This window comes from Pseudopodoces humilis, chromosome 9, assembly GCF_049639895.1.
Source record: "Pseudopodoces humilis isolate 2021_Gansu_Grassland_sample_001 chromosome 9, ASM4963989v1, whole genome shotgun sequence".
NCBI lineage: Eukaryota > Metazoa > Chordata > Aves > Passeriformes > Paridae > Pseudopodoces > Pseudopodoces humilis.
This window is the reverse complement of record NC_142208.1, coordinates 35,435,495-35,504,894: the sequence shown is the minus strand read 5'-3', so window position 1 is coordinate 35,504,894 and position 69,400 is coordinate 35,435,495. Positions and strand designations below refer to the sequence as shown.

The 69,400-nt window shown below is 53.5% G+C and overlaps 1 protein-coding gene across 1 annotated transcript; it reads left to right on the top strand.

Annotated features, from left to right (window-relative positions):
* The first annotated feature begins 10,346 nt into the window (after positions 1-10,346).
* TCERG1L (transcription elongation regulator 1 like) lies at positions 10,347-56,750 on the top strand. Its single transcript, XM_005528849.3, has 13 exons — positions 10,347-10,631; positions 12,053-12,196; positions 13,121-13,301; positions 22,652-22,807; positions 40,291-40,416; positions 42,842-42,936; positions 44,622-44,710; positions 45,143-45,297; positions 49,086-49,155; positions 49,937-50,063; positions 53,056-53,145; positions 54,415-54,533; positions 55,944-56,750. The coding sequence occupies exons 1-13, from the start codon at positions 10,347-10,349 to the stop codon at positions 56,098-56,100; spliced, it is 1,794 nt and encodes a 597-aa protein (XP_005528906.2). The 3' UTR covers positions 56,101-56,750.
* Positions 56,751-69,400: the final 12,650 nt, after the last annotated feature.

Sequence of the window (69,400 nt, the reverse complement as noted above, 5' to 3'; positions counted from 1 at the left end):
GCAGTGGAGCACTGGGGGCCCAGGTGTGAAATCCTCCTGCTCATCCCCATTCCATGGGCAAGGAAAAATCCCCCATGTCCCTGTGTTGGCCCATCATGGCACATCTTCTGCTGCAGCAGGCAGTGACAAGTGGTTTTTTTAAAGCTTTTATTGGTATTCAACAAACAATAATAATGTAATCAGAGCGATCAAATCCTCAAGTACTGTCAAATTATTTCTGGGAGATGAAAGCATGAAATGTTCTGTGCTCCTGGCAGTTTGTGCTACACAACCTGAGCAAACTGGAGAGCTTGATAATGCACTAATGGCACTGGTTTTAAGAGGAGCTGCCTGAAATGCCACATTTCCCTGTCACAGGAGCACTGGAGGTGATTTTCTGTCGTTTGATGTGTTGGGAGTTTGCGCTCCTCTCTCAGCCTGGCACAAAGCCCTGCACGTTCCCAGTGGGGCAGCAGCACCTCCTGCTTGGGGCAGGGACAGAACTGCCCCTCAGGGTGACACCTGAGGGACCTCAGGGACAGAACTGCCCCTCAGGGTGACACCTGAGGGACCTCAGGGACAGAACTGCCCCTCAGGGTGACACCTGAGGGACCTCAGGGACAGAACTGCCCCTCAGGGTGACACCTGAGGGACCTCAGTGACAGAACTGCCCCTCAGGGTGACACCTGAGGGACCTCAGGGACAGAACTGCTCCTCAGGGTGACACCTGAGGGACCTCAGTGACAGAACTGCCCCTCAGGGTGACACCTGAGGGACCTCAGTGACAGAACTGCCCCTCAGGGTGACACCTGACGGACCTCAGTGACAGAACTGCCCCTCAGGGTGACACCTGAGGGACCTCAGTGACAGAACTGCCCCTCAGGGTGACACCTGAGGGACCTCAGTGACAGAACTGCCCCTCAGGGTGACACCTGGGAGATCTGGGGAGCCAAATCTCGCTGTGGTTAAATGTGTGGGTATTTTTTATACTGAGTTTTCTCTGAACAAACCCATGAAAAACCTGAAAGCAACCAAGAGAAAAGCCCAGAAGAGCCCACAAAAGGCTGTGATACCTCAGGGACCTTCCCCCCGTTTCTCGAGGGTCACAAGAAGAGACACAGAACTTCATTACCAAGGAGAATTCCCGTGGCAGATGGAATTGTCATCTGCCAGCAGGACCCACTGGAATTGATTCCCTTTTCCCTTTAAGACTTCGCCTGTCGATTGAGCTCTGCCTGCACTGAAACATTTCTTTTTTCTTTCAATTTTCATCTGCTCAAAAATATCCTAAAAAGAAACGGGGTTGTTCTTTTTTCCTCTCTAGCAGAACAGCACTACCAGCAGTTGCTCAGGGTATTTTTAAATTAAACAGAGCAGAGGAATTTTCTAATAGGAAGGGAGGATTTCAGTCATTATTAGTGTTCCTTCAAGCCCAGGTCCAAAGCAGGCAGCTTTCCCCATCCCCAGCTGCTCCCTTGGAGAGGGAAGGAACAAGTCTGCCCTGCCAGGTGTGGGGTTGGTTTGGGGTTTGGGTTTTTTTTGTTATAAAGCTTCTGTCTTAAATTTGCAGTGTTCAGGTCTGGAGAATCCAATGCTGGAGGTCAATCAGGAGCCTTTGCTGAGCAGTAATAGTGACTTTTGTAGTGGCTTTAAGGGTATTTGCTAAAAAAAAACCCCAAAACCAAAATAAAAACAAAAAAACAACAAAAAATTGTTTGTTTTTTTAAAATCACAGAATCAGAGAATGGTTTGGGGTTGGAATGAACCTTAAACATCATCTCATCCCACCCCAGCCATGGCAGGGACACCTTCCCCTGTCCCAGCTGCTCCAGCCCCAATGTCCAGCCTGGCCTTGGGCACTGCCAGGGATCCAGGGGCAGCCCCAGCTGCTCTGGGCACCTGTGCCAGGGCCTGCCCACCCTGCCAGGAACAATTCCTGCCCCAAATCCCATCCAGCCCTGCCCTCTGGCACTGGGAGCCATTCCCTGTGTCCCTGTGTCCCTGTGTCCCTGTGTCCCTGTGTCCCTGTGTCCCTGTGTCCCTGTGTCCCTGTGTCCGTGTGTCTGGCTGTCCCAGTGCCCCTGTGTCCCCATTTCCCTGTCTCCTGTGTCCCTGTCATGTCCCTGTGTGTCCCTGGTGTGTCCCTGGTGTGTCCCTGTGTGTCCCTGTGTCCCTGTGTGTCCCTGTGTGTCCCTGTGTGTCCCTGGTGTGTCCCTGTGTGTCCCTGTGTGTCCCTGTGTGTCCCTGTGTCCCTGTGTGTCCCTGTGTGTCCCTGTGTGTCCCTGGTGTGTCCCTGGTGTGTCCCTGTGTGTCCCTGTGTGTCCCTGGTGTGTCCCTGTGTGTCCCTGGTGTGTCCCTGGTGTGTCCCTGGTGTGTCCCTGTGTGTCCCTGGTGTGTCCCTGTGTGTCCCTGTGTGTCCCTGTGTGTCCCTGTGTGTCCCTGTGTCCCTGTGTGTCCCTGGTGTGTCCCTGTGTGTCCCTGGTGTGTCCCTGTGTGTCCCTGTGTGTCCCTGTGTGTCCCTGGGTGTCCCTGGTGTGTCCCTGTGTGTCCCTGTGTGTCCCTGGTGTGTCCCTGTGTGTCCCTGTGTGTCCCTGTGTGTCCCTGGGTGTCCCTGGTGTGTCCCTGTGTGTCCCTGTGTGTCCCTGTGTGTCCCTGGGTGTCCCTGGTGTGTCCCTGTGTGTCCCTGTGTGTCCCTGTGTCCCTGTGTGTCCCTGTGTGTCCCTGTGTGTCCCTGGTGTGTCCCTGTGTGTCCCTGTGTGTCCCTGTGTGTCCCTGTGTGTCCCTGGTGTGTCCCTGTGTGTCCCTGTGTGTCCCTGTGTGTCCCTGGTGTGTCCCTGATGTGTCCCTGGTGTGTCCCTGGTGTGTCCCTGTGTGTCCCTGTGTGTCCCTGGGTGTCCCTGGTGTGTCCCTGTGTGTCCCTGTGTGTCCCTGTGTGTCCCTGGTGTGTCCCTGATGTGTCCCTGGTGTGTCCCTGGTGTGTCCCTGTGTGTCCCTGTGTGTCCCTGGGTGTCCCTGGTGTGTCCCTGTGTGTCCCTGTGTCCCTGTGTGTCCCCTGTGTCCCCTGTGTGTCCCTGTGTGTCCCTGTGTGTCCCTGTGTGTCCCTGTGTGTCCCTGGTGTGTCCCTGTGTGTCCCTGGTGTGTCCCTGTGTGTCCCTGTGTGTCCCTGTGTCCCTGTGTGTCCCCTGTGTCCCCTGTGTGTCCCTGTGTGTCCCTGTGTGTCCCTGGTGTGTCCCTGTGTGTCCCTGTGTGTCCCTGGGTGTCCCTGGGTGTCCCTGTGTGTCCCTGTGTGTCCCTGTGTGTCCCTGGTGTGTCCCTGGTGTGTCCCTGTGTGTCCCTGTGTGTCCCTGGTGTGTCCCTGATGTGTCCCTGTGTCCCTGGTGTGTCCCTGTGTGTCCCTGGTGTGTCCCTGTGTGTCCCTGTGTGTCCCTGTGTGTCCCTGTGTGTCCCTGTGTGTCCCTGGTGTGTCCCTGTGTGTCCCTGTGTGTCCCTGGTGTGTCCCTGGTGTGTCCCTGGTGTGTCCCTGTGTGTCCCTGGTGTGTCCCTGTGTGTCCCTGTGTGTCCCTGGTGTGTCCCTGTGTGTCCCTGTGTGTCCCTGTGTCCCTGGTGTGTCCCTGTGTGTCCCTGTGTGTCCCTGGGTGTCCCTGGGTGTCCCTGTGTGTCCCTGTGTGTCCCATGTCCTGCAGCTCACCCTGGAGCTCCCCAGCCCCTGCAGGACCAGGCCAGCTGGGGATCCAGGCAGTCCAAAGGCAGATTCCAGCTGCAGGGCTGGAGGAATGGGCTAAGCCAGAGCCAAGTGACAGGAACATCATCCCTGCAGTGGGCAATTAGGCAGGGAGGAAATGTGGCTGCAGTGAGGGAAGCTCCATCCTGGGAATTCTCCCAGGGGAAGGGAGCAGAGCCCATTTCAGCTGAGTGCCTGTGCAGCCATTCCCGGTGTTTAGTGCCAGGGAAATGGAATGGGAAGGGCTCCAGATGGAATCGTTAGTTCTCGGTGCCTTTTTTTGTAACTTGACACTGCCATTGCCACTCTTGGTCCTGCCGTGGTTGTGGTGTGTGATTTGGGGCCTGTCTCCAGCCCTGAACCCGGAATAATGCTGATCTTACTTAAGAGCAATAATCTGGGAAGGGAAATAATTAGGAAACAAAAGTGTATTAAAGTTACTGCAAAGAGGATAAAGCCCATAAAACTGTAATTGCTCGGCTGATAAAGTGAAGTTTAAAACTTGCAATCAGCTTTGACATAATTGTGTTAATGTGGGGAGGTAAAAACACCTAATTAAGGAGCCAAAGCCCTGTGTTTTACCTTGGGATAATGGATGAAATGCAGAGCTGGGGACGATTTCCCCCGTGTGAGACACCAATGAATCCTCTCCCTGCACTCATGGATTGAGCTCCTGAGGCTGGGACTGGGGTCTGGAGAGCTCTGGAGGGGCTGGAGCGTGTCCAGGGCAGGGGATGGAGCTGGGAAAGGGCTGGAGAATTCCTGAGGAGCTGGGAAGGGGCTGGAGAATTCCTGAGGGAGCTGGGAAGGGGCTGGAGAATTCCTGAGGGAGCTGGGAAGGGGCTGGAGAATTCCTGAGGGAGCTGGGAAGGGGCTCAGGCTGGAGCAAAGGAGGCTCAGGGGGAATTTCTGGCTCTGCACAAGTTCCTGGCAGGAGGGGACAGCCGGGGGGATTTGGGATCTGCTCCCAGGAACAGGGACAGGAGGAGAGGGAACGGGCTCAGGCTGGGCCAGGGCAGCTCAGGGGGGACAGCAGCAGGAATTTCCCCATGGAAAGGGAGCTCAGGCCCTGGCAGTGCCCAGGGAGGGTTGCAGTGCCCATCCCTGGAGGTGTCCCAGGAATTGCTGGAGGTGGCACTCAGGGCTCTGGGCTGGGGACACGGTGGGGATGGGGCAGGGCTGGCACTGCCTGGATGGGAGGGATTTTCCAGCCTCAGGGATTCCAGAATTGTGACATGACCATCCCTGGAGGACCAGCAGTCCCTGTCCATCCTGGGAACAGCAGGATGTCTGGAACTTCTCACACAAATATTCTGCTGACATTCATGTAAGAGTTAATTTCCAGACAAGTTATTTGGAGTGAACTCATTGATCCGACTCCACGGAGAAGCTGCAATGCTCAGAATTTCTCCCTTAGCTCCCCGAGGTTCCTGGAATGCTTATGAGAGGAGTGGTGGTGCAGAGGACCAGCTCTCCAGGCTGCCAGCGATGGCTGAGGAATGGGAATGAGGAAAACACCCCTGGGAACAGCCGGGGCTGCAGGACCTGCAGAGCCTCTCCTCAGAGCCCTGATGCCACCCTTGTGTCCTGCTGGTTGGGAGGGCTGGGAGGTCTGAGAACACCGTGTTTCTGCAGTCTCCTTGGAGATCCACAGAGTCCTCCAGACAATCTGCTGGCTCTGGGAAGATGGGAGGGAAGGAGGAAATTTGTCTCTTTTGCTGTGGTCAGCAGCTCCTGCCAGGAGTGTCTCCCATGGGAAGGAGAAGTGTCCTGTCCTGGGAGCCCTTCTGGAGCACTGGGGCAGCCCCAGGGCAGCAGGTCCATGGAATGAGGGAGCCCCAGCCTGGTTTGGGTTGGAAGGGACCCCAAATCCCCCCCATCCCACCCCAGCCATGGCAGGGACACCTTCCCCTGTCCCAGCTGCTCCAGCCCCAATGTCCAGCCTGGCCTTGGGCACTGCCAGGGATCCAGGGGCAGCCCCAGCTGCTCTGGGCACCTGTGCCAGGGCTGCTGGCATCAGCAATGCCAGTGTCTGACAGGGCCCCACCTCCCTGAGGAGTATTTTGTGAATTCCAGGTGGGTTGGAATTCCATTGAGGGTGGCTTTAGCCATCCTCCCCCTTTTTCTGGACGTAGAGGGAGCTGAGTTGCTGCATCTACTGATTGCTCAGCCCCCACTTGAGCATGGAAACTTTTTTGGTGTCTTTTAAATGGATGCCTGGATCCAAGAGAGCTGTGTGTGCTCTCAGGAGAGCTCTGGCACAAAGGGGGGCAAGGCAGATATCCTTATCCTGCTTTTCTTTTATCTTTCTGCTGCTGTGCAGTGGCAGTGGGGCTGACTCCCCAGAAGGGCTGGATCCCTGCACTGGAGGTGTATTCCAAGGAGTGGGTACAAAGGGATTGACTGTGCTCTTTATTCTCCAATTCACAAAGAGAATGTTTCCAGCCTCTCTGTCTCTCTCTCTCATGCACACACAAAAGATGTATTTTTATTTTTTTTTTTTTTTGTATTTCTCTTGGTTTGAATGTTTTCTGTTTCTTCTCGCAGCTACCTGACGTGATCTTTCTGTGTGCAAACCCTGCCGAGCCCTACCCTGCATCTGGGCTGCTTTTAAAGAAGAAAAGTGTCTTTGGCTTCTGCATCCAACGGGATTCAGAAGAAATTCAGGATCTGAGTGAGTGAATTCCGAAGTTACCCAAAGAGGCTGGGGCTGCCCTGGATCCCAGGCTGGACATTGGGGCTGGGAACAACCTGGGACAGGGAAAGGTGTCCCTGCCATGGCAGGGGTGGGATGGGTGGGATTTGGGGTCCCTCACAACCCATCCCAATCCGGGGTTCTGGATTTGCCTGTGCCCTCTTGTTCTGCTTTCAGCTGATCAGGAACTGGAGGGCAGTAAGCCCTCGTTTGTTCTTCCTCCCTAAATTACCAGAGTTTGAAGTTTTGGTATCAATAACTCCAACTTTGGATAAAACCAGCTTGTGAATATTGCATAAATACCAGAAAACAAATCGATTGAGTCCAGCAGAAAGGAGAGTGATATTCTACAGAGGGAATTTTACAGGAGGAATGCGGCTCCCTCCTTTTCCCCACCCAGTCTGCCGGAGGTCATCTCCTGCCAGAGAGCTGGGAGAGCCTCCCGAGGAGCCCAAGGCAACTCCCTCCATCCCAGAGGTGAAAAAGGGTGAAATCCCACATCACACAGGGATTCCTGCCCGAATGCTTATTGCACTGAAGCTACTCTTCATTTATCTCCTCCTTTTTTGATATCTCTTAATGGGGTTGTAACAAGGCTCATGGAAATCAATGGAATTCAGCAGGAATCACATCAAAGACCAGGAATTTCACATGGCAGGAGCCAAAACAAGGGGTCATTTTATGTCAGTCTTTGATTTGATGTGTTTGCCTGGGGCTCTGCTCGGTGGAGGTTTGACTTGTGCTCAGAGGAGCAGTGGGAGCTGCTCCAGCACCCACCACAGACACCCTCAGCAGCCCCGGGATCCCAGGGGAGCCCCAAAATCCCAGGGGAAGCCCAAAATCCCAGGGGAGCCTGCTGTGGTTTGGGATTTGGAGGTTAATCCCAAAAGCAAAAAGAAGGGATCTATCAGGATTTGGACGAGCTGCGCAGGAGAATCGGAGCAGCCGCCGTGCTGGAGTGGAATTCCAGGGCATTCCCGGCTCTGGAGCCATCCTGGCAGGCTCGGAGCTCCTTTCCCTGGATACCAGTGCACAGCCCGGGGCACTGAGGCTTCATTTGATCCACTCTGGAATCTCGGCACTGCTGGGAACAGCCGAGTGAGGCAGAGCTCAGGATTAGCCCAGGAGAGCCCCTCGGGATGGGATGGGATGGGATGGGGTGGGATGGGATGGGATGGGATGGGATGGGATGGGATGGGATGGGATGGGATGGAATGGGATGGGATGGGATGGGATGGGATGGGATGGGATGGGATCCATGGGATGTGGATGGGATGGGATGGGATGGGGATGGGATGGGATGGGATGGGATGGGATGGGATGGGATGGGATGGGATGGGATGGGATGGGATCCATGGGATGTGGATGGGATGGGGATGGGATGGGGATGGGATGGGATGGGATGGGATGGGATGGGATGGGATGGGATGGGATGGGATGGGATGGGATGGGATGGGATGGGATGGGATGGGATCCATGGGATGGGATGGGATGGGATGGGATGGGCTGCTGCCTCCGGGGGGAATCTGGATGTGGTCATCCTTCCTCTTCCCAGCAGCACCAGTGGAGGAGATTCCCGGTCCCTGCTGCTGCCCCAGGACTCTGAGCTCGGAGCACGCAGACAGACACGGATTTATTCCCTGGGAATTGGCTGAGCATGGAGTTGTGCCGGGATTCTGGGCATTGTTGGCACCTCCAGAGGCTCAAAGGTGCCAGCTGCACTCAGGACATTGCACGGGATGCCTTTGGAGCGAGGTGAGGGGTCTGGGCTCCCTGAGGTCACCGTCCCAAACCCAGTGATCCCTGTGGATGGCTGCAGCACCCCTGCCTTGAATCATTCCGTGCAGGAACACCAGAGAGTTTGGTCATTACCCGAGATTGTCTCACCAGACAGCCCTGGCGTGAGGAAAAGTGGTTAAGAATGTCCTCAGGGAGAGAAATCCATAATGTAGATATTAACAAAAGTGATGTCTCTTCAGAGTGCTCAGACTCATTTTTCAGACTTAAAAATGAAGATGATGGGTCTAAACCTTTTATTTCCGTGCTAAATTGGCTTTTTGGCTGCCCAAAGAGCTCTCTGCAGTATTCAAGGGCCAAGGTGTGCAGCAGAGGTGACACTGATGAACTGCCTCAGGTGCCCTTTTCCCACCATTGCTTTCAAACCCAGCTCCTCGAGCACTCTGCATTTCATAGGAAACAGCCCTTTTCCTGATTGTTGCTTTTTTTGCCGTTGATTTTGTCATTGTGTTTCTGTTCCTCCGCTCAGTCCCAATTACCAGGATGTGGTTTGGAGTTTTACAAACAGCCACACACTAAAACATTTAGCAGTGATCCTCTGTTCATCTGATTTCTGTCACTTTGTGCATTACTCCCATCTCCATTTCCCAGTGTTTCTCAGGGTAATTATAAACAATGTATTTCCCTGATCTCGTGTTTAGCCACAGATCATCATCATTTGGTTCCAAAACTTCTTGGGAATTACCTTTACTAAGGTTATTGGCTGCCATGGGAATCGAACTCCCCTGCAACGATTTTAAACTGTGAAGCTGAAACATTTGTGTGCTCTGTGAATTCAGGCCTGGCCCATTTTGCCGTTATTCATTCCTTTAATTTTTTTGCTGGAGCTGCTGGAAGCTGTGATGCCGTCAGCAGAGGCTTGCTCAGCTCCTTCATTTCACAGCAGGGAGATGGGGGGAGAAACAAACCCATGGGGCTGAGGGACAAACCCATGGGGCTGAGGGACAAACCCATGGGGCTGAGGGACAAACCCAAGGGATGTGAGGGACAAACCCACAGATTGTGAGGGACAATCCCATGAGATGTGAGGGACAAACCCATGGGGTATGAGGGACAAACCCACGGGGCTGAGGGACGAACCGAAGGGATGTGAGGGACAAACCCACACATTGTGAGGGACAAACCCACGGGATGTGAGGGACAAACCCACGGGGTGTGAGGGACAAACCCATGGGATGTGAGGGAACTTTGATGGCTCTGCAGGTGGCTCAGCCCAGAATCACCTGGGCTGGGCTGGGCTGGACAAGGGAGCTGCTCTTGGGCAGCAGCAGCGACACCAGGCTCTTCTCCTCTTGTCTGCCAGGAAATTCATAGGATCCCAGACAGATTTGGGTTGGGAGGGACCCCAAATCCCACCCATCCCACCCCAACCATGGGTAGGGACACCTTCCCCTGTCCCAGCTGCTCCAGCCCCAATGTCCAGCCTGGCCTTGGGCACTGCCAGGGATCCAGGGGCTGCTCTGGGCGCCCAGTCCCCCTGCTCAGAGGGAAGAATTTCCTGCCAATATCCCCCCAAACCCTGTTTTTCTGGCAGTTTAAATCCAGTTTATTTTCTCTGCTGACGGAAGGGTCTCGGCCGAGGGCAGCCGTGGGATACCTGAGCTCGCTGCTCCTCTGATGCCGTGCCACTCGCACGGCCTGGGGAAGGGGGAGATTGGGGGGCTCGGGAAGGTTTGGGGGGCTGAGGCTTTCTGGGGATAGCGAGGAGGTTGGGGGCCCCTGTGGATCGGGGGTGTTGGGGGCTCTGGGGGATTTCAGTGGTGCGGGGGGCTCACGGCACTCGGGGGCGCCGGCTCAGCCCGGCCGGCTCTGCCATCCCCCCGCGGGCGGGGGCTGCCTCCCGCACCTGCGGCCCCGGGGTGACGCCGAAAATCCCACCCGATGATCCGAAAATCTCCCGCACCGGACCGGGGGCTGCACCGGGGGCTGCACCGGCTCCCCCTCCCTCCCTCTGTCCGTCCGTCCCTCCCGCATCCCTCCCGCATCCCTCCCGCATCCCTCCCGCATCCCTCCCCCTCCCCGGGGCGGCCCCGCCGCGCCCCCGCCCCGCTCTCCCCGCGCCGGGCGGAGCCTGCCCGGGGTGCGGCGGGCTCGGAGTTGCGCCGGGCGGCGGAGGCGAGCGGAGCTGGGCGCTCCCGGCCCGGGCCATGCAGGATGCCCCCGGCCGCCGCCCCGCGCCCGCCGCCGCTGCTGTGGCCGCCGCCCGCCGAGCCCCCCGCTCCGCCCTGGGCCTGGGTGCTGCCCGCGGCCGCGGGGCTGCTCCGGGTGGGCGCTGCCTCCGCCGGGGCTCCCCCTCATCCTCCTCCTCCTCCTCCTCCTCCGCCGCTGCTGCTGCCGCCCCCCGCGCTGGTGCGGCCCGGGCCGGGCTGGGCCGGCCCCGCCGAGCCCCCGCTGCTGCCGCTGCTGCCCGCGGCCGCCGAGCCGCTCCTGCACGGCCAGGTAAGGGCGGAGCCGCCGCGGGGACACAACTTTGCCGGAGCCGCTGCCCGGTGCCAGCCCCGGCAGCGAGACCCCCGCCCGCGGGATGGGGGCGGCGGAGGGACAGCCCCCGCGGGGCGGCGGGGGCTCCCCGGGCTCTGCATCCTCCTTTTCCGAGCTCTGCATCCCCCCTTCCCGGGTTCTACATCTGCCTTCCCTGGGCCCTGCACCACCCCCTTCCCAAGCTCTGCATCTCCTCTTCCCCAGGATCTGCGTCCCCCTTCCTGGGTTTTACATCTCCCTCCCTCGGGGGGCTGCATCTCTCCCTTTCCCAAGCTCTCCATCCCCCCTTCCCCGGGCTCTCCATCCCCCCTTCCCCGGGCTCTCCATCCCCCCTTCCCCGGGCTCTCCATCCCCCCTTCCCCGGGCTCTCCATCTCCCCTTCCCGATGCTCTGCGCCCCTCGGGCTCGGTTCCCGGTCGCGGCCCCGCGCGTGTGGGAGCGCGGCGCTTCCAGCAGCTCTGGATTTCTCCGGGAGGAGAGGAGGAGAGGGGCTTCCAGAGGGTCTGGGGGTCCCTTCGGGGGGGCTGGGCTCCCCCTCCGGCTACGGGATGAGCTTTCCGCAGATGCAGCCGCAACGGGAGCGATGCTCCAGGCGCGCTCCGGCAGCCGGGGCAGCATCGCCGCTGAGCGTTCTGTGAATATTTATAAAGACGAAAGTTTTGAGCCGTGTCACTGGAACCAGCGTGTCGCGCCAGTGCTTTCCCCGATGAATATTTCAATTATTAATTGCTGCCGCGGGGCTGCTCGCAGTCGCGGCGCCTCCAGCCGGGCGCTCGCCCCTCAGCGCCGAGGGCTCGGAGCCCTGCGCGCAGTTTTGCCTCGGCTTTACGTTTTTTTGGTAGACAGAAGTAAAAATAAACGCGAGCTGTGAGCGCTGTGGCGCCCGCTCGGTTCCGTGTGATGATTTCCAGCCTTTTCGAGCTCGAGCGTCTCTTGCGGTTCGGGAGAAAACAGTCGGTGCTGCTCTAATGAAACGGGAACATCAATTATTCCCCAGCGGGAGACCTTCTCGACGAACCTGCAGAGGTGGTTTTGCTGTGGGAACCCACTCGCCAGGCGAATTTACGTGGAGAAAAAATCCGTTTCTGCCGCTTCGTTTGGTTGTGCAGCCGCATTTGAAGGCAGCTCCCGCTGCTGCGCTCAAGGCTCGCTGCGAGCGAGAAGCGCTCGCCGGGGCTGCTCCCGGCTCTGAGGCTCCCCGAGCTTTGCCGTGCCCGAGGAAACACAAACCCTCGTCGGGCTGGAGGGTTCCTGCCATGTCCCGTGCTCATCTCTCACGTAATTAGGAAATTATAGAAAGTATCGGTAAAATCCTTTCCTTAACTCCTCTTCTTGTGTTTGTTTGTTTGTTTGTTTTGGGTTTTTTTCTCCCCCCGAAGTGGATATTTGGAGCTCATTCGCCGGTGGTAGGATTCTCCCCTTCTTCCAGCGTGGAGTTGGTGCCGGTGCTGCCGCCCGTGTTCGCAGCCACGGTGCCGCCGCACGGGAAGGGCTGGATGGACAAAAGGCTGCCCAGCTGCAAAGTGAGTGCCAGCCTGCCTGAAGGGGTTGGAGGCTGGAGGACGTGGAGAACATAAAGCTGAAGAGTGTTGTGGGTTTCGGGGTGTGGGAGGTCGGTGTTTGTCAGGAAAACCCTGCGGAGGAAGGGGCAGGTGACGGAGGAGCGGTTACAGCTTCACTGTTCCCAAGTTTTAATAGGAATAAAATGTCTTTAATATTTATTACTTTGAGTAGAACTGATTTTCCTACGAGATGTGATTATGTGGGTTCTCCCTCTCCCCCTTCTCCCTGGTTTTCCCACTGTTTGTCCCAAAGGAGTGCCACAGTGCAGTGCTGGCAGAGCGGTGTCACCGTGGCTGGTGCCAGGGTGGCCCTCGGGGTCCCCATCCCACCTCTGTTCCCCACATCTGGCCCTTTGCCAGCTGAGTGCTCAACACCTGCCTTTGTTCTGCTGTCCCTCTGTCCCTCAGCTGCTTTTGTGCCCCTGTCCCCCTGTTTTGTGCTGCTGTCCCCCTGTCCCTCACTGTGTCCGGCCGCTGTCCTCCTGTCCTTGTTTTGTCCCCCTGTCTGTCCCTGTTTTGTCCCCCTGTCTGTCCCTGTTGTGTCCCCCTGTCTGTCCCTGTCTGTCCCCCTGTCTGTCCCTGTCCATCCCCGTGTCCGTCCCGGCGGTGGCCGCGGTGCCCTGGGGTGACAGGAGTGGCTGTGTCAGCGCTGCCCTCAGGGGTCCCTTGTCCCCTGTGCTGCCACAGCAGCTCTGAGTCGTGTCACAGCCAATTCATTTCAAGTGGTCACTTCACTTCAGGCTCAGCGCGGAGGGAGCAGAAACCCTCCTGCTTCGGGAAGTTTGTCCCCAGCTCAAATACTGAGCTAAAGATGCTTCGTTCTCACCTGTGTTTCTGAATTCTGGATTTCAGACTGTAACATTCTTCTTTCTTTCTGTTGGACAGATCTACCTGAACAATGCCTTTGCCCTGGATTCGGCCTGGATGCAGCCTGAGGAGTCCAGGCTGTTCCAGGGGGCTGAGAAGCCTCTGCTGCTGAGCAATCAAGTGGCCATGGCTGTGGCCAGGCCAGCTGCTGCCTCCAGACCGCTGCCCACGCTCGTCCTGGCCCCTCAGCTCATCCCAGGTCAGGAAATAAGTTCATCAATAATTAAGCACTTGCCTGTTTCTTGGTGGTTTTCCTTTAATGCATCCCCCAGAGAGGCAAAGCTGCTCTCTGAAGCGAGGGTTGGCTTCCATTCAGCTGCAAATCTCTGCTTGAGCAGAACCTTGGTGGCCAAGTGCAGCTCAGTGTCTCTGAGAGGAGGAGAAGGCCGTGTGTGGTTGCAGCAGATGGTGCCAGGCTGTTCTGTAGCTGCTTGGTGACCTCTGCAAGGAAGGACCGACCTCTCCCCACCCACTGGGTTTGTTTTCCAAACGAGAAATCGCTGACATTGATTCTGTGATTCACTGATTCCATCCATTCCACACTGAATGATTCCATGGCGCTGCCCGTGTAGGATTCTGCTGGCTGCTCATTTCCAGAGTTTGGTGGGGTGTGTGCAGACAGCCAGCAGCAGAGAGGAGCAGTGGATCCATCATCTCACGAAGGCTCAGTCATTTGTGAAATAAATTCCGTTAATCTGCATAACTCAACAGAAGAACTAAAAGCTATAAATATAAATATTAACTGTGTAAATATTCTGTGATGCTTTAGGTAACTAAGATTTATACCTGGAAAAGAACATTTATCCTCGGACAAGAGCAGTCTGTGCTTTCCAGTAAGGCTGAATCTCTGTTTTGTCGCTGCAGGAGTAAATTAAAAGAGCAACTCTATCCAGAACATTGAGGAGAAAAGTGCCACTGATACTTCAGCCCCTAAATACACCCTTAAACTGGGAATGAGAATTCCTGGTTTGCTGCCAGCTGTTCCTGCCTTCCTCAGAGCGAAGGTGCTGTCCCCAGGGTGGGAGCAGAGCTGCCCTGTCCGTGGGCTGTCCCCAGGAGCAGTTGGAGCTGCAGAGCTGTGCAGCCCAGCACGCTGTGTTTGCCACCAGCGCTGAGGTTTGGCTGCTGCAGGAGATGCTGGCTCCTGTGCCAGCCTGATCCATCAGCAGGGAATGCCCTGGCACACGCTGGCTCTCCTGGGGCTGTGTTTGGGGCTGTGGCTCTGCCGTCCTCTCCTCCTGCCAGCGCTGCCCGGGCTCAGCTGGAGGAGTCACTGCTGTGGGGAAGCCCTGGGATTAATTCATTTCTGTTTGTTAGAGGATTTATTGGTATTTATTACACATAAAAGCAGCTGTGTGCCAGGGGAATGGCAGGATGGGTGTGCTGCAGGAGGGGTCTGGGCAGGGGAGCCACAGCCCCTGCTGTTTCTGCACCTTTAAAAGACTTCAATATTTTAAAATATTTCAGTATTTTATACGTGCACAAGTGTATTTTATCACATGCAGAATGGCAGAGACAAGGCAAGAGCGTTCCTGGGAGCAGCTGAGGGGCAGTGCCAGGCAGAGCAGGGACACTGCCAGCCTGGTGCCACCTCTGTGGGCTGCAGGGAGCCGGGAGGGGAAGGGTTTTCCTCCCCCTGGACAGTGCACGTGTCCATGGCTGCTTGCTCAGGAGCCCTGCAGCTGGACCCTGCTCCTCCTCCAGCAGCAGCTTCAGTGCTGGCTCCAGCTGAGCTCCCTCGGGGTGGGAGAAGTGCAGGGAGGAGCTCAAATCCCCCCAGGCACCTCTGGAAATGATGGGATCACAGAATCCCGGCCTGGTTTGGGCTGGGATGTGCCTCAAATCCCCCCCATCCCACCCCAGCCATGGCAGGGACACCTTCCCCTGTCCCAGCTGCTCCAGCCCCAATGTCCAGCCTGGCCTTGGGCACTGCCAGGGATCCAGGGGCTGCTCTGGGCACCTGTGCCAGGGCCAGTCAAGAATTCCTTCCCATCCTTCTTGAGATGTTGCTGTGGTTGGTGCCGGTCCATCACGTCCCAGGCTGCTTCTCCAGGTGTTCTGAAGGATTTCCTATGGAATATCTGCACTTAATGTGAAGAGTAATAAAAATCCTGGGAGCAAATTGCTCAGTTAAGTGGGATAAAGGGGAAGTTAATCAGGTTTCTGCGCGGGATTCATTTCGGGAGCTGCTCCAACGGCAGCTCTGCCTTCCCCAGTTATCAGTAATGATATAATTGTTTTCTCAATGGAGCTGCAGCGTTCCTCAGATAAAGGAGTGAGCATGGAGCCTGGCGAAGGGTAATGTGCATAATTTAACAGCTGCAGCTCCAGCTACTCCGAGGTGTTATTTGCTGTGAGGAGCAGCAGTTATTATTCTCTCACCGAGTGCAAACCATGGATTGATGTGCTCTGTGCCGTGTGTTTGGAAGGAGCAGGGTGGCCTCTGCCCCCAGCAGTGACTCCTGGCTCATTCAGCATTTTGGGGAGGAGGGCAGCGTTTGGATGTTTCTGCAAAGAGAGCTCTGGCAGTTGTGGAGAGGAAATCAGCTGGAATTTCTGGAGAGGGAATCAATCAGCTGGCATTTCTGGAGAGGGAATCAATCAGCTGGCATTTCTGGAGAGGAAATCAGCTGGAATTTCTGGAGAGGAAATCAGCTGGAATTTCTGGAGAGGAAATCAGCTGGAATTTCTGGAGAGGGAATCAATCAGCTGGCATTTCTGGAGAGGAAATCAGCTGGAATTTCTGGAGAGGAAATCAGCTGGAATTTCTGGAGAGGAAATCAGCTGGCATTTCTGGAGAGGAAATCAGCTGGAATTTCTGGAGAGAAAATCATCTGGAATTTCTGGAGAGGAAATCAGCTGGCATTTCTGGAGAGGAAATCAGCTGGAATTTCTGGAGAGGGAATCAATCAGCTGGCATTTCTGGAGAGGAAATCAGCTGGCATTTCTGGAGAGGGAATCAATCAGCTGGCATTTCTGGAGAGGAAATCAGCTGGCATTTCTGGAGAGGGAATCAATCAGCTGGAATTTCTGGAGAGGGAATCAGCTGGCATTTCTGGAGAGGAAATCAGCTGGAATTTCTGGAGAGGGAATCAATCAGCTGGCATTTCTGGAGAGGAAATCAGCTGGAATTTCTGGAGAGGAGGGTTGCTGCTGCCGTGCCCTGGGCTGCCTGGCAGGAGCCCTGTGCCAGCTGGGTGCTCTGCACACCCCTGGGAGCTCAGAGCCTGCTGGACGGGCCCTGCTGGCACCCCTGGGGTGGAAGCTGAGCCCTTGGCTCAGGACACTGCTGGTGTCATTTGGAGCTGTGGAGGGGTGGTCTGGCACTCGTGGATCCCAGGAGCATCACCAGCAGCGCTGCCTGGCCAAGGGGGTGTTGTTATGCCTCTGTTAGGGAAGGTTTTCATGGAATTCTGCAGTGCTCGGGGTTGGAACGGACCCTAAAGCTCACCTGGTTCTGTGTGGCTCCTGCTTAGGGACACAAGGGTGTGGTGTGGGACATCCCAAGGAGAGATGGACAAAAAACATTTTGGTTTTTCTCATTCACGTCTTTTCTTTCTCCTAATGCCAAATGAACCCTCCTAGTGTAGTGTCACTGCTGGACACCACGTATCAGTGTGAGTTCACAGCACTCACCACGAGTTCTTAGGAAAAGGGGTTTTTATTCTTTGAACTTGTCAGCTTTTATAGGGTCCTGCACTACAGGGTTAACAGGATTGGGTAAGGGAACGTCACCTCTTGTCCCATTGGTGGCACAAGAGAAAAACACACTACAGTTACACAGAACTGTTTTGAGAAAGCAAGATGATTTATAAATGTTCTCTTTGAGTGTGAGATTTCCCAAGAAACTTTCCCTTGGGAAGAGATCTGCTCCTGACAGCCTGCAATTCCCTCAGGCTCACAGAAAATCAGGTGCACAGTGTAGGGTTAATGTCCTGACCCTTGACAGAACGGAGACAGTGCCATTGGCACCCCCACACACGGAGGGTAACTCTGCCAGGTAATTCCAGTTTACAGGTTAGGAGTCAAATAGGGCTGCTCTCTGTTAAGTTTGGGTTCTATTTTCTCATTAAATACTCGACCCAGGGCCTCTGACCCTCTGTATTTCCTAAGCACGTGTTTGAAGCACATCTCCATTTACAAGCACTCCGGTTTTGGCCTCCCAAATTGGATTATCTTGTACTGGAGTTGTGTGCTGGGGCTCCCTGTTTGGGGCCAGAGAATGGCACAGCAGGACCCCACTGGTGTCCCTGAAAAGCCATCAAACCTCTCTTTGTTCCTGGAGCATTCAAGCACTGCCAAGCCCAGTCTGGGAACGCTTGCCTTTAACCACAGCCTTAACAAAGTTTTTGTTTTGCTCATTGAGCTTATGGTTTTTTGGTGCTTTTCCTGTTACCTCCCCAAATCAAGAGAAACTCTGAGTGAAGTTTGTTTTCCCACTTAAATTACAGAAATTAACCCAGGAGCAGTCTCCTCATGGGTGAGGCTGGTGGTCCTGCCCTTTCCAGAGCATCGTCCTGAGAGCTCCTGCTGAACACATCCAGCTCTCCCGGCGCTCCCAGGGCAGGGGGTGTCTGTGAGGAGCCAGGGATTTGGATTTATTGCACACGAGCAGGAAAATGTTCCTGGCAATCACAGCCAGGGGTTCCAGTGGCAGTGCCAGCAGCTGTTTTCCCCCTTGGAAAGCAGGGATACCAGGAAAGCAGGGACATCCCTGTGTTTGTTTCCTTTTCCAGGGCTGTTGGTGTGCTTGCTTCCCTTTGCAGGGATGGATATCCCTGTATTTCCTTTTACACTGAGATATCCCTGTGTTTCCCTTTGAGGGATGGATATCCCTGTGTTTGCTGGGATGGATATCCCTGTGTTTGCTGGGATGGATATCCCTGTGTTTGCTGGGATGGATATCCCTGTGTTTGCTGGGATGGATATCCCTGTGTTTCCCTTTGAGGGATGGATATCCCTGTGTTTGCTGGGATGGATATCCCTGTGTTTCCCTTTGAGGGATGGATATCCCTGTGTTTGCTGGGATGGATATCCCTGTGTTTCCCTTTGAGGGATGGATATCCCTGTGTTTCCCTTTGAAGGATGGATATCCCTGTGTTTCCCTCTGCAGGGATGGATATCCCTGTGTTTCCCTTTAAGGGATGGATATCCCTGTGTTTCCCTCTGCAGGGGTTTTGGGGTATTTAGGGTTTTTTCGGAACTCCAAACACAGGCAAAGGCTCAGGTTGAGAAAGGAGACTTTCATTCCCCACAATGTGAAAGTTCTGCACAAATCCAAATTTACTCACTGACATCTCCACACGCCCTCCTGGCTCATCCACGTTATCCCATCACCTCCTCCTGCAGAATTCTTTCAGCTGATGCTGTCCCTGTGCCTGCTGTGCCCTCGAGGGTCTCTGGTGCCCTTTGGGGAGGTGCCCCTGCCCAGCTTTGGGCCAGGTTCAGCTCGGGCTGGCAGAAGCCCAGGAGGAGGTGCCACGTCCCCTCAGGCCAGTGCCCAGCAGGCTGTAAAGCAGGAAACCTTGAGCAGCAGCTGTCTGGCACAGCTGGGAACATCTGTCTGCATTCAGAAGGGGGTTGAGGGTCACAATGGCACCGTCAGGCTCCATCTGCAGCTGAGGTCAAAGGAAGGGACAGCAAATTCTGCTTGAAGTCCTGGAGCTTAAAGATGCAGAGGATCCTACTTAAAAATAGTGAAAATCCTGCCTAAGGACTCTGAGCTTAAAGACAGAGTGAATCTGACTTAAAAATACTGAAAATTCTACTTAAAGGCATCAGAGCTTAAAGATGCAGAGATTCCTTCTTAAAAATAGAGAAAATTCTGCTTAAAGCCATCAGCTGGGCTGGGGGGGCTGAGGGGCTGTGAGGGGCTGAGGGCAAGCACAGAGCTCCTTCCAAGAGAATTTGGGAGCTCCTGTTACAGCAGGACTGCTGCTGGGTGATGAGGATGGTTTTTGGAACAGGAACACTGGCAGTGCCCAGGGAGGGTTGCAGTGCCCATCCCTGGAGGTGTCCCAGGAATTGCTGGAGGTGGCACTCAGGGCTCTGGGCTGGGGCAGGGTGGGGATGGGGCAGGGCTGGGAGGAATTTTCCAGCCCCAGGGATCCTGGGATTCAGGGAAGTTTTCACCTCACTGCCAGGGTGTGCCATGACCTGCCAAAACCAGATCTGGGGAAAGCACCATGGCCAGGAGAAACCCCTCATTTCCCCTCTCACTGGAATGCCGGTGATGGCATTTCACTCCTCTTTCCATGGCATTTGACTGTTGAAATTCCCGGTAACTCTAAAACCCTTCCGAGGCCTTTTTGGAAACACTTAGAGCAGACCTGGTTGGTTTGTGAGGAGATGGGAGCCCCCAGCTCTCTGGGCCGGGTTCCAGGGTGGGTGAGCAGTGGGTGATGCTGGGCTGGGGCAGAGCAGCTCCCGCTGCCCGCGCTCTCTCCAGCACCCAAAGCACAGCCTGGCCCTTCCTCCACCGAGTTATTCAGCAGGAGAGAACTCCGTCAAAGGAGGGGAAACCACCCAAACTCCTCTTTCAACTGAGTGATGAAACTTTGATAAGGGGCCTGATGAAAGTTTAATAAGGAAGGCAGCTCCAGGAGCGCTGCTCAGCGCGGGCTCGGCTGGCCCCGGCTCGCATTATTTTCCTGTTCTCCTGCCCTCTTTGGGGAAATCACATCCTCCTCTCCAGAAGAAAGGATTCAAACGAGAAGTAAACAACCTTTCCGCTCATGTGCCCTGCAGGAAGGCACAGGAAAGCCGTGACTGCAGACAGCATTAGCTTTCACAGGAGCTGCAGGAGATGTTTTGTGGGTTTTTCCCAGCAGCAGACAGCTGGAATCGGGAATGAGCACAGGCTCTGGGAGCGCAGGTGTTTCACCTCGCTGAAGGATTGTTCCACTTCCCACGTGAATGAACAATGAGCTTGTATTTAACCCTTGGATTGGCTGGACACTGAAGGCTTTTTATTTTGTTTTTTGATTTCCACTGTCGGTCTGGCAGAAAAATCTGTTTTCATTTATCCATTGCTGAATGATCAAAACTTCAATATTTGTGGGTTTTTCTTGGCCTGTGTGCCGGTTGCTTAGTGCATCTGCAGGTGTTCCTTGGCACAGAGGAGTAACGACTGTAGAAATAATTGACATTTTTTGGTGACACTGAAAATATTAAACTTCTGTTTTGTTAATTCAGGGTTTATCTTGTTGGGAAATAATTGTTTGTAAAGGGCTGCGACAAAGCTGGGGGTGTTCACATGGAGAAGGCTCCAGGGAGAGCTCAGAGCCTGGAGGGGCTCCAGGAGAGCTGGAGAGGGACTGGGGACAAGGGATGGAGGGACAGGACACAGGGAATGGCTCCCAGTGCCAGAGGGCAGGGCTGGATGGGATTTGGGGCAGGAATTGTTCCTGGCAGGGTGGGCAGGCCCTGGCACAGGTGCCCAGAGCAGCTGGGGCTGCCCCTGGATCCCTGGCAGTGCCCAAGGCCAGGCTGGACATTGGTGCTGGAGCAGCTGGGACAGGGGAAGGTGTCCCTGCCATGGCTGGGGTGGGAATGGATGATTTTCCCTCCCAACCCAAAGCATTCCCTGATCCTGTGACCTTATCCCAGGTCCCTGCTGTGCTCTCCTACCTGCATCCCCCAGCCCAGCCGCCCTTCCCAAAGAGCCATTCCCTGTTCTCCTTGCTGGGATGCACAGGGAAGGAGAAGCCTGGGAGTGAGGAGTGGGATCAGATGGGATTTGTGGAGCCACAGCTGGCTCCTGCTGCCTGCAGGATTTGCACCGGGCTGAGAGCTTTGCAGGATGCCAAAATAAGCTGATGATTGCTTAATTTTTGAATCCCGAGCTCGGCATGGAGGGAGGAACAGCTGCTGCTTGTCAGATCTGCTTTGCTCCTCAAGAGTTATACGACTCCTGCTCTTGTTTATTTAACATAATCAGTCACAATTGAGCTCTGAAGGTCTTCCCTGCCGCTGCCAGGCTGGGGAGTGAATGGTGCAGGGGCTAAAGGGTGTTTGAGCTTGGACTGGGGACATTCCTGGGTTCCCTTGGCAGTGCCCAGGGAGGGTTGCAGTGCCCATCCCTGGAGGTGTCCCAGGAATTGCTGGAGGTGGCACTCAGGGCTCTGGGCTGGGGCAGGGCTGGGAGTCCCTGGGCTGGGAGGGATTTTCCAGCCCCAGGGATTCCATAAAGTGTCCTGTTGAGTTTTTGGGATGAGGGAGATAAGGTGCAGAGCTTGTCAAACTCAGGGATTTGTGTGCAGGACACAGGAGAGCAGCCAGGCAGGTGAGGGAGCAGTGGGTGCCTAATATAGCAAGGAATAAATTCAGATTTGACATCAGACTGTTACACTTAGGAAAGCTGAGAATAATTGTGTTCCGTGTGTTCAAATATTTGACTTTTTTATTAAGTTTTTTCATTTAAATTCAATAACTCTGCGCAGTTTGTGTGTGAGTCACTGCTGCCTTGTGCCTCTGGGTGATGGTGATGTGTTCACATCTGTGGGGTTTAATGGCTAAAAATGCTCCAGCCACAGGCTGGGGATTTGCAATCACCACTAGCAAAGGGGCTCTGGGAGTCCTGCAGGAATGTCTCAGTCACAGAACAGCTGGGCTGGAGGGGACCTCTGGAGATCATCCAGTTCAGGCTCCTGCCCAGGCAGTGTCACCTGCAGCAGGCGACACGGGAACGTGTCCAGGAGGGTTTGGAATGGCTCTGGAGAGGGAGACCCCAGCCCCTCCCTGGGCAGCTGTTCCTGGCTCTGGCCCCTCCATGCAAAGAAGTTTTCTCATGTTGGGCTGGAACTTGCTGTGCTTTAGCTTCTGGCCACTGCTCCTTGTCCTGTCTCTGGCACCGCTGAGCAGAGTCTGGCACCGTCCTCTGACAGCCCTTGGGGAGATTTGTATGGATTGATGGGATCCCCTCTCAGCCTTCCCTTCTCCAGACTGAGCAGGCCCAGCTCCCGCAGTCTCTCCTCATCTCAGAGATGCTCCAGTCCCAAAATGACCTCTGTGGCCTCTGCTGGACCCTCTCCAGCAGCTCCTTGACATTCTTCCTTTGTCTCTGCTCCCAGGAACAGGGACAGGAGGAGAGGGAACGGGCTCAGGCTGGGCCAGGGCAGCTCAGGGGGGACAGCAGCAGGAATTTCCCCATGGAAAGGGAGCTCAGGCCTTGGCAGTGCCCAGGGAGGGTTGCAGTGCCCATCCCTGGAGGTGTCCCAGGAATTGCTGGAGGTGGCACTCAGGGCTCTGGGCTGGGGACACGGTGGGGTTGATCAAGATTCAGACTTGATGACCCTGCAGGTCTTTTCCCATGGAAGTGATTCTGTGGCTCAGCGATTCCTGAGCTCTGGAGACCAGAGCTGGGCACAATAAACAGATTTACTCCATGTAACACCTGCTCAGGCTCTGGAGTCTCTCTCGCAGGGCCAGGTGGGGCGTGCTGCATCTTGTTCCACCCTGTGCCAAAACTCAGGGTGCTGAGCACCCACCTTCCCCAGTCCCACTGCTCTCCCCTCCAGCTCACACCCATTTTCTCTCTCTGTCCCACAGGTGGTTGCCAGAACAGCCTTAAAGCCGTGGGTGGCACTCAGAGCCTGGCGCTGCTGGCCCTGGAGCCCGAGGCCCCCGCGGGGCCGAGCCTGCAGCCCTGCCAGCTCCTCACCCTCTCCCCCATCAAAGTCCCACTCCTGGCCTCGCCCTTCCCAGGTAAGGTCCTGCTGTGGCCCCAGGAGCAGCTCTGGGCAGCACAGGGCTTGTGTGTGGCTGCTGGTGAACGCTGGGGTCAATTTGGGTTAAATTCCCTGTTTCTGGAGCAGTTGGAGGCGTTCTCTGGGACTGTGCCAGGAGTGAACCCAGAGCTCTGCGAGCCCTCGGCCCTGGGACGCTCAGGGACAGCTGAGCTGGTTCCTCCCTCATCTCAGGGGGTTCTGTGGGGAAGGTGGGACAGCAGCCCTGGAGTCCTGAGCACATTCCCTGGAATTCCCTGGAGCTCAGAGCTGGGGCAGCACAGCCTGCACCTTCTCCCCGAGGGGGCCCGAGGTGTGCTCACTGCTGGAAACATCGCTCTTTTCTGGCTGTTGGCTGAGAACTGGCTGCAGGTGAAGCTGAGGAGGCACCGGGGCATCCCTGCCCGGCTGGGAGCTTCAGGGCAGCGTTTGTACCTGGGCTTGGCGTGCTTGGGGCTATTTTCAGAAGTTATCTGCCAATTAAGTTAAAAATGTAAATGAGGGTGCGTTTTTCCATCCTTTTGGTAATTGAAGTGTAGCACAGCAAGGCACAGGGAGATTGGATTCTGCAGAAGGTGCAGTTCTGGTTTGGCGTTCGTGGGAGAGCTTTAATGAGAAATGGATCCCAGGGATTCTGGTTCCTGGAGAAGCCCAGTGCTGTGAGCTGTGGGACCAGGGCTGGGATGAGAAAATGGACCCAGAGCAGGGAAGTGCAGGAAAAGGAGGCTCAGGGGGAATTTCTGGCTCTGCACAAGTCCCTGGCAGGAGGGGACAGCCGGGGGGATTTGGGATCTGCTCCCAGGAACAGGGACAGGAGGAGAGGGAACGGGCTCAGGCTGGGCCAGGGCAGCTCAGGGGGGACAGCAGCAGGAATTTCCCCATGGAAAGGGAGCTCAGGCCTTGGCAGTGCCCAGGGAGGGTTGCAGTGCCCATCCCTGGAGGTGTCCCAGGAATTGCTGGAGGTGGCACTCAGGGCTCTGGGCTGGGGACACGGTGGGGATGGGGCAGGGCTGGCACTGCCTGGATGGGAGGGATTTTCCAGCCCCAGGGATTCTGTGGAATGACTGAAAATGTTTTGTACTTAGTCCAAAAAGGGCTGGTGCTGAACTTAGAGCAGAAAGCAGGATTAAAGCTGCTGTGGGGCAGGGAGCTGGTGCTGCTTCCCGTGGAATATCCTGTTTGACTCCTGGGAAACATTTTGCCTGTTCAGGGGTATTTTAGTGGAGGAACCAAAGGAGGGAAAAAATCCATGTTTGCCTGAAAAGCAGGATTGCATTTGAGACGTGTTCTCAGTGGAGTGTGGGGAGGAGCTGGGCATGGCTGGGTCAGTCCAGGAGTCTCTGCCCCTCCAGAACTTCCTGGGCTCTGTGGCAACAACTGTGCCAGGCCAGCATTGTCCCCGATGGTGATGGGCCATCAAACAGCACACTCTGAGCCCTCAGCAGTCCTTTTCATCCCCTCAGCCATCCCCCATGGCAGACCCACACCGGGGCATTCTCTCCTGCCCAGGGGAAAGCGCTTTTTGGGAAAGCAAGCTTGGGAATGTGTGATGTGTGAGCAGTGAGACTCAGCTCCCTGTTTTTCTCTGTCATCCCCATCTCTGGGGGGAAGGCTGGGGCCTTTGCAGAGCTGCCAAAAACCTGTTTTTTATGATCCATTTTACTGTGCTGGAGGGGGAGAGGATGAAAGGGGTTGGGGCTGGATTTTGTCACCAGCAGCCCAAGGCACAGCTGCCCTGGCGGGGTGGGAAGGAGGTGTCCCCTCGGGACAGGGACCCCTCTGTGGTGTCCTTGGCCTGGGTGGGTCCAGACCTGGCAAAAAGGGCTGAGAGCTCTGGAGGGGCTGAGGGAGGGAGTGAAAACTGGGGAAAAGCAGGTGCAGAAACCTTCAATCCAGCGTGGCTGCATCCCACCCCCACTGCCTGGGATAGTGCTGTGGCCAGGTGGGGTGGGACGAGGGATGGTGTAACCTGCAGGATGCTCCATTGGGGTGGGAGATTGGGAAGGAATTCCTCCCTCTCAGGGTGGGGAGGCTGTGTTTTTCCTGATCCTCCAGTCACCTAAAAAGTCACCTTGGGGTTAATGACCTGCCCACGTTCCCCTGGTCTGGAGCTTATGAAAGGCACGCAGTAGCAATGAACTTAAAAACCCCCAAATTAAATTATTTCCAGCTTCAGTCTCGGTGTTTATTGGTGCCTGGAAGGCTGACCATTGTGTGTGATTACCCCAGTTAATTGATTGTCCCCTGTTAATTGATTCCATCAGAGATCAGTGGCCTATTCCTTCCTTGTGTAGTCCTGTGTCTCCAACCACAGGGATTTGCTCCATCAATAGTCTTAGGAGTGAATATTTATTTTTTCAGACCTTTGACTATGGTTAGTTTTGCAGTCTTACAGGGAATTCCTGGCAGCCTAATTAGTACCTTTGGGAAGAGCAGGGTGGTAACACAAGGTGGGAGGTGTGGGCAGGGCACAGGGCAGGTGAGCATCCAGGCTCTGCTGCTTTTCCATCCTCACAGAGGAAATTCCTGGCAGTTCCCTTGAAGGGAAGCACCAGGAGTTATGGGGAACTGAGAGTGTGCACAGTGCAGCTGTCATTTTTTAAACTTCATTTTTAAAACTGATTTTTCCATTTTGTGAAGGAAAATGAGAAGCAAAGGCAGGAGAGAGCACAGGACATTGAGGGAATGGAAGGGCAGGATCCCTGCAGGAGGATCCCAGCTGGATCCCTGGGAGTGGGGCTGAGCAGCCAGGCCTGGGAGGCTGCTGTGCCCTGGCTCTGCTCTCAGTGCTGCTCTTGGGGATTATTTTGTCACTGTGCTGAGCTTAGAAAAACTTGTAATGATGAAATAAACGTACGGGAGAGAAGCTGCATAAAAGCCCTGGGTTTAATAGCAACATAAAACTGTGTTTTATATGGAATAAAAGATTGAAGCTTGAGGAACCTGTCCATGGAATGATGTGTGGCTGGAAAGGCTCCAGCTCAGGCTCTGAGCAGTGAGAGGAGCCTTGCCCCACATTTCTGTGCTCTCTGCTCCAGTGAGGTGAAGAGAGAAGGTTCCAGCAAGGCAATTTCAGCCCCATTTTGGGTTACTATTGCTTTTATTTCCTTTCCTCGTTTTGCATCCACTGGTGGTGCTGCTCGTGCATCTCCCAGGCAAATGTTCCCTTAAATATTTCATGGCAGCCACGCTGTGAGTGTGGATTTTGTGCCAGGTTTAACATAAAGACTAAACAGGAGCTTGTGGAGATGCAGCTCCTCACTGAGCTGCATCTTCCCGTGCTCTGCTTGGGGAGGAACCTGCATTTCCCAGCACTGCCATGCCAAGGCTCTGAAATCTGTCCCAAGGAAACCCTAAATGCATTAAACTTTGCAAACACCAGCACTTACCTGCAGTAATTAAGGAATGGGGTGTCTGCTAATCTCACATACCCCTCTGCAGCTACTGCAGAAAGAAGTGGGCATTTATTTTCCTCACATGCAGGTTTTTAATGTTGGGAGTGAAGAAGGTAAGAGATGAGTTTGTGGTTATGGACTCTGTAAATTAGCAGCCAGCACAAATATTAAAAAAGGCACCATCTGCCATAATATCCATTTGCCACCTGTTCCCTGGCTCTCAGCATTATTTAAGAGTTTAAATGTGGTGGTTTAGGCTGCCACAGAACAGCTGGGAAGTGACTGAGCCTTTTTCCTCTCAGCACCTCAGTGCTATGTGTCAAGCCCAGCTCTCGGTGCCAGGTTTGTGTCCGAGCTCTGTCCGGTGTCCGTCCCTCCTTGGCAGGGGCTGCTGATTGAGCCAGGCTTCAGAGCACAGTCACTGATGGTTTGGGGTGGGCTGGGGAGGAAACAGCTCCTCCTGACAGCAGAGGGACACAGACTGTCCCAGAGTGAGCACAGACTGTCCCAGAGTGGGCACAGACTGTCCCAGAGTGGCACAAACTGTCCCAGAGTGGGCACAGACTGTCCCAGAGTGGGCACAGACTGTCCCAGAGTGAGCACAGACTGTCCCAGAGTGGGCACAGACTGTCCCAGAGTGGCACAAACTGTCCCAGAGTGGGCACAGACTGTCCCAGAGTGAGCACAGACTGTCCCAGAGTGGGCACAGACTGTCCCAGAGTGAGCACAGACTGTCCAGAGTGGGCACAGACTGTCCAGAGTGGGCACAGACTGTCCAGAGTGGGCACAGACTGTCCAGAGTGGGCACAGACTGTCCCAGAGTGAGCACAGACTGTCCCAGAGTGGGCACAGACTGTCCCAGAGTGAGCACAGACTGTCCAGAGTGAGCACAGACTGTCCCAGAGTGGGCACAGACTGTCCCAGAGTGAGCACAGACTGTCCCAGAGTGGGCACAGACTGTCCCAGAGTGGGCACAGACTGTCCAGAGTGGGCACAGACTGTCCCAGAGTGGGCACAGACTGTCCCAGAGTGAGCACAGACTGTCCAGAGTGGGCACAGACTGTCCCAGAGTGAGCACAGACTGTCCCAGAGTGAGCACAGACTGTCCAGAGTGAGCACAGACTGTCCCAGAGTGGGCACAGACTGTCCAGAGTGGGCACAGACTGTCCCAGAGTGGGCACAGACTGTCCCAGAGTGAGCACAGACTGTCCCAGAGTGAGCACAGACTGTCCCAGAGTGGGCACAGACTGTCCCAGAGTGAGCACAGAACTGGGGAAGGGTCCTGTGCTGGGGGTGGGTAATGGGGCTCTGGAGTTACTCCCATTGAACCCTTGAGCTCAGCCTAAGGTCCTCAGGGAATCCCAGAACCCCAGGATGGGTTGGAGGGACCCCAAATCCCCCCCATCCCACCCCAGCCATGGCAGGGACACCTTCCCCTGTCCCAGCTGCTCCAGCCCCAGTGTCCAGCCTGCCCTTGGTGTTCCAGCATTTTCCCAGAGGTTTCCCAGCTGCTTACTGGGAGAGCTGGGCTGAGACATTTGTTCAACCTCTGTGCAAACTCCAAACTCTGTTTCCTTCTCTTAATGAGATTAATTAACAGCTGCAGGCCAGTGAGTGAAAGCTTGGGAAGCTCTGGGTGCTGGGGTGGCTCCTGCAGGCTCTGCCAGGCTGGGTCTCCCTGCTGGGCTCACTCCCATCCTTTAGGGATCCACCCCTGGGAATTCTTGTGCAGTTCTCACTTCAGATTAGTCCAGCCCTTCTCTGCACAGAGTTCCAAGGTCTGGGGCGAGCAGAAATGATCGTTTTGGGGAGGAATGTGATATTCCTGTCCCGAGGAGGCTTTGCCTGGCTGGGTGTGCCTCGAGTCTGGATGACACAGGCTCCCTGGGAATGCTGAGGAGCTCTAAGGAGCCCCTTGTAAATGATGTGCCCAGCTCTAATGCTGGGTAACGAAGCAAGGAAATGAATGTTTATAGTTATTAAAGTGATAACTTCCTACCCCTGCTAACATTCAGCACAGAATCACCCTCTGGTTCCCTGTGTGTGTTGGCACACGAGAGGGAAGGTGAGCTCACACAGGGGCTCAGATAATGCCCAGAACCCACGGGAATGGCACCAATTCCCTCCTCCCTGCACAGGGAATTCCCTCACACAGGGAATCCCTGCTGGGAGCTGGAACTGCCCCCCTGAGACCCTGTAAGAAACGGGGTGATGGCTCTCAGAGCAGGGAAATTCAGCTTTTTTGGAGGAGGAGGGGCAGGGTGAGGTCAGGCACAGCTCTGAGATCTTGCAGAGTTTTGCACCACCCGTGCTGAAAGCCAAGGCAGCCCTGGGGGGTTTATTGGTGCCAATACTGGAGGGACCAGAGTGGATTTATGGATTTTGTGATGTACAAACAGGCCATCCCAAGGCTGTGGGGTGTCTGGGGAGCAGGGACAGGACCTGAGGACATCAGGACAGGGTCACAGGCCAGGCTCCCACGGTGAGCAGGAGAGGCTCTCGGTGCCAGCATGCAACAGCAAGGTATTGACAAAAGGACAAATATCAATGCTCCAGTGGCAGCTCCAGAAGACAAACAGCCCAAATCCTCTCAGTCGTGCCCAGCTCTTGGTAAATGTCATGGAAGCCAGGGTTAATTTACTGTATCTGTAAGTGCTTGTTAAAGCCCTGAGCGGGGTTTGGCTGCTGAGCAGTGTTTAAATCAGCTCTCACCCTCAGGAGCAGCAGCTCCCCCGTCCTGTCCCTGCCAGGTGCCTTTCCCTGGCCAGGTGTGCAGGTGCTGCCCCTCCCAGGGGTCACACCACACAGGACTTTGGCATTTCCCTGTGTCCCTGGGCTGCACTGGACACGTTGGGCTCTTCTCCTTTCTGCTGCACACTCACGTTAATTGAGATTTGTGTAGCTTGAAAAGTCCTCACCAAACTGGATGTATTTCTTCTAAATGGAGCACAAGTCTTAGAAGGAAAAACCAAATTGAGTGACACAAAGGAACAAGGCTTGGAAGGATGATGGGATCATTCCTCGCTTGTCCCTCTCCAGAAGATGAACGAGTGAGAATTCCTGTGGGAATTCCGTGAGTTTTACATCAGAGCTGAGGGAACACCTTGTTTCAGTGGCTGCTGCTGTGTCCTTAAATGTATTTATAATTAACCCATTAGGAGCTGTGCAATGTGGCCGAGGCTTAGTGGGATGTGCTGGGATGCAAAATAATTCTCAGTGGATGTTCAGCTGCTGTGTGCTGCTCCAGCACTGGGGGACCTGGAGAGGGGAACAAGGGAGCAAATCCTGCTGAGGTCCCTGTAAAAGATGGGAGTGATGTTGCTTTGTGTGCTTTTGTCTTGCTTATTAGTGAGGGAAAAAAGCATTTTTTAAAGATTATTTTCTATGTGTTCAGCCAGGTTCATTATTCAGCTGTTGGTGCTGTCAAATGAAGCCACAGAGGGGATTTCAACTGATAAATTCCCAATGTTTGGCCTGAATCTGGGATGTGGGGTAAACTCAGTGCAAAACTGAAGCTGATGGAGGAAGAAATTCCACAATCTCAGTGAATTAATCTCCACTTTTAGGATTTGCATCTGCAGGGTCCTGTAGCTGCTGGTGGAATTCTCAGCACGGTGTGTGAGGCACAGGGACAACTCAGCGTTCCCTGGAGTAAAGGGAACCCTGGAAGGATGAGGGGACTGAGAGCTGAGCAGACCCTGTGCCACAAAACATCCTTTGAATCATTCAAAAATACCTGGAAACTCAAATTAGTATAGAAATACCTGATTGGTTTATTATAAATATAATATAAAATACCTGGGGTTTATTATGGAGGAATAGAAATTCCAGGGCACCATGGCATGATGTGGGGGAATCTGCAAGGCTGAGAGCTCAGGGTTTATGTTATTATTACTATTATTATTATTATTATTATCATTATCATTATCATTACTATTATTATTATTATTTACTATTACTATTACTATTATTATTACTATTATTATTACTATTACTATTACTATTATTATTATCATCATTATTATCATTATCATTATTATTACTACTACTACTATTGCTACTTACTATTACTATTATTATTACTATTACTATTTACTATTACTATTATTATTAATATTATTATTCTCCCCCTGTTCTTCAGTCAGGCCCCACTAAAGTGCAAAGAAATGTAACGAGGTAAAATGAATCTTCCTGCTTGGCCAGAATATAAATAAGGGGAATTAATTACATTTCCCCATTTTAAGTGTGCCATAGGAGCTTCCCCAGAGTACCAAATGGAATTTCATGGATTTCACTGCACTTGCAGCTCTGTGGGCACCTGCAGGACGTGGTGATGGTGAAAAGGGGGAAAGGAGGAGGATTTGGGGGTGGTGGTGGCTGTTCTGGATCCCTGGGGGTGCCCAAGGCCAGCTTGGAGCAGCCGGGGATTTCTGGGATAGTGGGAGGTGTCCCTGCCCTGGAATGGGATGGGCTTCAAGGTCCTCCCAACACAAACCAGGCTGGGATTCTGTCATTCCCAGAAAACCCCTCCTGCCAGCCCCTGCTCCACACTGAGCTCCCTCTGGGATGTCCAAACCCAGGCACCTTAAACCTGGCTCAGAAACCTCCATAAAAATGGAGCCCAGGATTCACATTCCTGGTTTCTGGCTGGCTGGGTTCAAAATTCCAAACCCAATTTCTGACTCAAATCCTCCCAGAAATGAGTGTTTGAAGATTCCTCCCAGAAATGAGTGTTTGAAGATTCCTCCCAGAAATGAGTGTTTGAAGATCTCACTCCGAAACACAAAGCACTGGTTGGTGCAGGAATAATTTCTGTGCTAGGACGGGGAGCGAGGGGAGGTTCTGAGGGTTTGGTGCAATAATTCATAATTCAGTGTGTTCCCTCAGAACTTCCTCCCCTCCAGTGAGGAGATGGACATTTGCTGCTGGAGTTTGCGTGGGGCAGGAAAAGAATCCTGCAAGTTTGGGAAATGGGACTGGAGGGAGCAGTGAGAAGGGCTGTGGGAGGTGAAGGGTGTGGGGTGATCATCCTCATCCTCACCATCATCCCCTTTTCTCCCTCGGGTGGTCCCACCTCCCCTCCCTGGGCTCAGGAAAGCTCTGCTGGAGCCTCCCAGTCCCTGCCAAACGTGCCCAGCACAAATCCCTGCCCTGGCTGGGGGCACCTCCAGCCTTATTTTCCAATCTGCTGTGATGGCCCCATGAATAATTCAAGAGGAGACTTTTATCAGCTTCCCTGCTCAGGAGGTCCCCGGGGCAGGGAGGTCACCCGGGTCAGGAGCTGCTGCTCTCAGAACCTGGCCACAATTCCAGCTGGAGCTTGATTTCCCCTGCTTTGGAGGCTGCAGAGAGGTGTCGATGCAGCAGGAGCCAGGGGCTGGGGGATCTGGGGGATCTCAGGGGGGTTTTACACACCCAGGCTGGAAAAGTCTGTGCCCTGCTTGGCATTTACTGGAGAGGGAATGGGATTTATCATTTAACCCCCTGCCTGGGATAAGGGGAACTGGGAGGGATCCTCTCAGTGGGGTGCCAGAAAAATTCAGATTGTTGAGGCTTTAATGCCACTATTAATAATGATTTATACTGTCCCTGCCCCAGGGAACACCTGCAGCTGTGCCAGGGGTTGGGATGGATTTTAGGGGAAGGTTCGTGGCCAGAGGTGCTGGCACTGCCCAGGATCCCCAGGGAACGGGCACCGAGGCTCCCGGAGCTCCAGGAGTTTGGAGAACACTCCCAGGGATGCCCAGGGAGGGTTTTGGGGTGTCTGGGCAGGTGCTGGCACTGTCCAGGATCCCCAGGGAACGGGCACTGCCAGAGCTCCAGGAGTTTGGAGAACACTCCCAGGGATGCCTGGGGGGATTTTGGGGTGTCTGGGCAGGGCCAGGGGCTGGAATGGACGATCCTGAGGGTCCCAGGTGAGGATATTGCACGATCCCACAGCAATTAAAACGAAGCCCAGAGCAGGATCAGAGTTTTAGGCAGCAGGATAAACAATCCTGGGGATGTTTTCCCTTGGCTTGGCTCCAGCTGCTGCTCGTGGGGGTGGTGAATGCAGAGGCTGGTGGGGTTCCATGGGCTCTGTGAGCCCCACAGCCCAGATCACTCCCCTGGCTCCAGGGAAGGCTCTCCCTGTCCCTGCAGGGTCCCAAATCCAGCTCTGTGTGTCCCTGCCCGGCAGGAGCCTCTGTTTGTACAGGCAAAGGCTGGAAGCAGCAGATCTGGGTTGTTTTCTCTGAATTCCCTCAGTGTTTGCTGCCCAGAGGATCAGCTCTGCTGGGCTTTGGGAGGCTCCAGGGGCTTTGGGAAGGACAGAGCTCGCTGACCTTCAGCCTGGGGGGATCATGGTGAACGTTTCCTCTGCAGGGGTCCCAGGGAGTTAATTAATTGTTTAATCAATTATTGCCTGGTGGTGATCTCATCCCGTTTGTGGAGATAACTCAGGGAGTGAGGCAGAGCCCTCGGTTTGACCTGCAGATCCAGGAGATGTCCGGGCTCCTCCACTCCTGGTGGCACCTCGGGGACATGGCGGGCTGGCTTCTCCCTGCTGGAGACTTTTCATCATTTTCCCTCTTCCTTTCTGTCTTTCCTCGTGCCTCTGCCCTCTCCAGCCCAGCTCAGCCAGGGAAGGTTTCAGTGTTTTTTGTTCCAGTGCTGGTTCAGAGTGTGTGAAATGTCACTGTCGTTGTCCTTTGGGAACAGGCCCCCCCAGGTGCAGAGATTTGTCCCATTTTTGGGCACAGTTCTGCCAAGATTCCTTTTTAATGAGTAAAGCCAGCTTGATGCCTCATTCTCAGTGCAGAGCTTTGGAAAGCAGGATTTGAATGTATTCACTGGAGGGGTGTTGATGCCAGAGGAGCAGCAGCCCTGAGGTGGGGGCTGTGCTGAGATGAGTGGCTGGTTTGTCCTGGGAAGTGATGGATCCCACGGAAGGAGTGCCATTCCCACCTTGCCAGAACAGCTCAGAAACTCAGAGGAATCATTCCAAATAATCCCACAAGTGTCCCTAAAGGAATGGTTTCAATCCTGGTGCCTTGTGCTATCCAGTATTTGTGCTCTGGCTCAAGGAGAACCCCCTGGGCTCTGCTTTCCCAGCGCAGGAAGGGTCTCACAGCCCAGCCTCACATGGTGATAAAGTGAGTTTATCTGGGATCTCGGGGCACCCTGAGCTGGCAGGGACCCACAGGGCTCCTGGGCTGGCACAGGCAGCTCAGCAATGCCCCGAGAGCCTGGTCTGGCACTCCCTGCGTGTGCATCCTCCAAAACAGCGGCAGGAGCTGCATTTCCAGCCTGGAGCTGGGGGAGCTGAGCCCAGCAGAGCCTGCAGCAGCCACCCAGGGACACGAGGGCCTGCGAGGATTTGCATCATTTGCTTTTCTAAGCCAGGCTTGAATGGGGTTTAATAATCCTGCTATGTCTGTTATTAAATGTGTCGGGTTCAATTCCGTCACGGTGGGTCCTGCTCTCGTGGCTCTTGTGATGAGAAATCTCATTAAAAGTTGGGAAATGCTTTCTGTTAGCTTCTGCTGCTCACAGGGTTCTTCCTTCAGCTTGAACTCTTCTTTTTCCCCATAAAGCCAAAGTTGGGATTTGGCACAAAGGGGGGACAGATCTGCCTGGGACCACAAGGGCAGCACCAGAGGAGGTCAGGGCTGGGCAAGGGGTTTGTTGGGGTGGCCACAGGGCCTTGAACAACCATTCCCCCAAAAGGGAAGAAATGGGGATGCTAAACCTCAGCTAAAATCACTCCTCTGAGGCTCCTTTTAAACTGGGGCTCTGCAGGTTTCCCAAATGCTCCCAAAGCAGGGTTTTGAAGGGCACTCAGGGCTTCCCAGGATTGTCCTTGTCTGGTGGCAGAGAGCAGCAGCACCCAGCACAGGCTTTGGGGGGATATTTTATGTGCCAAATATATTTATTTGTGGTGTGGGGCTCTGCTGGTGCTGTCACTCTCATGGAATCACTGAATAATTTGCTTTTGAGGGGACCCTGCGGTGCCCCCCTGTTTCCCTGGCTCATTTTAGCAGGTGATACCCCGAGCATCAGCAGCTCAGGACAGAGCTGTAAACCACGGCTTTTACAGGTGACACTCCAGCTTTTAGGGGGGTTCATTACCTTTGATTTCACTTTGCCTTGGAAGCCGCTGTGCCTTCCCTCCTGTCTCTCATTCTCGCTGCTCATTTGGTGGGAATTGCAAAACACCAGGTCGTTAAAAGAGGAGAAAGCGGAGAGGGAAATTTTCCCCCTGCACAGCTCATTGCAGAAGGTGCTCATTGTCACTTAGCCCTGACTCTGCAGATTTTCAGGAATTCTTGCTGACTTCCCATCTCCCGTCTTCCCTCCCCGCTCCAATAAGCAATTTACTCCAGCATTCACCAGTTCCTGGAGTGGTTATGGCAATGCATATTGAAATGCAAGCTCCAAATTATCCTGCAGAAACAAAAGTGCAGCTCCTGCTGGTGCTGGGAGGGTCGGGCTGGGAGCCAGCAGGAGCTGGCATTTGCTGGAGATCCAGAGCCATGGGATGGGTTGGGATGACCTTAAATCCCATCTCCCGCTGGCCCAGGGTGCTCCATCCCTGCCCAGCCTGGCCTGGGACACCAGAGGTGTCTTATGGAAGAGACTGGTGATGTCTCTCCGTGTTTCTGTTCTGCTGTACACTGATTTATCTCTGCATAGATCTCTCTCCAGCTGGAGTTCTGTGCCTCATGCTTTTATTTTTCATTTCACCAAAGACAGAAGACCCTTCACTAATTTTCTGACCTCCTTCCAGGGCAATTTATTCATCTGATGGAATCCAGTGGGGTGACTTGGCTTCTGCACCATCAATTTTAAAGTAAAAAAAACCCCAAAACATTTCTGTGCCAAAATCCAGAAGCAGCTCCTGCTTCTTCTGTGGTGTCCTCGAGTCCCCCGTGGCAGGCAGTGCCATCCCTGAGATATCATCTCATCTGCTGAGAGCTCTGCCTTTCCAGGGACAAACACCCTGCTGCTGTCACCCCTCCCCTCCCAGCTCCTTCTCCCCCTCCTGTGCTCCAGCCCTGCTCATGAGTGGTGTCTGTTACTTCCCAGAGCAGCAGAAAGGAGCTCTTCGGCAGAGATTTCAGTTTAGAAAAGGGAAAACCCAAACAAACATAAAGCACAGCAGAGGCTGATGAAGGAGTGCAAAGCAGTTGGGGTAATTCTGCCAAAAGCAGCGGTGCTGCCGATGTTTCCAGGGCTGTGTCTCTTTGGGTAGGAGGCTAAAAAATTGTGATTTATAAATTTCTCCTCCTTTTTGCTCCACGCTGCCAGAAGTGTCCCATGGGCTGCGTGGGGACTGGCAGTGCCCCAGGCCAGGCTGGACAGGCTGGGAACACCTGGGACAGGGGAAGGTGTCCCTGCCGTGGCTGGGGTGGGGTTTGAGGTCCCTCCCAGCCACACCAGTCTGGGACTCTGGGGTTCCCGGGTGTAAATGCTGTTTGTGTCTGCTCTGGCCTTGTCTCCAGGCATCCCAAGCCAAGCCTGTTCCCTTTGTTGTGGTGCAGCTCCCAGCTGGATTGAGGGGCCGGTGGCAGCTCCAGGTGGGACAGAGCTGTGCCCATCCATCCCCACTGCCCCGAGCCCCTGGGCTGCATCCCAGAGGGAAGGGCAAGCAGGGATTGCCATTCCCAGCCCCTGGGGGTGGCTTTGGGAGCATCCCAAAGTGCTGCAGGGGGGCTCAGCTGAGCTCCAGCCCACCCTGGGCTGAGTTTGGGCAGGCTGAGCCCTGTGCCAGCTGTGCCAGCTGTGCCAGCTGTGCCAGCTGTGCCAGCTGTGCCCCTGCACAGCAGCCAAGGGCAGCTGCTGCTCAGGAAACACCACACGTTCCCAGCTCTGAGGCAGAGGGAAGGGCATCATCGCATTCAGAAAGTGCTGAATGTTTTTAATGAACGTGTCTGGGCCTTACCAAGGAACAGAGGAAGGAAGGAAAATTTCTCAGAGGTGGCCCCTGGGCAGCCTCGTGTTTACCCAGCAAGAATTGCCTTGAGGAGGAGCACGGTGTGTCCTTGAGGGAAGGGGGAGCAGAGCTGAGGGGCTGCTCGGAGCTGACGGAGGCTGCCTGCTTGGTAAAAAGTCGATTTTTTCTTTTATTACAGCTCAATTCTTCCTTTTTTTTTCAAGCAAAGAGACTTCTCTCGTCCTTTGCAGATAGGCAGGACTGCCCCAAATTGTCTCATCAGGATGGAGCGTGCTTCTAAATGAAGCAAGTCCCTGGGCCCTGATCTCCAGAACCTTCTGGGGTCAGGAGGTGATGGCAGCAATAAGAAAATGACTGGCTGCATTTCTGGGCCTGCCTGTTAGACACAGCGGCTGCAATTACCGATTCCATGCTCTCTGCCATTGGACTGCCTGTCTGTGTGCCACAACGTCCCAGACTCCTCCTCCCCGTGCCTGGGCACACTTTGGCTGTACCAGGGTGAGCACCAGGAGCTCCTCTCAAGGGCAGGACACAGCAGCAGGGGGGGTTTAGATCAGATTTTGGGGAAGTTTTTTCCGTGGAAGGGGTTGTAAAGCACTGGAGCAGGGGATGGTGGAATCACCATCTCTGGAGGGATTTCAGAGTGGCCCTTGGGGACGTGGTTTAATGGTGACCATGGTGGTGGTGCTGGTTGGGCTCCATGGTCTTAAAGGTCTTTTCCAACTTTTCCAACTCTGTCATTTCCTGCTCCCAGCTGGTGCTGGTGTCACCCACCTTGGGGCTGGGAATGGGCAAATTCCTCCAAAGTGACGTTCCAGTAGTGAGAGGATGGGATGAGAAATGGGTTTACCCTGATTCCTCCTCCCCACAGCACCCTGCAGCGCGCTCTGCTCGGCCTGGAGCGTCCCTCAGCAGCACAAGGCTGGGTTTGGGTTTCTCTGCTGGCCTCGGCTTCCCTCGGGCAGCAGCTCTGTGCTGATGCTGCCCCACCTGCCTCGCCCTCATCACACAGTGCTCCAGGTTATTGTCTTCTCTGGCAACAGCTCTGAACTCCAGCCCTGCTTCTCTCTCTCGGTTCAAGCCCGAGTCCCGCGGGAGCCGTGGAGAGGCAGCGGGAATGAGTTAAGTGGAAAGGCTGGCTGTGGTTTTTAGCAGCTGAGGTTTCCCTGCAGCACCAGGCAGGGGATTCTCACTCCTGGTGCTGGCTCCAGCATTCCTCACGTCCCTCAGGGCCTGGGGGAAGTGCCCAGGACCAAACCTCAGACATTTTAATGCCTTGAACTCAGTGCCAGCGATGGCCAGGGAGGAGCTGGAAAGCAGGGCAGTGGTGAGGACAAACCTGTGTCTGATCCCCTCCTTCCTTCTCCTGGCTCTGCCCACCCCTGTCCCTGTCACCTTTCCCTGTCACCTTTCCCTGTCCCTCTCACCTTTTCCTGTTCCTGTCACCTTTTCCTGTTCCTGTCACCATGCAGCCGTTCCCAGTTCAGCCACTCCCAGTTCAGCCGTTCCCAGTGCAGCCGTTCCCAGTTCAGCCGTTCCCAGTTCAGCCGTTCCCAGTGCAGCCGTTCCCGGTTCTGACGTTCCCAGTTCAGCCGTTCCCAGTTCAGCCGTTCCCAGTTCAGCCACTCCCAGTTCAGCCGTTCCCAGTGCAGCCGTTCCCAGTTCAGCCGTTCCCAGTTCAGCCACTCCCAGTTCAGCCGTTCCCAGTGCAGCCGTTCCCAGTTCAGCCGTTCCCAGTTCAGCCGTTCCCAGTTCAGCCGTTCCCAGTTCAGCCACTCCCAGTTCAGCCGTTCCCAGTTCAGCCGTTCCCAGTGCAGCCGTTCCCAGTTCAGCCGTTCCCAGTTCAGCCGTTCCCAGTGCAGCCGTTCCCAGTTCAGCCGTTCCCAGTTCAGCCACTCCCAGTTCAGCCGTTCCCAGTTCAGCCACTCCCAGTTCAGCCTCAGCCCCCCCAGCCCCTCAGATCTCCCCTCGGAGCTGTTGCAGTCTCTCAGGTCGGGGCCGTGGATTCTCTGCCCGAGGGTGCTCAGGTTTCTCTCCCTTCCCCTCCTGCCTCTGGCCCCGCTGGCCCTGCTGCAGGTAAGGGCAGGGTGGGTGGCTCTGTCTGGAAAACGCTGGAAATGCTGAAATAATCTCAGAACACGTTCTCCAGAGGCACCTTTGGCTCATCAGGCCTCCCTGGCTCTGCAATCACCCCAAACTTCACAGGGAAGAACACTTTCCTCCTCCCTCCCCCTCCTCAGCGTTGTTTTAGAGTGAAATTGCCCTAAACGCAATCACGGGGCGCTGGGAGCGTGCTTCACATCCAGCTGTAATTCCAGCCCAGGTTATGCTCAGTTCACACCAGGGCTGATACTGCATCGTGACATTCAACTCCATCCAGGCTTTATTTGTATTCCTAAGCCATCCATTGCAAAGACTGCTCTTCATAAGCACAAAGAGCTCCAAAGCATAAATATTTATTCCTTAAAGGTTAAGATTGCCTTAAATCATTCCAGCTTATTTGGTGAGCAGCAGTTATAATTAAAGTAAGCAGTTGAACTCGATCTGCATGTATGAAATGCATATATATGTGTATATAAATATATATTTATATATACTTGACTCTGGTGCGGATGGAAGCCGTGGGATAATTGCTCCCATCACATCAAAAGATGCACTGATATTGTTCCTGGATTGGATAATAAATCAGCAGAAAGAAGCAGCTGAAATTATATAATGGCAAGTCACGTTTGAGCAGGCGGCAGAAGCCGAGGTGGGGAATGAGCAGAGCTCGTCTCGAGTGCTGGCTGGAATTGCAGGGGATAATTATGCAAGTTATGGAAATTATTCCAGTTTTGGCTGTAGAGAATTGGCAGAACCCGAGGATGGGGCTGGGAGCAGCCTGGGACAGGGGAAGTGTCCCTGCCGTGGCAGGGTGGCACTGGGTGGGCTCTGAGACCCCTCCAGCCCAGCCCAGGCTGGGGTTCCGTGCTCTGTGTTGGGATGTGGTGGGACACGGGTCCCTGAGAGCGCTCAGAGTGTGTGAGTGGGCTTTTAGAACAGCTTGAAGCTTTCACAAGTGTTATTCCAGAATGTGGAGAAGTTGGGATGGGAACCACGAGTAGCTGGTGGAAGGAAGGGGCAGGAAATCCTGGAGTGTGCTTGGGAATTGTGTGGTTGCCAGTCTGCCCTGAAGCAGGGCTGTGTCTGGGCAGTTTGACATGGGGACTGCTGCTGGCACAGCTGGATTCAGCCTGGCACAGCTGGATTCAGCCTGGCACAGCTGGATTCAGCCTGGCACACCTGGATTCAGCCTGGCACAGCTGGATTCAGCCTGGCACAGCTGGATTCAGCCTGGCACAGCTGGATTCAGCCTGGCACACCTGGATTCAGCCTGGCACAGCTGGATCAGCCTGGCACAGCTGGATTCAGCCTGGCACGAGATGGGGCTGTGCCCTTTGGAAAATCCCGTGCCCAGTTAGTCGGGATCGAGCGGTGCAGGTGTGAGCTCAGCTTTGGCAGCAGGCAGGGGCTGTGTGGGGCTGGGGAGCCTGGTGTGACAGACCTGCTCTAGCAGCAGCCCGCCTTACTGACTGCTCATGAATAATGCACGTCAGCAAAGCACACAGATCTGCTTCGGGCCTGGGCCGAGCAGACCGAATCCTGGACAAAGATGCACTTTTAAAGAATTGGCAAAATAATTCCCCGTGGATAGAGTGGGACACAAAGAAGTTGTGATGAGTAACAGAGGAAACCAGAGGAGTGTCATTTAAAATGAGAACACTGGTCCTGCTGTGGCCTGCTGGGAGGGCGTTGATCTATCCTGGAAAATTCTTACTTTGAGGGCCACATTTTCATTAGTTTGAAATTTCTGGCGCTGTTTATTGGCTGAGAATCCGTGGGCATCGTGGCCAGGACTTGAGCTGAGCACAAGCCTCGTTTTAACCCCGCAGTGGGGGCAGGAGATGCGTTCAGCAGATGAATTCACCGGATCACTGAGGTTGGAAAAGCTGCCCGAGACCCCCAGGTGCAGCAGCAGGTGCAGCACCGTGCTCAGCACCGGCCTCGAGGGCTGGGGAAAACAGCCGAGGCTTCTAAAGGGAATTTTTATTTCCTAGGGACAAATTCCGTTCTTCCCTTATGGTTTGCTCACAGGTTCTGCCTCCAGGCTGGACACGGCCGCGGGCCCCTTGGTGCCAGCACAGGTCACCCGCGTCACCGCCGTGGCCGCGCCCGCCGTCACCCTCATGGCCACCAACCTGATGGAGCCGGCACGAGCAGGTGGGTGCTGCTCCGTGTGCCCATCCCAGGGCTGGAAGCTGTGTCCTGCCACTCCTGCAGGGATGGGCTCCCCGAGGACCCCCAGGTTTTCCTTTGCCTGGCCCGGGCCCACTCAGGTGCTGCTCTCGTCACCTTGGAGGCACCACGGGGCCCTGAGGGCACCTGCCCAGCGCTGTTCTGGGGGAAAAAAAGGTGTTTTCCAGGAATTCCTAGGGATCAGCTCAGACATAACCTAGCTGACCTCCTCCCTGGGGGTTACACTGTGTTACCCAGGGGAGCTGGGGCTGCCCCAGCCCTGGAAGGGTCCGAGGCTGGGTTGGGTGGGACTCGGAGCAGCCTGGGGCAGTGGAAGGGCTTTAAGGTCCCTCCCAACCCAAAGCAGGCTGTGGTTCCAGCAGGGCAGTAGCAAACAGCACCTCTTGGGCAGTGCTGGCTGTGTGCCTGGAAAAGCCAACCATGGAATGGGTTTGTCCCTGAACTCCAAATTCCAACAAGGAATTTGCCTGTGTCATTCTCCTGTTCCCATTGCAAATCCCCTGCAGAATACCAGGGAGGGTGGGCACGGATTGTGGCAGGAAGAAGAAAAGCTCAGCTCAGGGAGATCTGTTCTGAGAGGGGAAAGGAGCCCTTGGAGGGCACAGCAAGAATGGTCAGAGCAGAAAACAACAGCACCCAAAGGGGAGAAACCAGTGTGGGAGGGCAGGAGCTGGAGTGGGAGCTGTGTCCCTGGAGCAGTGCTGAGGGCAAGGTGGGATCCCAGTGCCTGGAGCAGGGACCTGGCTGTGGAGCCAGAACTGGGATCCCACACTTGGATTGAGTTAGACCCAGCAGAGGAGGAGCTGGGATCTGTCACGGGAGGTTTCAGGCTGATCTCAAACACCAAAGCAGTGAGGTTGTAGGAAGAGACAGAATTGACCTGTGGAGATTCTGGGGGAGGATAAACACCACAGTGTGGGATGTGTGTACTTAATAAATCCAGTTCTTGGGAGCTTTTAAGAGTCAAAATGTTAAACTTTTTTGATATTAATGGAGGTTTGGCCTCTGCATATTTTTACAAAACAAATTTTTATGATGCCTTGTCCACAGCTCCTCATGGCATGAATCCATCTTCCCTCTTCCCCTCCCTCTCTAATTCTGCTTTTAATGAGATGTTTGTGATCACACCCAACATCCTCTGTGCTATACCCAAGGAGTTTTGCTGCTTCACCTTTCCTTGCCATGCTGTGAATTATTCATGTCCCTGTACCTGCCGTGGAGCCCTGGAGAAGCCTCTTTAATCAGGAGCATTTATCTCCATCTCCTGCTCATCCTCCAGCCGCTGAGCTCACCAGTGCTGCTGGGGGTGAAAAAGAGGTGGATGTGCCACACAGAACCTCAGGATCCAGAGTGGTTTGGGCTGGAAGCTCATCCCCCCCTGCCGTGGCAGAGACACCTCCCGCTGTCCCGGGTTCTCCCAGCCCCAGGGACACCTGGGGACACCCCGAGGAGTCACACACACCTTGTCCTGCTGCAGGAGGGATGGGCCAGCTCAGCTCACACCCCAAATGAGGAGCACAAGCACACAAAACCCCCCAAAAGAAGAAAATCCTGTGTTTAACTGACATCGTGCTGTGCACGCTCCTGTGCTGGGCTGGCTCGGTCTCTGTCTCACCCCTGCTGTCCCCAGAGGCCTCGCTGCTGTCACACCTCTGCAGGCAGCAGACACTTCAGCATTTCAGGATGGAGACAGCTGTCTGTAAAGGAGAGGGAAATGTTCTTTCCCTGCTTCCCCTGGAAATCAATCCCTCCTTCCCTGGGGATTCCTGCAGGGCTTAGCCGAGCACAGCAGGATGTGCGGGCTGGGAACAGGGGGTGCCCAGGGGGATGAGGAGCAGAGGGTCAGGGAATGCTTTGGGTTGGGAAAAGCCTCTGAGATGGTGGAGGTCAGCCAGGAGCCCAGGCCTGCCCTGCCAGCCCTGCCTGTGTCCCCAGGGTGTCCCCAGGGTGTCCCCAGGGTGTCCCCAGGGTGTCCCCATGGTGTCCCCAGGGTGTCCCCAGGGTGTCCCCAGGGTGTCCCAGGGTGTCCCAGGGTGTCCCCAGGGTGTCCCCAGGGTGCCCCAGGGTGTCCCAGGGTGTCCCCAGGGTGTCCCCAGGGTGCCCCAGGGTGTCCCCAGGGTGTCCCCAGGGTGTCCCCAGGGTGTCCCAGGGTGTCCCCAGGGAAGGCAGGACCCCACACTCGGTGCAATAAGGAGGTTTCATGTGTTCCACTGAAATGTGGTGTTTGGAGAGGAGATGAATCCTGGGCACAAGGGGGGGTGTGTGGATAACGGAGGAAGGGGTGGCAGGAGGAGGCTCAGAGCCACGGGGCAGCACTTTGGGTTTTCTTCAGCACTTTGGGCTCCTTGTGAGTTTATTTCAGGGTAAAAGAGCTCCTTTCCCCTCACAGATCGTGGCAAGGAATCGAGCAGAGCCTCCCGCCCGCCCACGCTGATCCTGCACACGGAGAGGAAGAGTGGCCCCACGGGCAGTGACAGTGACAAGGTCAGTCCTGGAGCCTCCTCCCGAGCCTTTGGGACCTCTGAGCTGCACAAACCCGGCCCAGGGGCAGGATGGGCTGTGCAGGATCCTTCCCTGCAGTGCATTTTAAAAAGCCTTGGGTTGAATTTATCTCGGAGCTGTGCAGGAGCTCTGGCATTGTCAGGGATGCTTTGCTCCCCGTGGAATCCCAAAATGGTTTGGGTTGGAAGGACCCCAAATCCCCCCCACCCCACCCCAGCCATGGCAGGGACACCTTCCCCTGTCCCAGCTGCTCCAGCCCCAATGTCCAGCCTGGCCTTGGGCACTGCCAGGGATCCAGGGGCAGCCCCAGCTGCTCTGGGCACCTGTGCCAGGGCCTGCCCACCCTGCCAGGAACAATTCCTGCCCCAAATCCCATCCAGCCCTGCCCTCTGGCACTGGGAGCCATTCCCTGGCTCCTGTCCCTCCATCCCTTGTCCCCAGTCCCTCTCCAGCTCTCCTGGAGCCCCTCCAGGCCCTGGCAGGGGCTCTGAGCTCTCCTGGAGCCTTTTCCAGGTGAACATTCCCAGCTGTCCCAGCCTGGCTCCAGGGCAGAGGGGCTCCAGGGATCATTTGGTGCCTCCTCTGGGCTCTCTCCAGCAGCTCCAAGCACCTTATTGCAGTGTGGTGGGCACAGAGGGGCAGCGGGGGACAGGACAGCCAGCCCCTGGTGCAGAGCTGCTGTCCCTGAGCAGCCCAGGGGAGCTGCTGGAGGGAGCAGAGCTCCTCAGCCTCCCTGGGCAGCCCCAGAGCCTTTCCTCTCCTGCTGGGCCACGCTCCGAGTTCTCCCTCATCCCTCTCTCCCCTGGGAGCTGCTGGCATGGACAGGACCTGCTGGCATGGACAGGACCTGCTGGCATGGACACGACCTGCTGGCTGCCTTTTCACTGCTGCTGCTCTGAGTGGGGAGGCATTTCTGTAATTCCCATTTACCTGAGCTGTGGGGAGGCATTTCTGTAATTCCCATTTACCTGAGCTGTTCCAGAGACAGCTGGCTGGAATTTAAAAAAAAATTAAAAAAATAAACATATAGGTAGAGAGATTAGATAGATAGATATAGATATAGATAGATATAGATATAGGTAGATACATAGATATATATAGATATAGATATATATAGATATAGATATAGATATAGATATAGGTAGATACATAGATATAGATAGATATAGATATATATAGATATAGATACAGATATAGATAGATATAGATACTTAGATATAGATATAGATATAGATAGATATAGATATAGATAGATACATAGATATAGATATAGATATAGATAGATATAGATATAGATAGATACATAGATATAGATATAGATATAGATAGATATAGATAGATAGATACAGGTAGATACATAGATATAGATAGATATAGATAGAGCTATAGATACAGCTATAGATACATATAGATATAGATAGATATAGATATATAGATAGATAGATAATAGACATAGATAGATAGATATAGATAGATTAATAAATAAAATAAAAAATTAAAGCAAATAAAATAAATAAAAGAACTTAAATAAATAAATAAAATAAATAAAATAAATAAATTAAATAAAATAAAGCCTCTCCTGGAGTTCTGGCCATGGGGTGACCCCCTCCAGGCTGAGGGGGGATCTGCAGCTGCTGGTTGTTAACCACCCCTCTGTGTCTCTCCAGGACCACTCCTTCAAGCTCGTGGCTGAGGCTGACAGCGCTTCCAACGGGAACAAGCCCGTGGCATCCACACCAGTGCCAGGATCCCCGTGGTGAGAGCCCTTTCCTGGGCTGGGAGCTGGGAAACACTGCCGAGGGTCCCTCTGGCAGAGCTTTCCTGGGGAATGGCCCGAGGGAGGGTGTGGGAAGGAACCCCAGCTGCAGCCAGCTGTGTCTGCAGGGCAGGGCCTGGGGTGTCCCTGGGGTGTCCCTGGGGTGTCCCCAGGCTGTCCCCAGGCTGTCCCCGGGCTGGCTGTCCCCGGGCTGGCTGTCCCCGGGCTGGCTGTCCCCGGGCTGTCCCCAGGTTTTCCCAGGCTGTCCCCAGGTTTTCCCAGGCTGTCCCCAGGCTGTCCCTGGGGTGTCCCCAGGCTGTCCCCAGGCTGTCCCCAGGCTGTCCCCAGGCTGTCCCCAGGGCTGCAGTGCCCCCACTGCGGGTGATTCCTGGCTCTGGCCAGGCTCTAAGGCTGCTTTATCTCTTGGAGCAGGTGTGTGGTGTGGACTGGAGATGACCGGGTGTTCTTCTTCAACCCCAGCATGCAGCTGTCGGTGTGGGAGCGGCCGCTGGACCTGAGGCACCGCGGGGACATCAAGCGGCTGCTCGAGGACCCCCCGCACAAGCGCAAGCTGGAGGCTGCAGCAAGTAACCCAACCCTGGCACTGCTGCCCTGTCCCCTGGCATCCCCTGGCATCCCCTGGCATCCCCTGGCATCCCCTGGCATCCCCTGGCATCCCCTGGCATCCCCTGGCATCCCCTGGCATCCCCTGGCATCCCCTGGCACCCCCTGGCATTCCCTGGAATCCCCTGGAATCCCCTGGCGTCCCCTGGAGTCCCATGGCATCCCCTGGCATTCCCTGGCATTCCCTGGAATCCCCTGGCATTCCCTGGCATCCCCTGGAATCCCCTGGCATTCCCTGGCATTCCCTGGCATCCCCTGGAATCCCCTGGCATTCCCTGGCATTCCCTGGAATCCCCTGGCATCCCCTGGCATCCCCTGGCAGCTGGAGCTGGCTGTGCTGAGGGCTGGAATTAGAGTGGGAGCTGAGGGAGATTCCCGGGGAAGGGAAAGTTGACGGTGATGCAGGATGTTGTTTTCAGTGGAACGCCGAGCCGGGGGCTGAGGCTGCCCCTTGCTGGCATGAAGAAGCGGGTGGCTTCCTGCAGGAGATGGCTCTGTGATGGATACAGTCCCTCTCAGAAGGCTCAGGGTGTTTTATTGCCCGAGCTGGAGGTGTGCATTAGCAGTGCATTAGCAGCATCACTCAGCTGCTCCCCAGGCACACGCTCCGTGCTGCTGCTCCTCCAGCCAGCCTGGGCAGGAGGGAAAATCCCAGCAGGAATCTCTCCAAGCTCAGAGGATTGCTCCAAAGGCTCCCCTGCTCCTGCCGCAGCTCCCGAGGCTTCCCGCTGGCTTTACTGGGAGCGCTGTCCCTTACTGGGACGTGGGAACTGCTCCTGGCCCTGGCTGGCTGCTGGGAGTTCCAGAATATTCTGGTTTTGGTGGGGAAAGAGCAGCCACCACCCTTCAGCTGCTGCTTGTTCCTCAGTGGGGAGGGGGAAGGAAGCGAGGCTCGTGGCTGTTTGCAGGCGCTGTTTTATCACAGCTCGGGGTGGTGGCACTGCCAGGCTGCTGTGGGACCTGTCCTGTCCCCCCGGGCCAGCAGGGATGGGCACTGCCTCTGGTCCAGGGGGACAGCTGCCAGTGAGCCCCTGCAAACCCCAAACAACCACTGTGAACCCCAAATAACCACTGTGAACCCCAAATAACCCCTGAAAACCCCAAATAACCACTGTGAACCCCAAACAACCACTGTGAACCCCAAACAACCACTGAAAACCCCAAACAACCCCTGAAAACCCCAAACAACCACTGTGAACCCCAAACAACCACTGTGAACCCCAAATAACCCCTGAAAACCCCAAATAACCCCTGCAAACCCCAAATAACCCCTGCAAACCCCAAATAACCCCTGAAAACCCCAAATAACCCCTGAAAACCCCAAACAACCACTGTGAACCCCAAACAACCACTGTGAACCCCAAACAACCACTGTGAACCCCAAACAACCACTGAAAACCCCAAACAACCACTGAAAACCCCAAACAACCCCTGAAAACCCCGAACAACCACTGTGAACCCCAAACAACCACTGTGAACCCCAAACAACCACTGTGAACCCCAAATAACCACTGTGAACCCCAAATAACCCCTGTGAACCCCAAATAACCACTGTGAACCCCAAATAACCCCTGTGAACCCCAAATAACCCCTGTGAACCCCAAATAACCACTGTGAACCCCAAATAACCCCTGAAAACCCCAAATAATCACTGCAAACCCCAAATAATCACTGCAAACCCCAAATAATCACTGCAAACCCCAAACAACCACTGTGAACCCCAAATAATCCCTGAAAACCCCAAATAACCCCTGCAAACCCCAAATAACCTCTGCAAACCCCCCAAATAACCCCTGAAAACCCCAAGTAACCCCACAAACCCCAAGTAACCAAAACCCCATGCCTGCAGGGACACAGGGGTGAGCCATTATCAGCTTCTCTCCGTCTGTGTCCTGTTGCCACAGCTGTAATTGCATTTTGCTCTGGGAGTTTCCTCAGCAGGTGCTTGTGTTTTGTATTTCTGTGTGGTTTGAGGGGTTGTAGCTGTGGATCTAATTCCTGCAAATCTGCAATCTGCTGCAATTCATTCTCCAGGAGAGAAAAAGAGCTTTTAATTGTGGGATTCAGTGAATTCCTGCCAAGGGATGGCCAGAGACAAAGCTGAGGGTCATTGTTCATGGTCTCTACCATTGTTCCTGCTCTCTAATTAATTAACAGAAGAGTCTAAAGTCAGGGCTGATAGGTGCCACTTCAAAAATCTATTTTTTGCTGTGTTCCATCCTTTTCATTTATTATCTCTACCACAAAGATTTGATTCATGCTCCTGTTATTTTTTTTAGGGCCGTGACTTTCATTGTTGTTAAACAGTCTTAATCTTCCCTGCTGTAATTGGGCCTTGTGGCTGCTCAGTGTTGGAGCACTTTGTAATTAGTGTAGATTAGCTCTGAGGTGAGGGGGAATTATTTGTTACCTCTTCTCTTAGCTCGTAATCTCCAGTAAATAAATAACACAAACGAGCTGAGTGTTCCCAACCATGCTCCCCACATTTATTTAGCTGAGTGGCTGCTGCTGAGATTTAATTAGGATTTTTAAATCAAACATCTTAAAAAAATAAAAGAAAAGTCAAGTGAAGTTATCCACGGGATGCTCTGGGTTGTCTCTGCTGAAGGATCAAGTGGTTTTTAAATTTGGGCATAAATGAAAAATTGCTCATTTCTCAATTACTCCTCCTCCACCGAGTGTTTGTTGCAGGAGATTGATGTGGCTCTTCCCTAATGGGTTCCCACCAGGGCTGGAGAGGAGGGGCAGCAATCCATCTGCTGGGATCTCCTCCTTCAGCTCAGGCTCAGGCTGAGGAGCTTCTCCTGATAATGAATAGAGAATGGACATTGTGGAGTCATCAGATCCTGGAATGGTTGGGTTGGGAGAGCTCAGAGCCCTCAGTGCCGTGGCAGGGACACCTTCCCCTGTCCCAGGCTGCTCCCAGCCCTGTCCAGCCTGGACACAGCTGGAAGATTTCCTCCTGAAAACCTGGGATGATGTAATTTACAGAATTCCCACAGAGATTTTGGATCCTTTGGCACTCAGAGAAGAGAAACAGCCCCTGAGCATTTCCCAGCGCTGTGCTGGGGGCCTGCAGTGCAGGATGTGACCTCTGTGTCCTTTGGGGCTTGGTGACAACTGCAGGTGGCAGAGGAGGAGGGAAAACACTGCAGAACTCAGGATTTGTTCCCCTTGTCTGTGACTGGAAATCCAAGCTCTGAGTGCCCAGGGAGCCGTGTCCAGGGCAGAGCAGGGGCTGGCCGGGCCCTGGGGCTGCTCTGAGGCCTCAGGGCTGTGGAGATTGTTGGATTCTGGAATTTCTGCTGGAATTCCTGGGAAAGCACCCTGAGGCTGGCTGGTCCGAGGAGGAGAGATGGGAAAGGAGGGAAGCTCTGGTGGGAGTCACCTCCCCTGAATCCTTCAGGCTGTCAGCACGGAAATGATTTTGCAGGAATGTCTTTGGCTGCATTTAGAAGGGAAGTGAGGAGGGAGGATCAGGTGAAACAATAATAAGATTTAAAGCAATCATGTCATGAATGAAAAATGAGGAATTTTGTTGACTGGAAATGGTCACTTTATTGCTGTCGCTCCCATTTGGATGAAGGCAGTTCTGAGGATTTTATAAAATACTTTTATTTTTAAAACCCTCTGTGGAGGGTGAAAGCCAGGAAATACCTGAGCAGCAGAGACGAGGGAAGAGAAGTCAATTTGAGGAATTTGTATTCCCATTTCTCTCATTCAAATCTGATAATGACTTCTTTCTTTACAGCAGACAAGTGTGTTAGCTCTTGTCCAGGGGATGAAAACGATGATCTGAGCATCAAAACTAAGAGAAATAAGTAAGTTCTGAAGTTTACTTCTCTGTATTTGGTGGTGGGAAGGGCTGCTACAAAGCAGGGCGAGCTGAGTGCAGTTTTGTTCTCTGTGGGGAAATGATGGGAGCTGTTCTCCAGGTCCTCACCAGAGCCAGCATTCTCTGCAGCTGTTTCCCGTGGGCATCACCAGACTTTGTCTGGGGAACTCTTCCTTTAGGAAATGCTTACAAGCAAGGCTGCCAGGCTGTGTGTTACTCCAAAGACTGGCTCAAAGCTTTCCCTGGCTGGAGAGCAGCAGTTTCTGCCCTGCTCTCAGAGCCAGCCCCGCTGCTCCTGCTGCTGACCTTCATTAATTACCACGTGTGCTTCACATTCTCCTGCATCACCCCTGAAAGAGCAATTCTGAGGCTTCCCACACCCATCCCTGGTGTCCTGAGCGTGGGCAGGCACGGAGCTCGTGCTGGGTTATCACAGACCTGCTGAACCGAGCCCTTGGTTGTAGTTTTTGGCATGACAAGGCCCCTTTAGGGTCACCCCTCCTTGGCGAGGGCTGCATGAAGCTGTCACTGTGCTGCACCTTGAATTTGGGTGTCAGATGCTCTGAGTGACCATCCTGCCTCAGCAGCCCCGGGTTTGGTACCCAGCTGCAGCTCTGGGTCAATTCCCCATCCCTGAGCACCCACGGCTCCAGGAGTGGCAGCTCCCAGCACGTCTGGGATGGATTAAAAGGATTAAAAGGATTAAAAGGATGAAATGGCCTGGCAGGTGAGCACTGCTGACCTCTTGTCTGTCTTGCCCTGTAAAGAACAGAGGAGTGCCAGGCTGCGGGGGCTGAGGAGGAGCAGGGAGGGGAGGAAGGCTCGGCCAGCCGGATCTCACCGCCCCTGGAGGAGAGGATCACCCACTTCAGGGACATGCTGCTGGAGAGGGGGGTAAGGAGCAGCCCTTCCCGGGACACAGCACGCTCCTGCAGCCGCTCCTGGCCTGGCTCAGCAGCCTCGGCAGGAACCAGCGCTGGGCTCTCTGTCCCTGAGCCCGTGCCGCTGGGGGCTTTCTGCCACGGGAGCCCTTTCCAGACAAACTCCCGGAGTTTGTATCCCATGGAGATCCAGAGGCAGCAGCTCTTCCAGCACGGTCAGTGGCTCAGCAGGACGTGGGGCTGTGGGCACAGCCGTCCTGGGCTGTCCTGGCCAGCACCTCACACCTCAGGAGCTGTCCTGTGAGCTCCTGAGTGTCCATCACCACAAACTCCAGCACTGGGGAGCCAATTTCACTTACTGACCATCCAAAATCATGGAATTAGGGAATGGTTTGGGTTGGAAAGGACCCCAAATCCCCCCCATCCCACCCCTGACGTGGCAGGGACACCTTCCCCTGTCCCAGCTGCTCCAGCCCCAATGTCCAGCCTGGCCTTGGGCACTGCCAGGGATCCAGGGGCAGCCCCAGCTGCTCTGGGCACCTGTGCCAGGGCCTGCCCACCCTGCCAGGAACAATTCCTGCCCAAAATCCCATCCAGCCCTGCCCTCTGGCACTGGGAGCCATTAATGCTCATCCAGACCCTTGGGAAGGGATGCTCTGGAGATGTTTGGAGCTGTGCTGAGCACCAGGAGCAGGGAATGCTGCAGGGTTGGGGACAGGGAGGTGTAAAATGAGCAGTGGGTGCAGATCTTCTGCCTCCCCCCACACTGCCACGTGCATCCCATAAAGGGAATGTCATTCCCACAGGAAATACAGCCCAAGGTGGCTGTTGTCAGACACTAAAGCCTATAAAATTTATCCCAGTAATCAGCAGGCTTTAAAGGGGGATAATTAGAGCTTCAGCAGCTCAGCAGTGAATTATCCCCACGCCAGAGCTGCTTTATTAATACAGCTTGTTATTTATGCTGCAGAAATGCAGAAGGGCCATAAATGAGCTCTGCATGAAGACTTTGCTGGCAGATTGCAACTCAGGGGGCAATAAGTCAATGTTTGGAAGGTTTAGGGCTGTTCTAGAACAGGATTCTCAGGTGTTTCTATGTAAGATTTGCTCCTAAAATTAAGGAATTTGGGGAATTCACTGTTTGGATTTGCTAATGTTTAAAAATGGGGAGAGAAGAGGTTACTTTGCTTTTACTCTGAACATTTTTTGAGCTGTCCAGCTCAGCAGCAGCTGCTTGGCATGGCTGAAGCACAGGGATGCCATTAACGCCATCAAAATCTAATTATTTAATGACCATCCCCTGCCCTGTCCTCCTCAAGGAGCTGCTGGAAGGAATCACAAAGAGCTCGAAGCAGATGGAGTTTGCCAGAGGAGTTCTGCAGCTTCCTACAGAAATTATATCAACAGAAGAATATTTATTGTAACATTTTAAAAATAGAGGGGGTTTGGGACAGTTCCAAGACACAGGCACTCTTTATTCTGAAGTCCGGGGTGAGTTTTCCTGTGTCAGAAATCTGGATATTCCTCTGGAAGTTTCAAAGTTTCCACAAAACTCTAAGAGGAAGAGGGAAACTGAAGGTTCTTCCTGGCTCCCTCTCCCACCCAGCTCAGAATATCCACGTTCTGAGCCAGCATTTCCAGGAAAGTCTTCTCCCTGCTGGGCTGCTCTCCAGACTGCTGAAAGGATTCCAGGGGTGTTTTGTCTCAAGGTTTTGCCTTCTTAATCCTGGGGAGAGAGGGGGATTTGTGTGTGAAGTGTAACTGGAATGAAATCAGAAATACCAGGTTGTTTTAGGGGACGTTTGCCTAATGTGCAGTGGAATGATTGCTAAGCACAAAATCCTCAGCTGGAATGATTACCTGATGAATTAGTCTGGGCTTAATTAGCCTTAGCTCAGAGCTGGCTTGTTGCTGGGAACGAAGCTGATGTCCAGGAGAATGTGAAAGACACCAGGAAAGGAGGATTCCTGGTGCTGGAAACCCCCGAGCTCAGGACAAAGGGGACACGGGGAGGGGAGCTCAGGCTGTGGCAAGGGGATGCTGGGGGGACTTGGCCTCAGATCCCGAGGGCAGCCTGAGCTTTGGGTTTCCCCATGGCCTCAGATCCCCAGAGCCTGAGTTTTGGGTTTCCCCATGGCCTCAGATCCCCAGAGCCTGAGCTTTGGGTTTCCCCATGGCCTCAGATCCCGAGGGCAGCCTGAGCTTTGGGTTTCCCCATGGCCTCAGATCCCCAGAGCCTGAGCTTTGGGTTTCCCCATGGCCTCAGATCCCGAGGGCACCCTGAGCTTTGGGTTTCCCCATCTCAAACCACTCTGAGAGGAAAACGAGTCCACTTAAAGCCCCTTTGCTTCATCAGAGCTTTCCTGCTGGAATGTTAATTACTGTTTAACTGCACTTCACATCCAAGGGCTTTTTTTTAGCAAATTCACTCTTTTGTTGGAGTGATTAGAGTATTTTATTTCCTTCAGATTTTCCTGTAGCCAACAAATGACTGGGGGTGTTTAGAAGGTTCTGAAATACTGGCGATTGCTGCTGCCCAGGCAGGGGATGGATCTGGGTGGTCTTTGAGGTCCCTTCCAACCCAAAGTGCTCCGTGGGGCTGGATGCAGCCCTGCAGGATGTGACATTCCCGTCCCGTGCCGTGGGAACGTGGTGCTCTGAAGATGTTCACTGCCAGCTTCCCCTGAGTGCCTCAGCTGGGTCACAGTCCCAGCTCTGCAGTTGGAGTTGTCCCTTTTGTGGGAATTGGACCTGCACAAACAGCGCCACAATCCAGCATTTCCTGCCTGCTGCAGGTTCCTTCCACCACGGATGGGGAGCGAGCATCTCCCAGAGCCTCGCTGAGGAGCAAATCAGTCCTGGTGGTGTGGAGGCCACCAGAGCTCTGCCAGAGATCAGAATTCCCCTTCAGCCACCCCAGGAATCCTGCCCAGGGGTTCCTCGGCTCCCTGAACTCCTGGGAACATCTGCTCCTTCCCCATCCTCATTAAATGCCGTGCCCCCAGGTGTCGGCGTTCTCCACGTGGGAGAAGGAGCTGCACAAGATGGTGTTTGACCCGCGCTACCTGCTGCTGAACCCCGAGGAGAGGAGGCAGGTGAGTGACCTCTGCCCCCAGCCCGGGCCTGGCTGCAGCAAACACCTCCCAAAACCCAGTGGGATCCTGGAGCAGTTCCTTGGGTAGTGCCTGCAGATCAGGATTCCCCTCTGGGGGCTCACAGGTTTGGCTCTGCCCGTCGGGGTGGTGCTCACCAGGCACACGGTGGGGTTTGGGGGGCTGGCAGCTGGTCCCTTCCCACTCGGGGTATTCTGTGATTCCCAGTGCTGTCTCCTTGGAAAAGCAAGGTCTGATCACAGGGACCGGCTCCCGTCCCTTGGGATGCAGGAACAGCTCCTGGGAAGGCTGGCTGCAGGGAGGGAAATGTGATGGTTCTACCCTGAATTGTTGGAATATTGTGGAGACACTGCTGGATTTCCACTGTTGAGGAATTCCCCAGGAGTCTGGCAGGATCTGGACACGGCACTGGGGCTTTCTGCAAGCGTTGGGCTTTTCTGGGGAGCTCCAAAGGCATGTGGAGTTTTGCTGCCTTGATAATTTGGGCATTAATTATCACCAGGGGCCCCAAAGTCTGCAGATGAATCTGCAAAATGCAGGGGAGATGCAGGGATCTTGCAGAGAAGGTGAACGCTGCTGTTCTGTGGTTATTCCTCTCCCTTAAAAGCCTTTTGTCATCCTGCAGAAGGAATAATTTTGAATATGGAATTGTCCATTTTCTAAATAAACAGGATGAAAAATGAACTTATTCCATATTGGCCCGTGGTTGTCCAGAGAGCTTCCTGTAGGTGTTTACCAGAGCACTGGGCACATACATCTTCATTTACTCCCTTTCCAATATTTCCTTTCCTAGGGAAAAGAAAAATGAAACAAAATAATAAGGAAATAGAGGAATGAAAATGTATGAGGAGCTGCCAGGATGGAAAGTGAGAGCCTGAGCAGGGAGTTTGGGATTTATTGCAGGGAACGGGCAAGGACAACACCTGGACCATGATGAGTCCGTCAAGACACGTTCCTTGCAATCCTGAAATCATTTCATCAGCCTTGGAGCAACCTGGGCCCGTGGGGCATGGCAGGGCTGGGGCTGGGGGGGATTTAAGGTCCTTCCAGCCCAAACCAGTCTGGGGTTCTGGGATTAATGTAAACACTGCCAGCCTTTGATGAAATGGCCAGTTAGAGCCAGGACAGGGGGCCAGTCCTTGGAGGTGATGGAATAAAAACTCCTGGGCACGTGGGGAGGGCAGATGAGGACTGCAGCCCCCACAAAGGCTTTGTCAATAACTCCTTGTCCTGTGCCCCCTCCTTGGCCAGATTTTCGAGCAGTTTGTCAAGACCCGGGTCAGGGAGGAGTACAAAGAGAGGAAGAACAAGTTGCTGTTGGCCAAGGAAGAGTTCAAGAAGCTTCTGGAAGAATCCAAGTTATCCCCAAGGTGAGCATTGCCTTAGGAAGGGTTGGGAAGCTCGGCTTTGTCATTTAGGCTGAGCTTTTTCAGCCCAGAATTCTTCAGAGCAAGTGGAAGATCCCGGTTCCAATGCTGGCATTTCTTCCCTGATATTTTCCTGTATTTTGTTGCATTCCTGGGAGAGGAAATATTCCATCCATCTCTCCCTCTCTCCATCCCTTCCCCTCTCCCTCTCTCTCTCAGAATGTGCAATCCTTTGCACAGCACATTTATTTCATATTCCTGTATGTGATTATAGAACACACATTACTTATGTAAAATCAGTACCACGACGTTCAGTCTCATCCATATTGCACATGTAAGTGTAATTACTCAGAAATCGTATTTAGTCTCGGCGTTTGGTGGAAGGGAAATGCAATTTCACAAAGTTCCTGTTAATGCCACGCCATTAAATTAATGGAATGCATCCCTTGCCGTGGCAGGGGGTTGGAACAGGATGATCTGTGAGGTCTCTCCCAAACCAAACCCTCCTGTGACTCTACAGTTCTGTGATTAAATTAAAATACAGCGTGCAAGGCACAATTTATGTTTCACTTTGTTTTTCAAGTGATGGACCCAGACTCAACACGGTAGCAGTGCTTAGGGCAGTGGTTTCTCATTTGTAAATTACATGAAAACAAAGGGGTTTACATTATAAACATTGTTAAATTGCTGGAACAAAGAAATTACTGCTTTCTCTGATAAAATACACAGATAATTATTCAGCATGACCTGTGTGGGCACACGGATACAGACAGCACGGGGGCTGTAATAATTGTAATTACAAGAAACATTTTACAACAACATTAGGAATATTCTGGGCTGATGTCCCACCCAGACTCTGCATCCAGCACTGATATTCCCAGTCTCCGAGGGAAAAGCTGTGCTGGCCCAGAGGCCTGGAGCATTTCACCCCTGAAGGGCTCTGGGAGCTGACTGAGGAAGCTCCTTTCCCTGCCTTGATTTAGGCACACAGTGAGGGAAATAAATCCCAAATATTTCCAATAAAAAGCAAAGAGTCACCTTGGGGAAAGGAGCTGGGCACGCAGCCTGAAAGGCAATGAGGGCAGCAAACCCTGCGAGGTGTGCTCGCCTTGGAAGTACAAAATATGCAGGAGTTGAAATAAAAACTCGGTGCCACTGGTCTGTGAGCCCTGTGTTAATGGCTCAGCAGCCTCCTGCCAACCAGCAATCCATTTTCAAATCCCAGAGTTAATCCTTGCTCCTTGCAGGCTGCTCCAGGTGTCCAAAGCCCTAGGGTGGTCTCACCTTCCTTCATCCCGCATTTTCCATCCTGTTGGTGCCATCCATCCCCACTCCTCGTGTTTGGGGTGGATGCAGGTCTGGGGGTGCCCTGGCACAGCCCCAGATTCATTCCCAAGGTCTCCTTTTCCACAGGACAACCTTCAAGGAATTCGCCGAGAAGTACGGCCGCGACCAGCGCTTCCGCCTCGTCCAGAAGAAGAAGGACCAGGAGCATTTTTTCAATCAGTTCATTCTTATTCTCAAGAAGAGGGACAAAGAAAACAGGATAAGGCTACGGAAAATGAGATAAAAGCAGCTGAAACTGGCAATAAGGACACGCGCCCAGGCCGCGGCTGCGGGAGGGGAGTCCAAGGAAGGATGGAAAACGCTCGGGGTCCAAGAGCACCACCAGGAGTGGGAGATCCCGAGGGAAAACCGCCTCTGAACGGAGCCTGGGGAGCCCCCAGCGGATTTGGGAAGGCTGTTCGGCAGGAACGGGAAGGATGTTTTGTTCTCAAAGAATTAATGTTTCATATTGAAGCTCTCTTTTGTACAACATCCCGAGTTTGATGCATTTCTAATTGCCATGATATGTCGATCCCTTAATTGTTTTAATTATGCAAATTACTTGTAATATACACAAGTTATGACTCCGATGCAGATTTATAATTAAGCAGAAGCAGATGCCATCCAGAGCAATCTCAAGGCATTTCCATCATTTAGGGGAATTATCTCCAGCAATCTTTTGGCCACTCGGCATTTCCACCAAGTGTGTGGGGTCTGGTGGTCTGCAGGATCCGCTCCCGCTGCTCATCCGTCTCTGTCCAGTCCTCTGAGTAGTAGTGATCAGCTATTAATTGTTAATCTTGGTGAAGAGTGTGAAAATCTTGGCACATGTTCCATAGGAGAGCTCTCCGACCCAGAACTTCCCGTGGGCGCCACGTCCCCCTCAGCCTTCCAACCCCAGTTCTGTGGTGAAGCCATCCCAGTCGGATTTGGGTTCTGTTCCTGTGTGTGAAGAGTCTGCATGAGATTTTTCTCATCATATTTGTATAAATAAATATTTAACTTTTGTAATTAAGAAGCATTTCAAGCCTGTTTTCAGGGGGATTTCAGGGGAGGAACTATCTGAAGAGTTGTTTTTTTTTGCCAGAACTCAAGTGGAAAATGCTGTCAGGGATGGGGGGGTTGTTGGGGTGTCTGGACTGGATCCCCGTGGGTCCCTCCCAGCTCAGGATACTCTGAGATTCCATGAAATAATGGGGAAAATAACACAGGGCTGGTGGTTTTTACTGGAGAGATGGAAAACCAGAGGGGATTTGTGTGCAAATTCTGGTGAGATCCATCGGAAATCTGAGGATATTGGGAACAAAAGAGTCACTCTGGCTACACAGGTAGGATGTCGTGCCTGGAGGAGCACCAGGACATCTCTGCCTTCCTGCTGCTCCAAAGATGCTCTGATTGTAATTTTTTTTTTTCTCAGGAGGCCTAAATTTTAAGTTGTTGCTCCTTTAATCCCTAGATTTCTGTTTGCTTGGAGTGAAGGGGATACTTTAACTCCCAGTAATTTTTATTTAGGTGTGTGCTGGATATTTTTATAATCAGGAACTTTCTGCTCCTTGGGAAAATGAGCATTTCAGAGTGCCAGAACAAGGGAGAACGGCTTCCCAGTGCCAGAGGGCAGGGTCAGTGGGATATTGGGAAGGAATTCCTGGCTGTGGGGATGGGGAGGGAGCAGGAAAAGGCTGATCCAGGCCTTTGCCACCTGTCTCAGGCCACATTCAGGTGCTGCTTTCCTTGCTCCCCGCTGGAATCTCCAGCTGCTCTGTGTTTCCCGTCAGTTGCTCCACGATTTCACCTCTGAGGGATCTCCTGGATGTGCTCCTGCTCAGGTGAGTGCCCTGGGGCTTCTGGATATCTGCATTTTCTTCAGTTTTCAGGGCAGAAAATCATTTCAAGGAGTGGAATGGTCTTAATGGTTTTTAATGGTTTTTAATGGTTTTAATGGTTTTTGATGGTTTTTGATGGTTTTCAGTTCAACCAAGAGCACTGAGAGATGGCCCTGGAACCTCCCCAGACACCCAGGCCAGGACAAGGAGAACAGCTTCATTTGGAGCTGGCTGGATCACTGGGGAGGAGAAGGAAGCCAGGGTTTGTCCAGATGGAGCTCAGGGTTTGCCTCCCCGAGGACAAGACACTGAAAATTGGGCAAGTTGTAATTAGAAGCTAAATCAAGGTGGAACGGGCTGCCAAGGGCTCGAGCTCGTTCATTTTGGCTTCATGTGCCAATAAAATGCTAATAATGGCTTTGCTTGGATAATGTGAGGAGCAGTTTGTGTGCTCACATCCTTGGCTGGATTATGTTGGTCTGAACCCAAGAGAAACAGGAGTCAAAAGTCAAAGGTGATAATGTTATGTGGCTTTTCTGTATTTAGATAAAATGCAAAATCCTTAGGGAACAAATCGTGCACAATGTGGGCAATGTGAAGAAGTGCAAAAGATGATTTTGGGAGGTTCTGGTGAGTTTGGAGATATTTTTTTTTTTCTCTGCTTTTCAGCCTCCCAACAAGGCTACAGAGTTTTTAGTGGTTGAGCAAGAGTTAAAGCCGTTTTGGTTCTCTTTTTTAAGTACTTTGTGACTGGCTTTTTTTAAACTCAATTCTTCATATTTTGATTTCTTCGCTTGGCTTTACTTTGGTAAATGTTGCTTTCATCCCATTCCCCTGGGAGCAGGTTTCCCTCTTGCTGTGATCATTGTTGGGAGAGCTAATCCCGAGCAGAAATGAGGAGAAGTCAGAGAAATGAAAACAAATGATGGCAAAGTTCCCAGGAGACTCCAAATTTACTCTTCTGGATTCACAGCGAGATGCTTTGGGTCTGCTTCTGTGAGCAATTCCACCTGATTTATGCTCCAAGTGTCAATGGAATATCCATGCATTGTGTTTCCCTGGCAGTGCTGGTGACACTGGGAATTGTTGTCTCTCCACTGAATGCACTGCCCTCGGAGCTCTCCTGGATCCAGGAGCTTTTCCATGGCTTTCTGCTGTTTGCTTGTCTTCAGCTGGTTGTGTTTAAAGCCTCCACACTGGGAGGGGAAACTGGGAGAAACTGGGAATGCAGAAATGATGGTTTTCCATGGAAAGGGGACGGAGTTTTCCCTTTCTGCAGGGAGAGACCTGGGGCTCGTCGGGAGTTTGTGAGAAGCTCCTCTCAGTGAACTGGGTTCAGCCCTGCCTGGGTGCTCATATTTGTCCAAATTGCTCTAAATTGAACTTTTCTTTCCCTCCTCCCCCGAGGGAGGAGCCTGCAGCTGCTTTTTGACCCGTTGTGTTTCCTTGTCCAGGTGCTCAGCAGGGTTTGGCTTTGGGGGAGAATCAAGGATTGGTTTTTTTGTTCTTTTTTCACAGAGAGCTGATCCCGTCCTCTCCAGGTGGAGCTGATCCACCCCTCATCTTCCCTGCATCCCTTTTCCATCTCCTTCTTTAATACAGGTGAATAATTTGCCCATATTTAACTCTGAGGATAATTTTCAGGGTAATTCATTGAGTGGTCTGGCTCGGACGGGAGCTGACAGATCATCTCCTTCCCCACCAGTGCCTTCTGTAGCCGATCACTTTGGAGTTAGCTGCTGATAAAAATGAAGGGCTTGATAAAAAAAAAGGCAAAGAAATCTTTGCCAATTCACTGAACATTCTCTGAGCACTCCTTTCTCAGCTTGTTATTTATTTAGAGAGAGAAAAAAGACCTGTCCTTGTAAATTCTCCTGCTTGTTTGAGGCGCACATCTCAGGCAGCTTTTCAAGGACACGGGAGTCTCCGGTTCTTCTGGGAAGTGTCTGAGCTGGAAGGACTCACTGAAATCCTTCCAAATGAGTTTTTCCACATTTACCTGTTGGAATCAATTTGGCCATCATTGGTTTTGAGCCAATGACACCAGGTGGGGATTAACAATTAAAATTCCCAGAGCAGCTGAGGCTGCCCTGGATCCCTGAGGTGTCCAAGGCCAGGTTGGAGCACCTGGGACAGGGGAAGGTGTCCCTGCCATGGCTGGTGTGACACTGGATGGGCTTTGAGGTCCCTCCAACCCAAAGCAGTCACTTCTTAGGTCTTAGATTCTTTACCCTGTGAAACAAAATAGCTCTTTTTATGTATTTCTTCTTTTTCTCCTTTGAAGAGAAAAGCCTTTCCCTGGAATCACAGCAAAGATGTGTTTCTGCTTGGAACAGGCGCTGCCTGCAAAACAAGAATATATTTAACTTTAAAGAGCATTTTTAATAAAGACCTTCTCCATCTGAGGGGCTGTGATTGTAGGCACGGTAGGCTGAGACTTTCAAGGCCCATCTTTTGTTTGTATTAAAAATAATTTTCCCCTCAGATGTGATGTTTTTCCTCCTAAAAGAATAAAATATTGATTTAATAATTCAGCTGCAGTCAGCTGGCGGCTGATGTGTCTGGATCCTCCGCGCAGATTGCAGCCGCGTGTTTTTACGGGTCCATCGTGAAACCAGAGCTGCTCCTGTGCTGTCCAAAGTGGAGCTGAGGTGTTCCAGAGCTGCTCCTGTGCCCTCCAAAGTGGAGCTGAGCTGTTCCAGAGCTGCTCCTGTGCCCTGCAAAGTGGAGCTGAGGTGTTCCAGAGCTGCTCCTGTGCTGTCCAAAGTGGAGCTGAGCTGTTCCAGAGCTGCTCCTGTGCTGTCCAAAGTGGAGCTGAGCTGTTCCAGAGCTGCTCCTGTGCCCTCCAAAGTGGAGCTGAGGTGTTCCAGAGCTGCTCCTGTGCCCTCCAAAGTGGAGCTGAGCTGTTCCAGAGCTGGGAAAATCCTGTTCCCGCGGAGCTGTGGGTGATTCCCAGCGGGAGGAGAGCCAGGGGCAGGCGGCTGTGCCCAGGCTGCCCGCGGGGTGTGCCAGCGCCAGGGAGGGGGTGTTGGAGTCTGAAACACAGAATGTGTGCCCTTGTCTCTGATTCCCGGCTCTGAGATCCAGGAGAACACTGAATTTTGGATAACATTCAATTCATGAGTGTGTTTTCATGGTGATACATGAAAACAACTGTTAGATAGAAAAGCTAAAAGTGTGAATGTGCAGATTAGAAAGTTTTCTCAAGTCACTGGGTGAGAAAGTTAGTTTAGAATTTAAACTAATTTAGAGAGCAAAAGACAAAATGGAGGATTCAGAGAGTTGTCTCTTCTTTCTTCATTTTCTTCTTCTCAAGGTTTTTGGGTAGTAGTAGGTGTTTGGATAGAAAATGTCACAGTGCAGCACACAGGTGATGGGCTATTGGGTCATTAAGATAAATAATCTGTGTCTATTGTTAATTGGGTAAGAATAAATATAAAGATAAAAAGGCAGCAGAGTTCAGGGCCATTTTGTGCCATCAGAGCCCAAAATGTGCCAGGCTGTGGTGATTTGAACTTATACAGAAAGTCTGGAGAGACCTGCCAAGCTTTGTGATAACATCCTAATAAACAGGAGAAACAAGATCCTAACGAGCTCTGGGGTTTTCTTCTGACCCAGAGAACTGAGACAAGCAGAACTCCCCGTGAAGGAGCATCCCCAAGGAGCTCAGCTCAGAGGAGCTGAGAAGTCCAGGAGTGAGAAGAGGTGCAGAAGGAGCACAGCAGAATCAAGAGAGGAAAAACAAATTAAAGAAGGTACAGGTGGCACTGGGGACACGCTTGGTGTGGGGACCTGGGCGCTCTGCCTGGCCTCCTAGGGCTGTCCCAGCTGGACATTTCTGAGCTGTCCTGGCCCTCAGCAGCCCCTGGCCACCTCCAGGCTCTGCCCTGGCCCTCAGCAGCCCCTGGCCACCTCCAGGCTCTGCCCTGGCCCTCAGCAGCCCCTCTCCAGGGGCACAGCACTGGGACTCTGGTTTCTCCGAGCAGGAAAGCCGAATCCCTGGCACAGCTCACGCTTCCATAGCGGGATGCAAAGGTTCAATGCAATTCACAGAGCTTTGAGAATCAGTTCTCTGGTTGGTAACGGCTGTTGTGCACGCCTGTCAAACCTCTCTGTTCCTACATTACCTGTTTTAATCATGGATTCTCATGGGACATATTTCTTGATTGGTTTTTTTAGCTGCTGGCTGCACTCAGCCCAAGCCACGACTTCATAAGGCCTTGTGTTTGTAAGGTTTTTACCCTTTGCAGCACTGGAGCTCCTTTTCCCCTGGGATCATTTCCACCCCTGCACTGTCCTGGTGAGCCCGGGGTGCTGCTGGGGAAGGGCTGTGGGTGCTGGGGAAGGGCTGGTCCCCCCTTTCCTTTGCAGAACAACCCCAGCACGTCTGGCCCCGCTGCTGAGCCTTTCCTGGGCTCCCTGGAGCCTCTGGAGCGGGATCTGGGGCCAGGAGCAATCCCCATGGCCCAGGCTGGAGAACCCCCCTTGCTGAAGGGGAGGTGACACTTGGAGTGCTGGCCCTGGGGCTGCTGCTCCTGCCACCCCTGCTGGGCTCTCACTGACCCTCGGGGCTGCTGCCCTGGGAATAAAGGGAATTTCTGGGAATAAAGGGAATTTCTGGGAATAAAGGGAATTTCTGGGAATAAAGGGAATTTCTGTGTGCTGCAGTCCCTGGGTCTCAGTCAGTGATGAGTGGCTGTGGTTGAAGAGCCAGGAAAGGTCTCAGCACAGCAGAATTGATGGGCTCTCTTCTCTGGCACTGAGGAGAGAAGTCCAGGTGAGGCACTGCTGGATTTTTGCCTTCTCACTAATTAAAAATGAGTAAATCTTTCAGATCACTGCCGCTGCTTTCTGTTGCTGAGGTCTCAGCAGTGCACAGAGAGAGTTTGCTCCATGTCAGCTTCTGAAATTGCTACACCAAGAACTCCATTGCCCTGGGATGCTTTGGGGAAAGCACAGCAGCAAACTGCTTAAAAATTAAAACCTTTGCTTTGGGCAGATTTTGAAAAAAAATCAAAAAATCCATTTTGACTTTTAATGTTTAAAAAAACCAAAGGAAACCACAAATTGCAATGCAGAAATGAAGAGTGGGGCTCTCCTGCTCAGAGTTTCTGTGAGCTGCATGGGCCAGGTTGTTCTGTCAGTTATCCTGTTTATTGGGAATGGTGACTCCAGAACGGGGGCCCGGCATCAGAAGGACGTGGAGCTGCTTGGAGAGAGAAAAGCAACGCTTTCCTCTCAGCTTTGCTGCGTCTTTAAGTATTCCACACTTGTCCTGTGCTTGGAGAAGTTTTGCCCGAGGGGAGATGCCGGGCAGAAGAGAACCACAAAAAGCTGTGAGGTTTGCTGGGAACAGGAGATGACAGCGAGAGAAGGGATGCTCCTTCCCACGGCAGCCACAAACCCGGACCTGCTGCTCCCCCCGAGCCACCCCCACATCCCCAGCGCTTCCAGGGGGATTCTCAGCCTCTCCCCGTGCTCCTCCCTGCCTTTATCCCGCTTGTGAGGCTCGCTCCGGCAGGAGGAAGGATTTCCTTTCCCAGCTGCTGTTGGAGGAGTGTGATTATCTGTGCCTGATAAACCTTTGCTGATAAAGCCTTTGTGGTTTCCACCTGGAGCTTGCTGGGGCTGGGCAGGATAAGGCTTTTTCTCTAATGTGTTTATTTTGAAGCAGCAGGCAAGGTGAGGAGTGTTTCTCCACTCCAGAACGCTCAGCAACACGAGGCTTTACATTTCTAATCTCACCTCTTTCCTCCCAGCAGCTCCTTGATGGGTATTTAGCAGACTTCTCCTGAGCTGGGTCTTAAGGAAGAGCAAAAATCAGAGTATTCCTTGAGTGGGAGGTGTTGTGGGATCAGCCCTGGGTGGGGACCGAGCACCGCGGTTCCATGTGAGCATCCCGAGGGTTGCCAGGGAAACCTGCTGCCCCCGGCTGCTCCCAGCGCTGGGATCAGCAAGGTTCCCCTTTGGGGCTCCCCTCTGGTTCCCCTTTGGGGCTCCCCTCTGGTTCCCCATTAAATAAAAGGCAGCCAAGGAGAGCAAAGCAGGCTGGGGAGCCCGTGGTGGCTCCACAATTCCCGTGCCAGCCCCGAGTCACTCGGCCCCTGTGACAGCAGTGACACAGCAGAGGCTTTGGCACACGCCTTTTATTATTTCTATAAACGAACTCTTGTTCTGAGCCTGCTAAATAAAATTTTATGGGATGGTCTGAGCTGCTGAGGGGATGGGAATTACCCCAGCCCCGTGCCGGGTTTGTACCCAGTGTGATCCCTGCTCCCAGCACACGAGTGTGGGATCCAGAAATGCCAGAAATGTCTGAGTGACTTCAGCCCAGGGTTTAACAGGGAGCCCTGGGCAGAGCCACCCTGGGCTGGCACTCACAGCGCTGCCCTGCTCCGTGTCCACAGCAGAGCAGGGAAATGCGGCAGCACCGAGCACAGATCCTGCCGGGCTGGGATTATCCTTGACTCGACTTTCCTGATCTCTTTGTATTCTGCTCCGTGGATGTCCTTCTAAACCTCAGCTCCTGCTTTTTCACTCTAATTCCTGAACTCCATTATCCACTCTCCCCAGTGTTTAAGCCAGTTTTGGTTCGTTTGCTTCACACTTATCTTTTTCAAAACCTGTTTGTGTTTAGAGTTTAACTCATTTAACTTTTGTTTTTCTGCCCCTCTTCACCATTTCTCTCTCTCCCCACAATTATGTGTTAAAGCTGATAATTTATGCTCGGGGGATAAAAAAAAGGCAGACTTTGTTCCAAACCTGCCTGGCTGTTCAGCAAAGCCATCTCCCTCCAGCACTGCTGGTGCAGCTCCTGGAGAACCAGCTGCAATTCTGGCTCCAGCCCTGGGATTTCCAGCACAGGAGGGACCTGGAGGCACCAAATGATCCGAGGATGGAGCAGCTCTGCTGGGAGGAAAGGCTGGGAGAGCTGGGATTGTTCACCTGGAGAGGAGAAGTTTGGGGTCACCTCACTGTGGCCTCACAGAGCCTGGAGGAGCCAAGAGGAAACACAGAGAGGGATTTGGGACAATGCTGGGAATGGCTCCCAGTGCCAGAGGGCAGGGCTGGATGGGATTTGGGGCAGGAATTGTTCCTGGCAGGGTGGGCAGGCCCTGGCACAGGTGCCCAGAGCAGCTGGGGCTGCCCCTGGATCCCTGGCAGTGCCCAAGGCCAGGCTGGACATTGGGGCTGGAGCAGCTGGGACAGGGGAAGGTGTCCCTGCCATGGCTGGGGTGGGATGGGGGGGATTTGGGGTTCCTTCCCACCCAAACCTTGGCAGGATCGTGCCCCACGTTTGTCCAGAGGGGCTGGGGGTTTGAGGAGCCCCTTCCCCACATCCCAGCCCTGCAGGAGCGGTGGGAGGTGCCCCAAACTGGGAGAACAGAGCCCTGATGTGGGGCAGACACAAATTCCTCATTTCCCAGGTTCATTAACAGCCCAGTGTCCTCATCCCTGTGAATAATCAACACTTCCAACAGCTCCTGCTCCCCTCGGCTCCTGATGGAAGGGGAAGCATTCAATTAGCAAACACAGCCTCGAGAAGGGTGATTAACCGGAGCTCAGGAAATAATAAACCCGTGTAACGAGCAAGGCTTCCTCCAGCTGCCGCTTCTGCTTCTGTTCTGTGCGAGCAGGAGAGCTCCGGGCAGAACGGGAGCGAGCGGTGCAGCTTATCCCGGCCAGGGCTGGGAATGCCGGGATCCGGGAGTACTGGGATCCGGGAATACCGGGATCCGGGAATACCGGGATCCGGGAATACTGGGATCCGGGAATACTGGGATCCGGGAATGCCGGGATCCGGGAATGTTGGTCAGTGGTCACTCATCTCGCTGGCAGTGGGAATGCCGGGCTCTGGGAATGTTGGGCAGTGGGAATGCCGGGCAGTGGGAATGCCGGGCAGTGGGAATGCCGGGCAGTGGGAATGCCGGGTAGTGGGAATGCTGTAGGGCTCTAGGAATGATGGGATCCGGGAATGCTGCGGGGCTCTGGGAATGCCGGGCTCCGGGAATACTGGTCAGTGGTCACTCATCTCGCTGGCAGTGGGAATGCCGGGCTCTGGGAATGTTGGGCAGTGGGAATGCCGGGCAGTGGGAATGCCGGGCAGTGGGAATGCCGGGCTCCGGGAATGCCGGGCTCCGGGAATACTGGTCAGTGGTCACTCAGCTAGCTGGCAGTGGGAACTGGACTCTGGGAATGTTGGTCAGTGGGAATGCTGGTCACTGGTCACTCATCTCGCTGGCAGTGCCCAGGGCTGGGACAGAGCTGGCTGGGACCTGGCAGCCTCTGGAGCAGATTCCCGGAGCACGGGGCTGAGAGTGGAAATCACTTTCTGGGATCTCCGAACTCTGGAATGGTTTCAGTGGGAAGGGATCCGAAGGGTCACCAATTCCACGCCCTGGACTGTCCCAGGGATGGACCTGCCTGGAATCATCAGCTCCAGGTGGATTTCTTGTTCTTTCCCACAGACCACAACGGAGTTTGTTCCATTCCAGAAATGCAGCTTTCCTCCGGAGCTGTGGAGTTTGGGATGCAGGGCAGAGCAGCTGGAATGAGCAGGGTGTTGATACCCAGATCCTGGAGAGGGACTGAGCTGAGCCAGGGCAGGCTTGGGAAGAGGTTCACAGCCTGCAGTCACTGCTCTGCAGGGCCACATCAAAGAAAATTGGATTTTGTTATCGCTAAAAAGTCTCATTTTTGCAAGGATGTGTCTGTAAAAGTTTCTTTTTAGCAGGAGGAACTGTTCTTCCCTGATTGACTGCGTGGCTGAGCCAAGTCCAGGAAGGGAGCAGATTGTGCTTTATGGAAGTAATTTCTTTAATCTTGTGGCTGCTTGAAGGCTTCGGTGTCTGTTGTGAGGATCACAGGGAGCTGCTTTATTACTGCTGGGATTGCTGATCTGCCCGGGCTTAGGCACTGCTTAATGGAAATCCCCGCGCCTTTTCCTGGAGATCTCAAACCCCTCATTCACCTTTTCATGCGTCTCAGAGAGAAAAGAGAACAAGGCTGGGCTGTCTCCTTGTGGAGCAGTGTTTGGGGTTTGGGGTTTGTGTCCTGCCCTGGCAGCGGGGTCTGCCCGCCTTCCGCTGCTCATCCGGAGCTCCAGCAGCTCCCGAGGGCATCTCAGCAGGAAAAATCCCCCTGTTCAGTGCCTGGGCTCTGTTCCTGGGCCGGGAACTCGGCATTCCCAGGGCCGGGAACTCGGCATTCCCAGGCATTCCCAGGGTCGGGAACTCGGCATTCCCAGGCATTCCCAGGGTCGGGAACTCGGCATTCCCAGGGTCGGGAACTCGGCATTCCCAGGCATTCCCAGGGTCGGGAACTCAGCATTCCCAGGGCCGGGAACTCGGCATTCCCAGGCATTCCCAGGGTCGGGAACTCAGCATTCCCAGGCATTCCCAGGGCTGGGAACTCAGCATTCCCAGGGCTGGGAACTCAGCATTCCCAGGGCTGGGAACTCGGCATTCCCAGGGCTGGGAACTCGGCATTCCCAGGGTCGGGAACTCGGCATTCCCAGGGCCGGGAGGCAGCGGAGAGGAGCAGCCTCACCTGGCTCAGGGTGTCCTGCTCAGTCTGAGGCTGCTCCAGACACATCCAGCCTGGCCTTGGGCATTCCCAGGGATCCAGGGGGAGCTGAGCTTCCCTGGGCACCCTGTGCCATAGCTTATAAATGAAATATAGAAATGAATGAATATATAAATAAATTAAATATATATATTATATTATATTATATTATATTTTATTATGACTTTATATTATGACTTTATATTATGACTTTATATTATTTCATATTGTATATATTCTATATTCTATATTTTCTATACTTATATATTATACATGTTATAATTTATGTTATAACATATATTTATATTGTATTATATTTTATATTATTTTATATTTTATTATTTTATATATTAATTTATATGTATATTATCTGTGTTACTGTATATATATTTATATATATACAGAATATAAATTATAAATATTAAATATATATAATATATTTATATTATCTGTTATATTATATTATACTATATTATGTTATATTATGTTATATTCTATTCTATTCTATTCTATTCTATTCTATTATAAATATATTATAAATATATTATATTATAAATATATTGTTTTATTATTATATATTATAATATCTATTATATATGTATTTTTATTTTCTAGTCTATATTTATTATATTACTGTAAATAAGCAAATGGGAGATAGGTTTAATGCTCTGGGCACCTGTGCCAGTGTTTAGATCAATATTTAAATGAATTAGCTGTCAATATTTAACCCTTGTCTTTGGGGAGCAGGAGAGGCTCTGCTGATCCGTGCGTCTGGAGGAAGGAGCCTCTCCTCCCCTTGGAATTCAGGAGCTGGGAATGATGGAGAAGCACCAGCCCAGGAGAATCCAGCTGCAGCAGGGGATCGATCCCCGCCTGTCGATTGATCCGTGGAGCCACAGTCCCTCATCAAACAGGGGAAATCATTATGGAGGGGAGTCCTGCCCTGAGGGAGAGCTTCCATGCAGTGTGCTGAGCTGCTGAGCTGCTGAGATGCTGAGATGCTGAGCTGCTGAGATGCTGAGATGCTGAGCTGCTGAGATGCTGAGATGCTGAGCTGCTGAGCTGCTGAGCTGCTGAGCTGCTGGGCTGCTGAGATGCTGAGCTGCTGAGCTGCTGGGCTGCTGAGCTGCTGAGCTGCTGAGATGCTGAGCTGCTGAGATGCTGAGCTGCTGAGCTGCTGAGCTGCTGAGATGCTGAGATGCTGGGCTGCTGAGCTGCTGAGATGCTGAGCTGCTGAGATGCTGAGCTGCTGAGATGCTGAGCTGCTGAGCTGCTGAGCTGCTGAGATGCTGAGCTGCTGAGCTGCTGAGCTGCTGAGATGCTGAGATGCTGAGATGCTGAGCTGCTGAGCTGCTGAGATGCTGAGATGCTGAGCTGCTGAGCTGCTGGGCTGCTGAGCTGCTGGGCTGCTGAGCTGCTGAGCTGCTGAGCTGCTGAGCTGCTGAGATGCTGAGCTGCTGAGATGCTGGGCTGCTGAGCTGCTGAGATGCTGAGATGCTGAGCTGCTGGGCTGCTGAGCTGCTGAGATGCTGGGCTGCTGAGCTGCTGAGCTGCTGAGCTGCTGAGCTGCTGAGCTGCTGAGATGCTGGGCTGCTGAGCTGCTGGGCTGCTGAGATGCTGGGCTGCTGAGCTGCTGAGATGCTGAGATGCTGAGCTGCTGGGCTGCTGAGCTGCTGAGATGCTGGGCTGCTGAGCTGCTGAGCTGCTGAGCTGCTGAGCTGCTGAGCTGCTGAGCTGCTGAGCTGCTGAGCTGCTGAGATGCTGAGCTGCTGAGCTGCTGAGCTGCTGAGATGCTGAGCTGCTGAGCTGCTGAGATGCTGGGCTGCTGGGCTGCTGAGCTGCTGAGATGCTGGGCTGCTGAGCTGCTGAGATGCTGGGCTGCTGAGATGCTGGGCTGCTGAGCTGCTGAGATGCTGAGATGCTGAGATGCTGAGATGCTGAGATGCTGAGCTGCTGAGCTGCTGAGATGCTGAGATGCTGAGCTGCTGAGCTGCTGAGCTGCTGAGCTGCTGAGCTGCTGAGCTGCTGAGCTGCTGAGATGCTGAGCTGCTGAGCTGCTGAGATGCTGAGATGCTGAGATGCTGAGCTGCTGAGCTGCTGAGATGCTGAGATGCTGAGATGCTGAGATGCTGAGCTGCTGAGATGCTGAGCTGCTGA

Bases quoted from the DNA above. Each gene is read 5' to 3' on its own strand.
- TCERG1L (XM_005528849.3), top strand. From the start codon at position 10,347: ATGCCCCCGGCCGCCGCCCCGCGCCCGCCGCCGCTGCTGTGGCCGCCG. The intron at 13,302-22,651 runs GTCAGGAAATAA...TCTGTCCCACAG, and splicing joins GGCCCCTCAGCTCATCCCAG to GTGGTTGCCAGAACAGCCTT. The intron at 50,064-53,055 runs GTAAGGAGCAGC...CCGTGCCCCCAG, and splicing joins ACATGCTGCTGGAGAGGGGG to GTGTCGGCGTTCTCCACGTG.